The sequence below is a fragment of the Lathyrus oleraceus genome, chromosome 5, assembly GCF_024323335.1.
Source record: "Lathyrus oleraceus cultivar Zhongwan6 chromosome 5, CAAS_Psat_ZW6_1.0, whole genome shotgun sequence".
NCBI lineage: Eukaryota > Viridiplantae > Streptophyta > Magnoliopsida > Fabales > Fabaceae > Lathyrus > Lathyrus oleraceus.
In genome coordinates, this window is record NC_066583.1 from 12,382,557 (window position 1) to 12,454,645 (window position 72,089).

At 40.3% G+C, this 72,089-nt stretch overlaps 2 protein-coding genes and 1 pseudogene across 2 annotated transcripts; 2 read left to right on the top strand and 1 right to left on the bottom strand.

Moving 5' to 3' along the window:
- Positions 1 to 5,287: 5,287 nt before the first annotated feature.
- LOC127088351 (coatomer subunit gamma-2) lies at positions 5,288 to 15,967 on the top strand. The gene is made up of 18 exons (XM_051029307.1): positions 5,288 to 5,493; positions 5,998 to 6,095; positions 6,200 to 6,250; positions 6,346 to 6,459; positions 6,717 to 6,917; positions 7,001 to 7,102; positions 8,548 to 8,655; positions 8,737 to 8,970; positions 9,193 to 9,443; positions 9,554 to 9,725; positions 9,825 to 9,980; positions 10,096 to 10,146; positions 10,457 to 10,597; positions 10,953 to 11,150; positions 11,251 to 11,382; positions 11,468 to 11,641; positions 11,832 to 12,071; positions 15,432 to 15,967. The coding sequence occupies exons 1-18, from the start codon at positions 5,448 to 5,450 to the stop codon at positions 15,624 to 15,626; spliced, it is 2,664 nt and encodes an 887-aa protein (XP_050885264.1). The 5' UTR covers positions 5,288 to 5,447; the 3' UTR covers positions 15,627 to 15,967.
- Positions 15,968 to 22,665: 6,698 nt separating this feature from the next.
- On the bottom strand, positions 22,666 to 23,115 carry LOC127078450 (uncharacterized). The gene has a single exon (XM_051018905.1). The coding sequence runs from the start codon at positions 23,113 to 23,115 to the stop codon at positions 22,666 to 22,668; it is 450 nt and encodes a 149-aa protein (XP_050874862.1).
- Positions 23,116 to 26,010: 2,895 nt separating this feature from the next.
- LOC127083835 (uncharacterized) lies at positions 26,011 to 26,492 on the top strand (annotated as a pseudogene).
- The last annotated feature ends 45,597 nt before the right edge of the window (positions 26,493 to 72,089 follow it).

The window sequence follows — 72,089 nt, forward strand, 5'->3', positions numbered from 1 at the left end:
ATCTTCTACAATTTGTGTCATATGAAAATTATTCCAAGAGAAATTTTACTCAAAATGACATTATAAACAACTTTAATGTTGAGGTAAAGATCTATTTTTGCTTGGAAAGTCATTTTTTATGATGAAAGATTATAGGTCATTTTGTCTGAACCCTAGTTTGAAGGTCAACTTCCCAAGACCATAACTTGCTCAATTATTATGAGATGAAAACCATATAAATTCCATGATAAAATTCAAGATGTCTACTTCAACATTTATGTTTGTAGGAGGTTCAAATTCAACTTTCAAATGTATGTGCCAACAGGAAACATTATAGGTCATTTTGGACCATTACCATGGAACAAGTGATTTTCCTCAACTTCTAAAATGCATAACTCCTTCATGACAAATCCAAATGGGGTCAAATTTGTGACCAAATTTAAGAGGTTTTAAATATATACAACTTTGATGAAGGAACGTTTTTCATTTGAAGTCTATAGAAAAAGTTATCCCAGGTGGAAGAAGTGAACATATGGCTTGGTACTTAGAAATTTTTCAAATATGTTTGATTTCCCAAACTTCCACCTCAAAATTCATCATGATCTAAGCTTCAAATGAAAACATATTCAACATTAAAGTTGTTACCCTTGATCTCACCTTTCTAAAAAGTCCTAGATCAACCTATTTGACCAAAGATTGAAGGAGTTGCGTATGGGTGCAATGTGAAGTACCACTTGGGAGAATTTCATGATCCAATTCAGTTTAACAATGCATGGCTTAATGCAACACCTTCAGCATGACATGTGCAGACTTTTGGACCTTTGCCAATCATTCTTTGGGCTTTATACATGCCCATGCAAGCTCATGATGAAGGTTGCTATTTTTGAACATTGAAATGAAAGTGTGTATAAAGCAATGACATTGGCTCTAAATACATGATAAATGAGATCAGAACTTCATCAACACCCTGCCTAAGCTTTGCTAGACTGATCCAAATCCCCATTTCCATAGAATTTCTAAAGATTTCTCTTGAAATCAAGCTTGAACTTCATCTTCTGTTTGGAAGTTCAAACTCCAGAAATTCACTTCCCTTTTCATCTCAATTGGCTTCTGCAAGCAAGAGGAAGAGAAAACAAGAAAATCCAGATCAAGATCAAGTGAAATTGGATCAACTCGAAGGTGATTTTTCAGAAACTTCATCTCTTCGATTCTCTCTCAATTCTTCACCATTCTTTGTGATTTTTGGTTGGCTGAATTCCTACCAATGTAGGCAACAAGATTGAGTTGCTTTGAGGTCAAATCGAAGCAACTCAGTTCATGATCCTCAAAATTCAAATCCCTGTATCTTTTTATATACTTGGAATTGGAGAAAATTGAGGCTAGATTCGAGCTCTTGAGCATTTTTTCTTTAAATCCATGTCTTTGTTTTTCATTTTGGTGATGGTTGATGGTGGACCAGTTCGGTGAGGTCCACTGGAGAAGAAGACCGGAGCCCTAGCTCCGGTGATGTATTGTCACACCTCTCAACCACAAAATTCATTCAAAATGTTTTAATCTTAGTCCTTGATTCTGATTATCATGCGTACAATGCATTTGACTTGGTGCATGGTGGAACGCACGCGTGTGGCCATCAGATCTGCCACCTCAATTAATGAGGGAGATCCGATGGCCCTGATTTTCCATATTTTCTGATTTTTCATTTAATTGTGTTATTTTGATTAATTTATATTAATTTCATTTTTAATCCAAAAAATATGGGACTTCACCAAAAATCTTTAAATCTTTTCCTCTTTCATTTTCTGAATTAAAATTATTTTTTGGATTAATTTTGATATTTGTCATGAATTAATTCTTTTTGTGCATATGTTAAATTGTTTAAAAATACTTCTGACTTTTCAAAAATCATGAAATTTTTTGTCTAAGGTCCTTTGACCTTCATTGACCTAGGATAAATCTCTTGGCCATTTATTTGGTGTTTTGAAGAGGTTTTAGGTTTTTGGCCAAATTAAATTGAATTTAAATGCATTTTTAATTTGATTAATTGTATAGAAATTATGCTGAGGCATTTTTATTGACTTGTGATGTTTGACTATGTGTTTGAGCCTTGGTCAAGGTTGATTTGACTTTTGTTGAGTTAAAATCATTGGATTTAGGGGATTGATGAAATATACATTTCATCTCCCTAAATGAATGAATGATTTTAATTTGATAAAATTTATCTCATGACCAATTTGTGTTTCTCCCATCTCCTTTCCCTCTTCATCTTCAATCCCTTTCTTTCCCATTCCTTTCATTGACCAATAAGGTCTCAATATCCTAAGGATAATTGGTTCATCAATGACTTTGTTTCAGATGAACCAATACAAGTATGAATGAGATAAGTCCATCCCTTTTGATCTTTTCTTTTAGTGTGTGGTATATTTTAGGAGTTTGGTTCATTATACTAAAGCTCTAACATGCATTAACACTTAAATTTCTATTGCCCGACCTTAGATAGTTGTGACTTCTACATAAGTCAAATTACGATTGCTTAACATAGAACTAAATTTTGACCCTAATGGCATAACATTCTAGTAAGTGGGATTGTAAATCTCCCCCCTTTCATGGTATTGTGTGAAAACTTGGCATTTTTCCTTCCTATGGAAGATGTCTTGGTTCAAGGATCCATGATTGTGAATAGATGGTTGAGTGTTCTCCAAAGAATGACTTAATCAATTGAAAAGCAAAACATCACTAACATCTAATCAACTAACATTTGACTAACTTGTATTAATATTGCTTTTATTTTCAAGTCATTTACCTTATGCAATTTAATTTTAAGTCATTTACCATTCATTTTCCATTTACATAACATTTAATTTGTTTATGTTTATGTCATTTTCACTTTGCTCATTTGAGCCATATATTGTGATTGTATATATTTGTTTGTGTATCTTGTTTGTGTTTGTGGTCTTAGGACCTTAAAATACTTAATAAACAACAAAAATCCTAAAAAGTGTTTGTGTGGACTGTTGGGTTTGATATGAGCTTTTAGACTTAGAATTAGGCAACATTCCTTATGCAAAAGGACTTGGCCAATGCCAACATTCAGAGATCAAGTTATTATGATTTGAGCTTTCATCTGATGCAAGTATTGGTATCCACTTGAATTCATCTGCTACATGGTCTTGATACAACCGTTATTTTGGTCTCATGCTACACCTTATTTTAAGCAAAAATCAAGAAGTGTTTCATCTGATACATGAGAAGACAAAGAAGATTGTTAGCTGTGGATTTGTTTGCTTGGATGCGGCCATCTTTATTTGATGCCTTGCTCTTCATATTGCTAAGTGTTTGCTGATATTGCTTAATTCGAAAGTCCAAAGGGAAAGTGGGTTTTCTATATGACATTCTTGTTTGTTAGATTGCATCCCATTGGTCAGATCTTTTCAACTTTTAACTTTTAATTTTATGCTTAGGATTAGTCTCTTCATCTCCTCCCACTTCTTAAATTTCAAATCTCTCCCTCTTTTCAAAACTTTCTTTGCTTGTGATTTCAAACGTAGACATGTTTTAAACTAGAAACTTTGGCCTTATGCCATTGCATTTTTTTTTAACTCTTTTCTTTACTCAAACTTCAAAATAAATATAATCATATTGACTTAAAATTTCAAAAGACAAAAAGAACTAACACTCATTCAAACTTTTGGACCTTTGTGCCTCTTTTAAACTTAGCTTTTGATTAAAAATAATCCATTCATTTTGAAATTGTTACCACGAACTACGAGGTTTTGATCCCTCATTTTTATGTTGGTACGTAGGCACAAGTCCGAAGGTTTTGTCAAACACAAAAATATAACCAATGAATTCTTTTCTCATCCCCACACTCTATTTTTTCTCAAACATCATTTTTATACCAAATATACCTACGCACATAAAAAAGGACTCCCTAGGAGTACCTAAGACACTTTGGATGCTAACACATTCCCTTTGTGTAACCAACCCCCTTACCTATAATCTCTGACATTTTATTAGTTTTGGTTTGAAAACTTCTTATCTTTGGGTTTTCTTCGTACTTTTCCCTTTTACTTTGGAAACAATAAAAGTGCGGTGACGACTCTGGTTTTATTGACGTTAAACTTATCCATAGTTTGATGGTCATGAATTTTACCGCTACACCAAACCCAACGATCAACCTCACACCATCACCCTACCATATACACCCAACAACCAAACACCCAGCCTCACACGCATTCATATCACACACCCAAACTCAAAACCAAGAATCAAACCCTAACCACCAACAACCATACACAACCACCGCAACAGTCTATAGCCTAGATGATTCATACGATTCAGTGTCATGCCAATGTAGCGCCCCACAATGAACACCCAAACATCCCATCACCACAATACCCAACCATTGTTTGACTATAGTACACCCCAGGAACCATTGATTCGTTTCCAAATCGATTCAATATCCAAATTCGGGCAACCATACCGTCCACAATTCACCCAACCACAACAACCCAACTACGACAACATGGGTACCGAACTCAATTACGGAAGCGCTGTTGGCGACAATCCCCCAACTATTGAGAACAAATGATGACACATTTATCAAATATCGCTGGACCTTCCACCGGACCTTCACACCAACCACCACTGGATCATGTCAGCACTCAAAGACCCCAAACACCTCAAAAAAATCGTTGGAGACCTCGAAGACAGACTAACACACCTGAATGTGGAACAGAGAGACGTTTCAATCGGGCGGGTCATTGAATTTCTTGTCAATTCTATGTAATTTTTCATTATAATATAATATAATTTTTATTTTTAGTATTTCAGTTAATTAATTATAATTTTAACATTTAAAATTTAAAAAAAAATGTGAAAGGAGCATGCGCCACATGCATTGACGCATGCATACACTATGTATGCGTCAATGCATGTGGCATCAAGGCATGCATGCGCCAATGCATGCATGCACCTACATGCATTGGCTTTGCATGCATACGCCAAAGCTCTGAGCGCTTCTTATCTAGCTTAGTTAGATGTGTCAGTTCAATTTGACGCATCAACGTATTAGTAGAAAAAAGTGATTATTTTTGTATTTTTTTAAAAAATTTAGTTATTATAAAGTTTTCTTTAAAAATATTGATTATTTAAAAAAAAATCGTATTAGTTTTGGTACGAACACACCTTAAATTTCATGTATATAAAAAAAAATTATTTTATGAAAATTAATCTCATAAAATATTAAAATTAAACGCTGTAAATTTTAATTAGAGGAAGTACTATATTATAAAATGCAATAATTCCTAATTTCCTTAATAGTTGGTGCCTTACCCACCCGATCTACGTCTTTGGAATACAAAGCACCGATGATCTGATTTTCGCGTTAGTTAAATCTTCTGCTTCTTTTTATTCTCTCGGAGCACTGATATATAAACATTCACAGATCCCTGAGAGATTCTGCTACGGCAATGGCTCAGCAACTCGCCAAGAAGGACGATGACCGCGACGATGAAGGTTCACTTCTTTTCTTACCATTTCTCAATTCGACCTGTTTTCTATCATTTTCTCGCTTAGCATTTGCGTCTTTAACGGTTATGTATCCGATTCGGTTCCAGATCCATGTTCCATTTTAAATTCCGAATGTAATAGTAGGATTCACCTAGTAGTTAAATCATCATTATCTTTGAATTGGATTTAGTGTTGTTCAATTCGATTCGATTCGTTATTGATCTTGCTTCGTAATTTGCAATGTAGATCATTGAATGAATGAGTTTCCAGTGATGAGTTGATAGATAGTTTAGATCTTTTAGCTCTGTCACAAATTGTAATTGTTGCTGATATGAAGCACGGTCATAGACTCCGACCCTGACATGTCGACACCGCTAATAATTTGAAAAAAATGAATAAATAAAATGTAATCACAACTGTCTGTGTCGGTTTCGGACACTGACAGAGACACTTTTTTCAGAGGGGTCGGTGCTAGAGTGTTGCTAATTGTGTTTTTTTATTGATGACCAGCCGACTACTCCCCTTTCACGGGAATTGAAAAGGGGTCGGTTCTTCAGGAGGCAAGGGTTTTTAATGATCCACAACTAGATGCTAGGAGATGTTCACAGGTTTTTATCATGGACTCCAGGATTTCTTTGTTCTCTTATTTGTTTGGATTGTTCCGGCAGTTGAATTTTGATGCTGTGTATGTTTTGCCATCTCATTTTTCTAGGTTATTACAAAGCTCCTATACCTACTGAATCAGGGAGAGACATTTACAAAGGTTTTGAGAGATTTACAAATATTCATGCATTTTTTTGTGCTTTGACATTATGGAATTATGTTAGAGTCACTATTGATTCTATTTATTATTGTTAGACCGAAGCCACAGAAGTTTTCTTTGCTGTGACTAAGCTTTTCCAGTCTAGAGATATGGGATTAAGGAGAATGGTCTACCTGATGATAAAGGAGATCTCTCCCTCTGCAGATGAGGTTACATTTTCTTATGCAAAATTTCTTGTTTTTTAGATTTATATTTATGGGGTTTGTGTATTACAAACTTACAAATTTTCTTATGCAAAATTTCTTCTTTTTGAGATTTATATGCATGAGGTTTAATTTGTGTATTTGCAAACTTACAAGTTTTCTTATGCAAAATTTCTTCTTTTTGAGATTTATATGCATGGGGTTTAATCTGTGTATTACAAACTTAGATTATATGACTGTTCTATTTCTTTGATATTGTAAAGGTTATTATTGTCACAAGCTCTCTTATGAAGGACATGAATAGCAAGATTGATATGTATAAGGCAAATGCCATTCGAGTGCTTTGTCGTATTACAGACGGAACCCTTCTTACCCAAATTGAACGGTATATAAAACAAGCTATTGTAGATAAGAATCCAGTTGTTGCAAGTGCTGCCTTAGTTAGTGGCATTCATCTACTCCAGGTAATACCAGTTTCTATTTGTCATTCTGTATATTTTGAACATCCCTTGTATGGTATATGCTTAGTTGTACCCCTTCTTTACAGACGAATCCTGAAATTGTAAAAAGGTGGAGTAATGAGGTTCAGGAAGCTGTTCAATCAAGAGCAGCTCTTGTTCAGTTTCATGCACTGGGTTTGCTACACCAGGTACACTGCAAGTTTGGTTTGGTTACTTTGTGATTCTAGATCATTCAGTAAATTATGGTTTGCTTGCTGGCTTATATCTTTATATTTCAAATTCACTTTCTTGAATGGTCACTGTACTTGTCTTATCGTAGCTAAATATCATGCATGGTGAATGTTCAGCACAAGCTAGTCAGGATTCTTTTTTTTTTTTTTTTTGAACTGAAGTCATGATTCTATTATTACAAGTTGTCATTTAAGTGCATTTCTTTGAGAGGTGCTTAGTTTCTATTTTAGCTTAATTGGATGCCAAATTTGAGTAAAACAAGAGGAATCAAAACTTCTTGAAATTCTCTAGCAGAAGTTGTTATTTGTTTGTCTGGTACTATGGTATTTGCTCTCTTTTATGGCAGTTACTATCTCTCCATCTACTCATCCACAGGCATCCCACAATCAAGGAACTAGAGGAGGCTGAGTTAGGTCTATAAATAGGCGGAACAGAATCCGAGAGAGACACTCATTTTCTTAGACTTGCAAACAGAGACTTTTGCGTAATGCTATACACTATTTTCTCTTGTATTCGAATGTTATCACTCAGAGCATAGTCTCACATTCTTAGTGCAATAACAATAGCATTAGAGAGAGGGAGGGAGGGAGAGAATTAATGCAGCACCCATTGTAGAAAATATGCTTGAATCTTGACTTAGGTAGGTTGAGCACGTGTGGAGGAGACCTATAGATTCCATAGGAAGGAGAGTAGATGAAATGGAGGACAGCCTAAACGTCAGTTGTAGAGGAAGGCTAAAAAAATATAGAAGAAGCTGTTTAAGAATGCTGATATCTCTATTGTTGTTGAAGTTGGCAAAGTTTTTATCTCTTAACTGCATTGATTGTAATCACTGTAGGTTTTGGCACCATCAAGATCTATACATGTCATATGTAATCGCCTTATGGAAATTCAGTTTGAGCTGAACCATGATGGAAAAATTCTATTTAACTAAAAGTTTCTGTCTCTTACCTACATTGATTGCCATCTCTGTAGGCTATGGCATCAATGAGGTCTTTACATGTCTTATATATCTTGTGGAATTCCAGTTTGAGCCGAACCATGATGGAAAAATTATGTTTAACTAATTTATAATTTTGGTGCTACCCCTCCGGTTTCTATGGGATGAGTCCCTGGTAATCTGGAGTTTGGCTGAGAGGTAAGTAAAGTATGACCAAGAATTGTTCCACCCAGGATTCAAACCCAGGTTCTCCTGAACTATCTGTCTTTTACTGAAGATCAGTAACCACTGTGCCCATTTACTTGGTTTTATTAACTAACTTCTATTCCTTAAAGTCCTATAAATGTTTTACTGCACGTCTTTTAGATTGTACCTTTTGAAAGGCCTACTTCTTTTATCACACAGAACATAAGTATAAGTTCTTAAGAGGGTGTGAGATATTTGGTGATTTCAAAATTGCAGATACGACAGAATGACCGGCTAGCTGTTAGCAAGCTTGTTAGCAGCTTGACAAGGGGAACTGTTCGCTCACCTTTAGCTCAGTGCCTGTTGATTCGCTACACAAGTCAGGTATGTTTTACTTCATACGAATCTTGTTGTTGGGGGATGGTATTTATTTGCTTAAATGTTTATCTTCTATTATATTTGTAGGTTATCCACGAATCAGGAAATAATACACAGTCAGGGGACCGCCCCTTCTATGATTATCTTGAGAGTTGCCTTCGTCACAAATCAGAGATGGTGATTTTTGAAGCTGCCAGGGCTATTACAGAGCTCAATGGTGTAACAAGCCGAGAATTAACTCCAGCAATTACTGTTCTTCAGTTATTCTTAAGTTCTTCTAAGCCAGTTTTAAGATTTGCTGCTGTCCGCACCTTGAACAAGGTAACCCTTTGTCAATCACTCAAATTTTAGCAGAAGTGATTTTTAACAGGCCTCTCAAGCATCTTCCCTATAGAATAAGTATTTTGTTTTTCCCTTCTATGATTTGGACGGGTTGATATAAAATCAAGATTTTCTGGGTTCTTAAATTTTCTCATGATATTTGTATTGGCTAAACTTGAGCCTTATTATTTTAATTCTGAGTGAGGCTATGAAACTTTGCAGGTGGCAATGATACACCCAACATCAGTCACTAACTGCAACATTGACATGGAAAGTTTAATATCTGACCAGAATAGAAGCATCGCCACACTTGCTATTACTACACTTTTGAAGACAGGAAATGAATCAAGTGTGGACCGTCTTATGAAACAAATTACAAATTTCATGTCTGATATTGCTGATGAGTTCAAAATTGTAGTTGTTGAAGCAATAAGATCATTGTGCCAGAAGTTCCCGTTAAAATATAGATCTCTGTATGTGAGCTGTACTATAATCTTCGTCTCCCCAAATTTTATACCTTGCGTCATCTTTTTTCCTTAATGAGTGGTATAAATGATTTGTTTGTGTCTGCTATTATTTTCAGGATGAACTTCCTGAGTAACATTCTTAGGGAAGAGGGTGGTTTTGAGTACAAGAAGGCAATTGTAGATTCAATTGTGATTCTCATTAGAGAAATCCCAGATGCAAAGGAAACTGGGTTGCTTCATCTCTGTGAGTTCATTGAAGATTGCGAATTCACTTATCTGTCTACACAGGTATTTCTTTTGGGGTCCTTCGTGATTCACAGTTTGTTCATTTCTTCTGGAATTGTGTACATTTTGCTGTTAACCAATTTGTTCCTCCTTGAACCATAGATACTACACTTCCTAGGAATTGAAGGGCCAAAAACATCAGACCCCAGCAAATATATTCGTTTCATTTATAATAGAGTGCATCTTGAGAATGCAACAGTTAGGGCCGGTGCTGTGAGCACACTGGCAAAGTTTGGTGCTGCAGTTGATGCATTAAAGGTTCACTTTCTTTTGTTTATCATCACAATATTAGCGGTTTTCTCTTCTTATTTATAATACTTTTGGGGAATCCTTGGTGCTGACTTAATTTAAAATCTCATCCTTACTCTTTCAGCCACGCATATTTGTTCTGCTGAGGCGATGTCTTTTTGACAGTGACGATGAGGTGAATTTCTGTCCTTTTTTATGACGCATTTTATGAGATGCACTAGCTGTGTTTTTTTTTGCACGTCATATTCAGGATTTGTTGCTTATATGTAATTAAAGCTCCATTTTGAATTGATTACTTCAAAATTTTCTATAATATATAGTACATACATGTTCGTCTAGAAAACTTAAATATTTAAAATTTTAAAATTATGAATGACACCTCACTTCTCACCCTCCCCCCCGAAAGAAGAGGATTTTCTATTTCTGGATGTGTGTGAAGTTGTCGACTGCTTTATTTTATGTCTGGTATTTTGATTTATTTGCAGGTCCGTGATAGAGCAACCCTTTATCTAAACACAATTGGAGGTGATGGTTCTGTTGTTGAGACTGATAATGCTGTAAAGGACTTCCTGTTTGGGCCATTTGATATCCCACTTGTCAATCTGGAGACTAGTTTGAAAAATTATGTAAGTCTTGGTGTTTTTCTTGCATTCTGTTAAGAGTCCCACATCAGACCATATATTGTCCGATGTGGGACTCTTAACACACCCCCTCACGCCCAGGACTGGACATCTGGAGCGTGGAAATAAATGGTGGATGGCCCGATAGCGGAAACCATAGTAGGTGGCCCACCGGATCTTAAACGAGGCTCTGATACCATGTTAAGAAATGTGGTTGGACCTAACTCAACCCTACAAAACCGGTTGGTAGAGTGAGGACTGCCCCCACTTATAAACACATGTTCAGACCATATATTGTCCGATGTGGGACTCTTAACACATTCCATTAGTACAATATCTCATGTGTTTGATATGTTTACAGGAGCCTTCAGAAGAGGCTTTTGACATTGACTCTGTGCCCAAGGAAGTCAAATCTCAGCCACTTGCAGAGAAGAAAGCCGCTGGGAAAAAGCCAACTGGTTTGGGTGCTCCTCCAAGTGCTCCCTCATCAACTGCTGATGCATACCAGAGGATGCTTTCATCTATTCCAGAGTTTGCTAACTTTGGCAGCCTGTTTAAGGTTTATACACTTGATTGTTCTTTCACAAATTTATTTTTGGTTTTTGTTCCTTAAATGGGTAATACAATATTATATGTGCTAATGTTAAATTTCTTACCAGTCCTCAGCATCTGTGGAGCTCACTGAACCAGAGACAGAATATGCAGTTAATGTCATTAAACACATTTTTGACAGGCATGTTGTGTTCCAGTACAACTGCACAAACACAATACCAGAGCAATTATTAGAACATGTAATGACTTGCATAGATTCTTCAAATTTCATAAATTAATCCATTCCCAGGTCTTGTTTGTAATATTATATATCCTTGTATACAGGTTATCGTATTTGTGGATTCTTCAGAGGCAGACGAATTCACAGAGGTGTTCTCCAAGCCTCTCAAGTCTCTTCCTTATGATTCACCTGGACAGATTTTTGTGGCATTTGAGAAGCCCGAGGGAGTGCTAACACTTGGAAAGTTTTCTAATGTTCTGAAATTTATTGTTAAAGAGGTACTTAATCCTCTTTACTTTTATAAAGCTTTGGGTTTTTTATTATTTGATCCAGTCCCAACATGTATCATTATTAAAGGTGTATTTCAAGTGCGGGGATTGTTTTTATTTCCTACATTTAGGGAATTTCTGGAAAACAACTTATAAAATATTTTGTAGAAAATCTCTGTATAAATTGGATCTTCTTCAGGTTGACCCAACCACTGGTGAAGCTGACGATGATGGTGTTGAAGATGAATATCAGTTGGAGGATCTGGAGATTGTTTCAGCAGATTACATGTTGAAAGTAGGGGTATCTAATTTCAGGAATGCATGGGAAAGCATGAGCCCTGATTTCGAACGTGTGGATGAGTATGGTCTTGGTCCTAGGGAGAGCTTGGCTGAAGCTGTAAATACCGTCACCAACCTTCTTGGCTTGCAGCCCTGTGAGGTAAGCCAATGATGTTACATGCTGCTTTTTTTACTTTGTTGAGAAAAAAGTTATTCAGCATTATGTCTGTGATTGTGTAAAGCGGTTGCACTAAGTTTTGAATCCATGGCCTCTTGTTAATTACCCAATGCCCTCACCATTAACAACCTTATTTCATTAAATTGATTACAAACAAGTCAAGGTGATAATGCAATTTTTACTGTGACACAGTTACTGTAACATTGTTAGATGCTTCCAACATACTAACATACTGCTTCATAAACGTACCGGCTGGTTCAACCGTGAACTAGGGTTGATCAGATGGCTTAAAACCAGTAGTCTGTACAAACCGGAATAAAACTGCTCAAACCGCTTTGAACCGAGGACTGTAACTAGTTTTGGTAAACCGTATGGTGCAGAAAGAAATCTTAAAATTATCATCTTAAAACACAATAAGTTAAACAAGGTAGAAAGCAAAAGGACTCGCTCATCACGGATGTGACACACGAATAGATACATAGCATTATATTTTACAAATAATAGGAAAAAATAAAAAATAAACAAAAGCAATAATAGCATTTTACTAAGCAATAAATATTAGATTTAATTTTTTCAAAACTTAATGTTAAAACATTGCATGAATTATCTATGAAGTTTAGTATTGTATTTATTTTTTAGTTTATTTATTTGTTTATTATCCGGTTCAACTGGTTAAATCAATTGAACAATGACCCAGAGTTTCACTGTTTCATTCTCTGGTTTGGTTTTTAAAACAATGTTTTATATCAAGTTAGTATTACAGATGTGCTTTCCATGAAGGATTTAGTAGAGAGCATAAACCAAAAGGGTATTTTCTCATATGCAAATTTAGGTTTAATATTAAGAAAATATGCAAATGTTATTGGTGGGCATCAAGACTTTTAACAGTTTGACAGTGTTTAATTCAAAAGAGGGGAAGGAGGGGGGAATAATCCTCTCTTTGTTTGGTCTGTAAGGGGAGGGGAGGAGAATAAAACTAATTTACTTTATACCTTTAAAATGGTGTATATTTTTAAATGCCCTATTCTACCAGTGTGACACCAAGAGCCTCTGACAGCAGTGCTTATTCCTCATTCCCATTTACAGTAAGGTAATTTAAAAGTATACAGATAAGTAAAGAACATTAAAATTTTGTAGTCGGCCTGCATACCTGTTATTGTCTCTTTATTCTATTTGTATTGAACAAGTTTAAAAGTTGGTGAGGTTCCACTTGTTGTATCCGTTACACATTAGTTGTTAACATGTCTTAATCTTGTTGCTTACTTGACAAATACATCACTCAGAAAAATTTACATGATAGCCAAGAGAATGGATACATGAACTGCAATAATATGAACTCAAGAAAGGAATGTGAGGCTAGAAATATTACAAGTGCCTGCATGTTGGGTATAACTATTTTTTTCAATAAAAGGTACTCCCTCCGTCCCACAATGAATGACCCATTTGGAATAAAGTGTCCCAAAATGAACGACTCATTTCAATTTTTAATACACCTTTTCCAATTCTACCCTCTAATTAATACTTACTTTTATCATTCTCAATACTTGATAAGTGATACTTTAGTAAAAATATCATTCTCTCTTTCATTTATTCTTTTTTCTTAATCTTTGTGAAATTGTCAATTAGGTCACTCATGGTGGGATGGAGGGAGTAACATAATACTCATGTTCCAACCCGCCCCAAAGAAAGAGATAAATAAAAGATTAGGGTGTTGTGGCTCACTCAGGTAGTTTCAGCCGGTCAAATAGCACCAGAAACTTTGCTCAGTCAACATAAAAGAAATAGAAATCTACACTTTTCATGTATAGTTCTCATGCATGCCCTAAATATGAAAGCAGAAAAATAGAATATCTATAAAAATTCTATCAAAAATAATCTGTTGACTTGAGAGCATCATCATGCTTGCAAAGTAGTGGAAAAATAATTCAACACATTGACAAATAGCTTACCTTGCCATTAATTTGAAGTCCCCATCAACCCATACCGGATTTTGAAATAAAAATCTGATACTCCGAGCCTTTACAATCCGCAACCTGTTTGTAAATGAGTGTAGTATTTGGGATTAGTTGCATGTTTTCAGAACAATCCATGCGACAAAAATATAATTCTCAGAAAAGAAAACTAAGGCAAAGAAAAGATGCAAGCGAACAAAATTTATGGGCCTAAAAATCCTCCAGCAATGAAACAATATCATCAACTACAAGGAAAGTGAAGGAAAAGCAGGCTTTATTGGCGGTCACTGTTACCAATTTGTTTTCTATTTTGTGAATTGTGATGTCACAATGCTTGTCTTGAACCAACTATTCCAAAAGTTTAAGCTGTTAAGTGAAGATAATATAAATGAATGGTTCTTGTGATTTGTTAAAATGCAAGGAGGTGTAAAGGAGTGCAAGATTTGGATTTCTTAGTAAACATGAGTTTGGACATTTTAGTCTAATTGACTTAAAAAAATATTTCAACGATTTTCTTTCCTCTCTAAGTCTCTCCAATATTGGAGAGACAAAATCAAGAGAAGAAGAGATAGTATAAGTTTTGTCCCCCTTCCATTTCCCTTCCCGCTCTAAAATATAGTTGGTAAAAATCCTTAATTTCCCCCAACCACACTTGGTTCCAGAATTTTGAAGAATTGAGTAGTTTATTCATACTTAAATGTATAACAATGGGTGGGCTACATACATGAGGATCCGATGCCGAATGTGAAATTTAGGGATGGCCCTAGTGATTAATGAATACTTTTAAACGGGCTTACATCTAGCGCCTGCCATTTCCAATCTCTTGCCAGACCACAAGGATGCCTTGCGTGCATACACTTATTTGAACAGCATGTTTATGCTACACATGACACTTGCACAGAGAACCTATATTGACAGAGATTTGGAGGTGCTGTTGTAATAAGATACTTTTTACTCCACAACACAGATAGATTAAGTTCCTGCGAGTTTGATATTTATAACCTAGATGCAAACATAATTGGTCAACGTGCATAGATTATAATGCTTTTACTCAACCACTAAGTTTAACTTTATGGCGTTGTCAAACCTTAGCCACAATGTAGTCCATGCATGCATGTAAAATACTGTTGTAGATGCAGAGAACCTATTAGAAGAGGTTCCTTGGTGCTTCTGTTGTTCCTTGGTACTACGATCAAGCCAAGTGTAACATGATATAGACACTAAGTTTGTAAACTTGCCTCGGAGTAAGATATTTCTTTCCATGAGAGCCTAACAAATTCTCAAATGAGAAAAATCTGGTAGGAGTATCTTTTATTGATGTCTGCTTTCAGTTATACTGTTATCTTCTGGAAGGTTGATAACTTATAATTTTTATTTATGGGCTGTGCAGGGTACCGAGGTTGTTCCACCCAATTCAAGATCACACACATGTTTGTTGTCGGGTGTATTCATAGGTAACATAAAGGTGCTTGTGCGGTTGTCTTTTGGACTTGATGGTCCAAAGGATGTTGCAATGAAATTGTCTGTCAGATCCGAGGATGAAACTGTGAGCGATGCTATTCATGAGATTGTAGCTAGTGGATAATCTATCAAGTAGATAAATTTTGATTCAAGATGGCGACTCTTTTTGTTAATGAGATTGGAGTTAAGCAGGCACATAGATAGACGTGTGTAAAGAATTACAAAACTTTATGTTTGGGACTGCATTTGTTTGTCCCTCACTGCATTCTTGGTAGACTAACAATGATACTGGAAATATAATATTGGAGTACACTTGCTTCCTTATGACTATGCTTCATTTTTCCTGGTAGTTAATGTAATATGAATTTTGAGGATTTTCCTTGCCCAATGTTTGTGTCGTTGTTGAATTGGATATTTGTTGAAACATCAATTGTTTATTTAGTAGTATAAAAGACAAGTTTCTTATTTGAGCATTTTGAAATTTAGTTTTTTCTGTATGTCACGTACGTGTAATGAAATAAGGTTTCTCACTATCAGTTTATATATATGTATTCTAGAATATTGTAGAAAGAGTAGGTTGTTGACTTGTCAGATTTGTTCATTGGTTGTCAAGCTGAGTAGGTTGTTAGAACCAGCTACTCCAATTGTTAAAACAAAATATTCTCCTCTCACGGTGTAATAAGGATGAATAATTTATCTTCATACTAACTTATTTTAGGATCATTAATATTACAATTTATCTTCGTACTAACTTATTTTAGGACCATTAATATTATTATCATCCTCAGAACTTAAGAGACATTATGACACCTGAAATACAAATTTAGTTTTAGTACTAAGATTGTTACGTTGCTTCAGTGATTATTTACTTTTTTTATAGGTATCTAGCCCCAAGTATGAAAAAATTAGAAAGGAAAACACCAAAGAGATAAAAATATAAAGATAAAGTCTTGAAACAACCTCAAGAAATATACGAAACCATTCAGAGATCAGATTAATAACCTATACTCCCTCCATCCCATTGAAAATTTTACTTCATACCCCATCAATTATACTCATACCCCTACAATAAATTTTTTTAGATCAAAATGCCCTCATATAAATAGGGTATATTTTTGAAAAATTGAATTTTACTTCATTTTCGCTTCTAGACTTCCGGAACAATCTTTTTATCATTGTAAACCGGAACACTAAGAGTAAGTCTTCCAGTTCACAAACAACATACCAGAAGACTTCCGATTCGGTGTAGATTTGAGACATTGAATCGGAACTCTTTAATAAAGACTTCCGATTTTGAAGAGTGGTTACCGGAACTCTTCGTAAAAGACTTTCGGTTTTCATTCAATTAATCGGAACTCTTCGTAAAAGACTTCTGATTTTCATTCAATTAACCGGAAGTCTTTTGAAAAGTATTTTCGAAGTGAAATTGAATTTTCGTCAAACCGGAACTCTTTTTAGAAGTGTTCCGATGCGTTTTATTTTTTTATAATTTTTTTTTATAGTGATTCGAAGATGAGGTGCCGACGGTAGGATTCCATACCGTAGTTTAGGATGGTGCACATCTACATCTATAGCAGAACCGACTGACTATCCAGGAGGGCCGTTGTTTACTGTGGAAATTGGTAAACAACTGCTGGTCCTCCCTAGGCTTTAAAACAAAGGGTTACTTGCAGGATCAACCAGTTGATCCTAGGACATGTGCTAGTGCAAGTGAGGCTTGTCCAACTCGACAAAATGACTTTGTGAGGAACGGCTCCTGATAAAGTGTCGAACAAGCGTAGGGTTTTTCCACACGAACAGTTTAGATAATGTTATCGCCTATAGGTGACTCGTGACCGACAACGCTATAACATTCAAAAAAGGTATACAACGAACACGCTTTTGGTAAATTCTATTATCGTAATAGAATCAGTGTCAACAGCGTAAACGACAACGTAAAATGATAACTCAAAAGTAAATGAAATTAAGATAGAATGTTCAACGGGAACAATTGAAAAGTAAGGAAGTTGCATTGAAATAAATGTGGTGATTCACGTACATAGCACTCTCAAAATACTCTTGCTTCCTCGCGCTGGGAATGAGGAGTTTTCTTACAAGTGATTTTTAGTACAAAGTGAACACCCTGAACTTCTCGTGGGATATTCTATTTATACTAATATTAAAGGAACTGCTCATAAGCTAAAACTCCTAGAAACTAGCAGATGTTATGTCACACGATCTGCATAACCGTCGCACCCACGTCTTGCTAACTGCTTTAGATTCTGGCGCTCTTATTCTTTTTGTAACCGCTGGTTATTTTAAATTTCAAATTTCTCCCGCCCAGGCGTTTGTGCGATGCTGTCTTCTGTGCATTTGACTCTAATTCTTTTAAGTCCTAAACTTCACGTTGGTCGACAAAAATGGCCTGTCGGCCAGGTCAGCTTCTCTTGTCGGCTTTATCCTTTGACTTGTATTTTTTCCTACTTTTGCTTGCCTCCCACACCTCTTCATCCTTTGATGGGGTATAACCCCCAAATTCCCAGGACTCCTTCATTAATTATGCTTTCAGCATGCCTTAGAGATTTTTCGTGGTAACAAAATGCCCCCTAGAGATGCCATTGTCGACTGTCGAAGTTGGTGAGATGATGGCATCTCTGAAACATTGATTTACCCCTTACTGTTTCCACTTCTACTTAGTGGGACCTCTGTTTACCCCACGTTGATGACGTCATGCAATCATGGCGGACGTTTCCTTTTCCCCTCGAGACGCACAAAATCACGTCTACGTCATTTCGCGTCTTTATGACTGAAACGTGTTTGTCTTTTCGCTTGCCTTCTCTCCACCACGTGTCTATAGGCGTGGGAACGTGGGCATACATGTCGAAAATGGAAGTCCAACCGCTCACTCTTCTCTGCTCAGGTTTTAAGCTCTATAAAATCCTCATTCTTTCTTCTTCTTCTCTTTTTTCGCCCTCTTGCTTCAACATTCACTTGTCTTCTGCTTTTTGTGAAAACTCTTCTACTCCACAACAAAAAAATCTTCTGTTCTTTCCATGACAAGCTCTAACAAACCTTCTGCTACTAAACTCACACGTCCCATCAACATTGATGGTAGGGAGTATGTTCCTGAGCCTCCATTGGCAGAAGAAAAGGAGAAGATCTGGCGTTCTCAGGTATTGATTCCTCTTTCTCTGGCTAATGAACCCTTAGCGTTCTTAGGTCCTCTCCCAGAAAACCGACACCCCGAGATTACCAGAAACGACTCTTCCCTCTTCCCTGCCAGTCACATTTCTGAACCTATGATCTCCGCTCAACAACCCTTCTCCCTTCGCTACGTCGACAGGAACTTTAGGACTGCTCCTCCCAGAAATTTTCCTAAGTTTTGCGCTTGGATGGACCGATTGGAAGAAAAAATCGACCACTGGAAAAGAACAAGCATCTATACCCTTTTACAAATTGCCCGTTGTGGCCCTCCCCAGTATTCTGGGAGAGTTCGACCAACTCCTTCCATACTAAGTGTGGCATGATCACGCCGACACTTCTAGACATTGCTGCCATCACTGGCTTGAAACCGACTAGCGAAGTCTTCGACTGCGAAGCTGTAGCGCCAATTTCCTTGAGGTTCGATGTTGGTGACTCTCGCAAGCTAACTTACAACAACTTTATTGATCATCATGCCACCTTTGCAGGCCCTGTGACCGACGAGGAACATGTGGCTTTCTTGACCCTTTGGCTGTCCCGCTTTGTCTTCTGCTCTAGATCTATGCAGGTAGCCAAACACTTTGCTCTTCTGGCAACCCAACTACACCAAGAGCGTGACGTTGCTTTGGGCCAACTGATATTAGCTTCTCTCTACGAGTCTCTATCTGAGGTTGTCTGCCAGATTAGGCTCTTCGACCCTGAGAACTCCAGAAAGAAAAACGTGTTGGTCCATGGTCATTTCTGGTTTCTGCAATTGTGGCTCAATGCCACTTTCTCCAAAGATGTAGCTCCCTATGGAATGAGGAGGGTCGCGTGTCCCCTAGAGGAACGACCTCTTATCTGGAAGCGGCTGATCCCTCTGACGCCTATCGACAAAAACTTCCCGGGCCTTCAGGTGTTTCGACTTCTATTCAACATCATGTTGACTCGTGTCAATTTCTTACCCTCTATGGCCCCGTTCAGCCGTCGCACTAAAGGTCCTGAGTGGCTCACCAGACCTTTCCCTCCGACTGACGGGGAACACAGAGATGAATCCTTTCTCATTTGGAGGCGTTTTTTGGTTCCTCGATTCCTGTCGGTTGAGACTTCCAGCAGCAATCCTGGTTTAGTGGCTTATCAGCCCAACCTTGTGGCCAGGCAATTTGGCCTTTGCCAATTCACTCCCAAGCCTTTATTTTCTTCCCAAGAATTGCTTGCCAATATCCTCTGTGGTCAACCTTGGAGCGAGATCGAAGAGGAACTGGAGACCATTTGGAAAAACCGACCACATCTCCCTTCTCTTCCTTTTCGACCAGCATACTACTGTACCAAAGAATTTCATGATTGGTGGCAGTCGTATTTTACTCTTTACGTTGGCGCTCCTGATGCCAAACTATGTGAATTAACTGAGGCTTTTTTTTTGTTTGCAGGCGAAGTCGACCAAGTGTAAGGCTCTTCATGTCAAACAAATTCGTGCTTTCCCGAATTATTTCCACGTTGTGTATCGACCAGATAATCTTCGTGGGACCATCTGGGAGGTTGCGGTCGAACTAAAAGCGAAAGTAACCGACCAACTTTCAAAACTCAAAATCCCTGGTTACGTGAAAGACAAATATCTTTACGCCCTTCACTTTGGAAAACTCAAATTCCCCCCTCTGCCATCTAGCCCTTTGGCTTTGGCCTTTGGTCATTTGGTTCTGGTGTGGTTCTATTGCCCCATTTCATACGTACAGAACGCCTCTAAAAAGAAGAAAGCCGACAGAGTGGTCCCAACAAAGTATTATCTGCCTGAATACTCAGGGCCGCTTCATATTGATCCTCAATATGTTAGCGTGTTCGAAACCACGCAACTTGGTAACACTTCTCTGGAAATTTTAACACTCCCTTTTAGCTGAATCTCGTCACTTACTTGCGTTTTTTTCGTTTATTTGCAGCGATCCCTCTAAATCCTACAGGTTCTGCATCTACTAACCAACCCACTCCTTCGACACAAAAGGCTCAAGTTCGACTCTGGCTGAATTACTATTTCCTTTGGCCTTTACTTTATTCTCAGCCATCCTTTCCCTTCTTGCAGGCTGCTCCTGAGGAATCTTCTGACGACGATGGGCGCCCCATTGCTCAGGTTTTAAGGAAACCCAGTTCTTCTGTATTCCCCTGTCTGAAGCATTCCTAGTGACTTGTGACTTCCCAAAAGAAATACTACGTGTTTTCTAATATCTCACTTATGTGCAGGGTCAAACACGTCCGACAGAACCTCCTGTCTCTTCCGCCTCCAAAAAATCCAAGAAACACAAACGCTCTACTCCCGCGGGCTCTGAGGTATTTCTTATCGGCTTGTCCACTCTTTTGGCTAGACTATCTGCTTATAACCTCTCTTCGTGTCTCCAGCACACCTCCCAGTATAAATCCAAAAGCCACCATGGACACAAGAGGAAGAAACATGACTCTCCTTCCAAGAGTGGCGAAAACAAAAAGAAGAGGCACCATACAATGCCTCCTTCAGAGGCTCCTGTTGAAGATGCTGACACCCTTGTGGTCGACACTTCCATCCTTGATACGGTCTCTGCTCCAGCCGTGGGAGCTTCACTGTCGACTGGTCTCTCCCCCGCTACTGCCTTGGGGAACACAAATCAGGATGCAGTCTCTCCTGCATCGACACATGTATTTACCCATTTTCCTATTTATTTCCTTGGATTCCTGTATTTCTCTTACATTTTCTTTCTGCAGACTGCTGCCTCTACTGAGCCGACTCAACCTGTTGCCGACTACACTCCCGCGTCGCCGGTTTCTTCTCCAGCTCGCCCATTTCAATCTGTCGAAACCGCTGGTGAGTCCATTGAATTTCCTCTCCAGATTAATGACAATGACTCTGACTCAGTCACTAGTCCTGTGACGCATCCGGACTCCAGTTCAACTAGTTCTGACTCGAGTCTCTCTTCAGCTTCCTTGTAGGATCCACAGGGGCTAGTAGGTGTCGACACCATCCAACAACAATCCTCTCAGACTACTCCTTTGTCGACTGCTTCTCCCCCTCCTCAGATTACTTCTCCGTCAGCAGCTTCTCCTTCGAATTTCCCGGGGCTGACGATCAAACCCTCTGCTTTAGAAGAAATTGCCAGGCTCCGCAATCTGGTGAAATCGCGTGATGTTTCTTCAGACTCTGAGAAATTCCATTTTGGAAAAATGGGCCATGAGGCGACGAAGACTAAGGCTCTCATGGACAAAATCCGCGTTCACGCCTTGAATCCCGACCTTCCTTTCGTGCTCATGCATGAGCCTGCTGTCGGTCCAGAGATCCTGAGCATGCTTGCCCAACTAAAGGGTCTCCAACTCTCTGATTATGCCAAGCACGCAATGGCGGCTCTCGAACCAATTCTGGTGCCTATGCTGCGCCATATCGACAACGTTCGGGACATTGAACACCAGATTGCTACTACTGAGGCCTCCGTGAAGGAGAAATGGGAGTTGGTAACGCATGCCGACACGGAGGTCACCAATATGTTGGGGGCTATGGAGGAGCGGCAGAAGGAATTGACTTCCAAACAAACACGGGCCACTGAACTACGTCAACAAATCGATGCCTTTCGGCATCAAATTGCCACTTTGGATAGTGAGTTGGAATCAATTGTTAAGGAGGAGTCACACTTTGTCGACGAAGTGCTAAAACCTGCTCAGGACACTATAGAGCAAACTACCAGTGATGCCTTAGCGGTCGGTGAAGAGCTCATGGCCGTCGAAGGAAAGCTTGAAGAGCTCAAAGCCCATGCCGACACCTTGGAGCCTGCGTCCTTGCATTTTAATTTTGAGCTTAAGTCTTTCCAATCTAAGTTCGGTCAGCTTTGACCGTTTCTATTGATTGTACAAGTTTTTTGTAATATTTAAACAATGGCTTCTTGCCACATTAATGTTATCTTTCTTACTTTTAGCACTGTATATTTATTTTCTGTGCCTTTGCAGCTGGTTTCTAACATAGTTATCTCCAACCTTATTCTTTCGACAGTTCTTTAGTCTGCCAAAATTTTGACCACTTGAAGGAGAGGCCTATATTTTTTCAAGTACTTTCCGTTCACTCTTAAAATCCGCCTGTCGGGTGTCAATTCTTCGACCTCGTAGGCGTTGTTAGAAAAGGCCTGCAAAACCTTGAACGGTCCCTCCAAATTAGGGGACCATTTACCCAAAACTCTATCATTTCTGTCCATAGGCAGGATCACCCTCCAAACCAGATCGTCGACAGCAAACACTTTCTCCCTCACCCTTTTATTGTAGGCTCGGGCGACTTTCTCTTTCTGTCTTTGTAGGGAGTCCAATGCTAGCATTCTTTCTTCATCTGCATCGACTAATTCATCTGTCATCATACTCCAGTAATCTTCAGAACGTATTTCATACTGCCTTTGGGTTCTGACCGCCTGGACCTGAATCTCTACTGGCAATACTGCGTCATGCCCATAAGCCATTCGAAATGGGGTTGTTCCAGTTGCTTCTTTTGGTGACGTTCGACATGCCCACAAAGCTTGGTCCAACGTCTTATGCCAATTTCTTGGCTTCTTTCCTATGTGTTTCTTTATTAGGCTGATGATCACCTTATTAGCAGCTTCGACTTGGCCATTCGCTTGTGCGTAATAGGGGGTAGAGGTCATTAATTTAATTCCCATTTCTTTTGCAAAATCTTGCACTTTTCGACCAGTTGTCATACCCCGATTTTGCTCCTGAATTTTTTTATGTTTGTTTGGCATGCTTGGCTTAACCTAACTTTGGTTTTACATGAGGATTGGTTTTGATCCAAAGTCATGGTGTTGTGATTGTGGATACCTCTATTGGTCTGGGTCATCTGAACAACCAAGTTTCTTGTGGTCTTATTTCATGGTTTTGTTCATACACATTATCAGTCAAGTTATTTTCTTCTCAAGAGTCAAACATTCAAGCCAATTGTGAAACCAATTTCAACCATTTGTTAATCCATTTCAATTTTATTTCATTACACGTGAGTCCATACAAGAAAATACAAAATTTGGCATTTTTGACCAACTGTTGACTTTGGTCAACAGTTGACTTTTTGGTCAACTTTGACCAAAGTCAACCCAAATTCTTTAAACCCTAGATTTCATCCTAGCCAATAATTCATTTTTCATTTACAAAGAAAATACAAAAAAAAAATGCATTTTTGGCCAATTGTTGACTTTGGTCAACGGTTGACTTTTTGGTCAACTTTGACCAAAGTCAACCCTCACTTGCTCTTGCCCACCCAACTTGGCCTGGCCTTTTTCTTCAATGTGTCATCCAACCCTCATGCTTATTTATGTTCGTTCTCGGTAGCTTCCATCACAAGTAACACATGTGGTGCACCTTGACTTTGTAGCTTTTGAACCATTAACCATTTGCCATTGGCCTGCCCCTAACCATGGACCAAGGAGCCCCTAACAGTTCAACCATTATCCTTTGCTCATGCCCTTTGGATGCAACAAAAACCTTATACATGTGCAACAAATCCATGGATGCGAATGATCTAGCCAATATTGCTGCAATAGCCCATGTCACCTCCTGCTTTGCAAAAGCACCATACCATCATCATCATGCTAGCCGGCTACAACACAAATCCTGCAGCAAAACAAGGCTAGCAGACTCAGTTATCAGGGCAATGTAATGCAAAGCACTGTTCTAGATAGTGTCATGGTTCAGGAACACAACAAACCAAACATCAGAGTTTCAATGCAATGCTGTTAGAATCATGCTAAGACAACATGCAGCAGGCAACAAAACAGTCAGCATACATTTTTTTCAATAACAATTCGCCACCAAACGATTCTATTAAAGGAAGCAGCAATGTTGAAGCAGCGTCTTTCGATTCGGACCTGAAAAAGATGCCAAAACCAACAAAAATGCCACATTTGGAACATGTCGCGGGGCTTGATGATCTGTATGATATGAAAAATTTGTCTGAAGGAGAGATGAATGTTGTACTTGCTTGGACGCATTTACGCTCCTTGCTGTCGAGGTCAGATGCTTTGCCGGAAACAGCTCAAGGAGTCAAAGAGGCTTTTGTAGCATGGAAAGAGTTGCTGTCCACCATTGAAAATGACAAAGCGTCTAAGATTAGTATAGACAGCCCAGAAAATCAAAACTGTCCATTCTCTGTGACCACACTTGGCAAGACGATAGCAGATAGTGGAATCACTCTGAATCTCCCTTGTGGTTTGATCATAGATTCTTCTATTACATTAATTGGCATACCTAATGAACAAAACAGTAGCTTTCAGATTGACCTAGCTGGACAAGAGCTAGAAGAGGAGCCATATCCTCCAATTATCTTGCATTATAATGTGAGTCTTCCAGGAGAAAACATGACAGAGGAGCCGTATATTGTTCAAAATACATGGACTAATGATTTCGGGTGGGGAAAAGAGGAAAGGTGTCCTGCCCGTGGTTCTGCTAACATCCACAAAGTTGATGAGCTTGTTCTCTACAATGTACAAGCCTCTGACTGCATAATAAATCATGCCCATTCGGTGGAGGGAATCTCATGACCTGTATAACAGTCCAGCAATGCCAAGTCTTCTAAGCTATGGCCATCAGTAGGATTAGCATACACACTACATCCAACATGAATGATGCACTTCCATCCCGCACCTATAAACCATGTGCGCAATTATTTCAAATGCCAGCCTAATGCAACACAAAACCTGTTGCCACTTGAGTGAGTTCCTAAATCCTGCTAGCAAGGCAACTGAAAACCATCTTCGTACCTGTAGCTGGCATCACCAATAGCACGACAATTCAGCATCTTAATTACAAGAGACCGAAACAGAAAAAGGAAAGAAATTTGGTTAAGGAATTTTACCAAACATTTGGTGTGCGAGTTGCAAAGTGGCTGATACGACACCAATTCTCCAAAAAAATTCTCCTACCACTATGAGATGTTCTCATTGCAAAGCCGTTGGATACTGTTACGTGTCTCCAGACTTCTCTAGTTGTTATTCATTTACACAGGCATGCTTTCGTGTAGTTCGGGTAAGCGTCAAATTAGTCACTGGAGGCAAGGTCACAAGGACGAATGTTGTTCTTTGATTACCACCACCAGGGAGGTCGACGGCGGAAATATTACCTGCAGAGCGTCGGTAGCAGAAACACAGTTTGGTCTTCATGAAATCAAAGGAAAACATGTTGAATCTTACGATGCTGCAAGAAAATCGTTTGGTGATAACTGTCATGCCACATTTAGGAAACCTGTCTGTAATAATACTACTGATGATACGTGCATAGCTTCAACAGACAGTGATGAAAATGAAACTGTGTTGCCCCCCTCATCACGCTTGGAATCGAAAAGTCCTGTCAATATTGAAGTTAGGAATTCAAGTTCAATGGGTCCTAAGCAATGTCAAATCTGCCACAAAGCTCAGTCCAAGTACAAATGCCCTAAATGCTATTTACCTTATTACTCACTGGCCTGTTTCAAAAACCACAAAGAACTTCCATGTGTCAATCCAACAAATTCAACACCGAAAACAACTGCTTTGGAATCACACGTAGAAAAGCCATCAGTTGTGGAAAATACTGTTTTGGAAGCAGTTGTAGAAAAACCATTACTTGTTGATAAAAGAGGCCAGGTGTTGGACCAATTCCAATTGGAGGCTATAGCTTCTTCTAGTGAGATTCGTGATGCTTTGAATAATAAATCCCTTTAAGAACTAGTTCGCCGTATTGATTGTTCCCCAAATGCTGAGAATGAACTTGATAAAGCTATGGCAGATGAGGCATTTCGCGTGTTCACGGACAAGATTTTATCAACTATCAACCCCTAAGTGCGGAATGAAGAGTTTGCGGACAAAAGTCAGATATGAAACTGAAAATTCCGAAGTTATAGAGTCAGATACAACACAACTTCAGGATATACCTTCACAATTGAATGTATACGAGAACCAAAATGTGATCATAGCACAGCATATTCGTGTTCCAGAGACTGATCGCCGCCGGCTGACCTTTGGTACCGTCGGGATTGCAACGGAACTTGATTCTTTGATGCTTCAACCTCAGTTTCAATTAATAGGAGCTACTGAAAAGTCAAATGGAGAATCCACTACAAGCTTGACTGCACCCGCTTCAGAGTTATCCACCGATAATGTTTCTGGGAGCAAGCAGGTGAATTTAAGTAATGACCATGTTAGAAGTTCCGAGTCCGAATCTCCAGCCTCTGGTGTTGCTTCTGAGCAACAGTTGCCCGATAACAAAGAATTCTCGAGCTCTCAGAATCTAGACAACTATGCCAATGTTGGATTGGTTCTCTCACCACATCAGGAGGTTTTGAACTCCCATGCTGCAAACAATGTTACCAAGTCATCCACATCTCGCAGCCAACAGGAAACCAAGTCAAAGAGCACTCTACAACATTGTAGGATCAATTTTGAGCCTATCATGAACCTTGTAGAACCGAAACCAATGCTTCAAATTTTTGCTGCAGTAAAAAATCAAAATAACTCAGTAAGGCAGTAAAAGTCCACAAGCAACAAAAATGAAACATTTTCATAGAAGAAGTACAAGGTACGTGTTACCTTTTTCAGAGCAAACACAAAAATGGGATAGACAACAGAGCAGCACAAAAAAAAAGGCACTTCCAATTCCATACTCTTTTGATCTCATCCAAACCCTAGCAATGGGATTATAAAAAGGGAGAAATCAGTGAGGAAAAAAACCCTAGAGAACAACAAAGAACTGGGAGGCGAAATCTGAGAAGAGACCCTAAAAATCCCAAGATTGATTACCTGGAGGCCAGCATCTGTACGTTCTTCACCGCCACCACCGCGACACTTTGTAAGTACTTCTCTTCTTTCCTTTTATCCATCTCCTGTGCTTGTTGATGAAAATGTTGTGAGAGTTGAGAAAGATCGATTCGCTGAGCTTAAGGTCGAGTGCGAGAGAGATTCATTGAGAGATTGAAAGAAGCGTGAGGTGAGGAATGCTTGAATGATGGAGATTGAGAGATGAAGGTCGCGTTTGTGAGTTGGGAGAGAAGAAGACGAGTCTCTGTTTTCTTTTGTTTTCATTTCTTTGTTTTCATTTCTTTTTTTAATTTAATTTTTTAATCAAGTTTGTTTTGTTTAACAGAGATAAAAGATAAATAATAAACAAAAACATAAAAAGGTTTTATATGTTAGTTTTGTTCTTAATCTTTTTTTTTTTTTTTTATTCCGGTTTATATATTTAAGGTAGTACTTCAATAGCATATAACCCTGAGTGGTCTGGTGGAGAAGGGCAGTGTGTATGTTCTTGAGTGGGGTGGGTTCAATACTCATGTGTGACACTTTTTGCTTTTTATTTGATTTTATTTTTCTTTAGCATTTTTTTCTTTTAGTATTTTGTTAATATCTCTTTTTATGCTTATTATAATTTCATGTGTTAATAATGCGTAGTTATTGTATTTGAATTTAGTTCAAAAACCATTTGTTTCAAACTATAAAAATCACACTTTTCTCGATTTAATATCGAGCCCATTTTTTACACCCTTGTAAGTCGATTGCTTTTTAAGCATCGCCATCAACCTCACATAGCTTACTCTTGGGCTTTCTTACAATGAGCCGGTTCCCTTACACTTACACGTTGTTTAATGCTCATTCATTTCTTTTCTTTGATTATTTGATTTGACCATATACTTGTTTAAATATCTTACATGTTTTATTAATTGTGGCCTACTTGTATGATGTATGAGGCATATATTTATATTGTTTGATTGCCATGACAACCCCCATTCATAACAAATGTATCCCTCTCCCATGAAATGTATAATATTTATTCTTTCATTCTTTATTCATCTGTTAATACAAGAAATAAAACGAATACCCGATAACCATTTCAAAACAAGACCAAAACCTCGATCCAACGTCGAGTAATCATTTTTCAAAACCTAACAGAACCAGCACGTATTCATCCACCCTTTTGTAAGTCGATTGCTTTATGCATCGCCATCAACCTTGTAAGTCGATTGCTTTATGCATCGCCATCAACCTTGTAAATCGATTGCTTCATGCATCGCCATCTACCTTTATCCCTAACACTTCTCCTCGCTCCTTTCGTCGATTCTTGTTCCGATTAGGTAGCACCCATTAGATAGAACCTTTTGTATGATAACATAGGTAAGATTCCCATTTTCTTTGCATGCTAACGTTAGGTAGATATTCCCATATGTAAATCCTAACACTTAAGTACATATTGCATGACAAATTTAGGGCAGAGCTTCCCCTTTCTTTTAGACCTTTCCGAGCGTCTCCGATCTTGTGGCATGTCAATCCATCCTATTGCAAAGAGGTAACTGCCTAAGACTCGATTCAGCGAGCTGCGACACCTACTGCTAGGACGTGAACACATTGCCCACTCTCCTTTGACACAACTGGTGTCCTCCTTTCTAAGTCCATATTTAGATGGCAACCCCTATGTAGGGGAACTACGTCGCCCTGATTCTCATACCAGATGAGGTACGTAGGCAGGAGGTCGTGCGAGATCTCTCCGGGCGCCCTTTTTCTTTTTCAATCTTTGTGTTTCAACCCCCTTGTGTGTGTTGTTGTGTGCTCGGAAGTTGATGTAAGTCCATCGAGTGGCATTCGGGTTCCAGTGTGAGTTTGTTTGGTTCGGATGCTGATGTAAGTCCAGTGATTGGCATTCGGGCTCCACGTTTGCCTTCTTGTGTGTGTTTTGGTTCGGATGCTGATGTAAGTCCAGTGATTGGCGGTCGGGCTCCACGTTTGCCTCTTTGTGTGTGTTTTGGTTCGGATGCTGACATAAGTCCAGTGATTGGCAGTCGGGCTCCACGTTTGCCTCTTTGTGAGTTTGTTTGGTTCGGATGCTGACATAAGTCCAGTGATTGGCAGTCGGGCTCCACGTTTGCCTCTTTGTGAGTTTGTTTGGTTCGGATGCTGACATAAGTCCAGTGATTGGCAGTCGGGCTCCACGTTTGCCTTCTTGTGTGTGTTTTGGTTCGGATGCTGATGTAAGTCCAGTGATTGGCGGTCGGGCTCCACGTTTGCCTCTTTGTGTGTGTTTTGGTTCGGATGCTGATGTAAGTCCAGTGATTGGCAGTCGGGCTCCACGTTGGCCTGTGTTTGTTTGTGTGCGTGTTAGCCGAACTACGGCAACTCTGATTCTCATGTTCAGATGAGATACGTAGGCACAAGATGCGACGTCTTGCCGAGTTTGACTAACGACTAACAACTAACCCTTGTTTGCTTTCGCCCTTGTTGCGATCCTTTCTCTCGCCCTCGTTGCGATCGAGACATTCCCTTCTCTTGCCCTAGTTGCAATCGAGACCTTTGTTCCCGTAGTTAGTTAAACTACGTTTTGCTCTGATTCTTATTCCCGATGAGATACGTAGGCATTGTCGCATCGCGCGAAAAACCGGCGGGAAAAGAAAGAACAACAGAGCCGCCACCGTGCGTTATTTATCCCAAAAGAGGGAAAGGAAACGCTCGAAGTAAACCTGGGAAAGAACATGGTCTCGCGACCAAAGAGGATGGGTTCGGGAGTCGGTTATGTGAAGGGAAGGTATTAGCACCCCTACGCATCCGTAGTACTCTACGGGATCCACGCACACTAGAAAGGAAAATGGTTGCTAAAACACTGCTCACACACACACACTGGCTGAAAAGAGACACAAGAAACTGACTGAAACTTGACTCGGCAGGATACTGCATCCTGGGCCTACTTAGTCTATCAGGCATAGACATCAGAGTCGAAGTAGTTCGGACTGGGGAGACGACACATGCTCGCTAGGATGTCGCATCCTATGCATACGTATCTTCTCGGACGAGAGAAGAATCAGAGCATTCGTAGCTCGGCTGACACACACACAAACAAACAAGACACACACAGGCAAACGTGGAGCCTGACTGCCAATCACTGGACTTACATCAGCATCCGAACCAAACACACGCACACTGGAACCCAAATGCCACTCGATGGACTTACATCGGCTTCCAAGCACACAACAACACAACAGGTTGATAGGGAGTCGGGGACTCAGCCTACAACTGTTAAGCACACACACACAAACAGACAGACAGCACATGCTAAGGAGTCAGGGACTCGAGCCTAACATAGGTCAGACAACACACACAAAAGAAAAGAAAGGGCGCCCGGAGAGATCAGCTCAATCTCCTGCCTACATACTTCATCTGGTATGAAGATCAGGGCGATGTAGTTCCCCTACGCAGGGATAAAGGACTAGCCTACCCAGATAACAGAGGGAGACACAACTCTAGGGAGACTACGACTCGAGCCTAGATGTTGTCATGCAAAATCAACCCTAAGTTATGGTTTCTAGCTAAATGGCACAAGGGCCAACCTATCCTAAGTATGGCTCACACAGGGAGCAAGCCACACATACTTAACTTGCACAGGAAGCAAGCCAAGCAAAACCTAACTTGCACAGGAAGCAAGTCTAAACTAATCCTAACTTGCACAGGAAGCAAGTCAAACAATCCTATCTTGCACAGGAAGCAAGTCAAACAATCCTATCTTGCACAGGAAGCAAGTCAAACAATCCTATCTTGCACAGGAAGCAAGTCAAACAATCCTATCTTGCACAGGAAGCAAGTCAAACAATCCTACAAGCACAGATAGCACACGCTATACACAAACAAGTGGCTCAAACAAGGGTTAGGTTTTAGTCAAGGGGTCATATCAACCTCAACAAACAAACCTCTGGAACTGGGTGAATGTTGCTCTTAACCTTGCCATTGAGGGGCTAAGGTGAAGCAGATGAAAGGATGAAGTGAGGATGAGACCTCACAGCTCTTATCCCTGGCCTGGGAGAGCTCAAGACAAGAATGTGTGGGTTCAGAAAGTGGGAACCCTTCTACACATTTAGACTGACTCAACTGTACAGTTGTACAAGATCTTGGGTTTGTATCTGCAATGCATCAACACAGTGGTGTGAGCAAAGCAGATGACACACTGAATAGTGGGGGATAGATTGCATATCCCTACCTTCCACCAATTGCCTCTTCACTTAGGAGGACTTTGACTCTATGCAAGGACAAAAGTAAACATCCACAAACATTGCCTCTTAAGGAGGACTTCAGACAGTTGCCTGGCCAAGTAACAGACCAGGTCTTCCAGACTACATGAAGTAAAGGAGGCATACCTCAATGCAAATTGCTTATACAAGCAAAGCAAAGCAAAAAGTTCACAAGGAACTAAGCAACTAAAGCACCTGAAACAGTCAAGCAGATGTTAGTATGCAACTTCAAACAAAACAAACAGAAACAGAAACCAACAGTCAATTGGAGGCACATGGATGTGCAAGGCACAAGGCTTATGGCATGTGAGCCAAGCCACCTACAAAACAAAGAGGTTAGGCAATGATGCTTGGGTAAGCTCAATCAAAAGAATTGGTCTTAATGGCCATTTGATGGTCAACCTGAAATCACAAACTCAAAGGTGAGTAACAGGACCACTAGGACAAGCCTAGGGTCAAAAATGAATGAGAAAGTCCAAACAGCAAGGGATAAGTATCCAAAATCATGTTCAAACCATTAGGAAACAAAACCAATTGGGTTCACATTCATATCAATCACTATCATCATTTCATGAACAAATTAGGTCAAAGTGTGACAAACAGAAGCTCATAGAAGTCAACAGCAAGACTTAACTCAAAAGCAATCTAAACATTTTCCAAAAATCACCAACTAAATCATGATCAAACCTAACACATAGCATGGTAAGCATGTCAAATTTCATCCCATTTGGATGAGAGGAAGGCAGTCAATGAAAATCATGAAGTCAAACCAAATTCAAGCATGCACAAAGAAGTCAACCAAACATGTATCAACTTAGAAAAATCATAAATCAAGAATGGTGTATGATAAATGAATGGGATCAAAACCATGGCAAAGATTAGGATGTCTAGTTATCTCATGTAACATTTCATGTCCATCTAATAAAGTATGAGAATTTCACAAATGAAATGGGAACATGTGTCACACAAAGTCAACATTTGACTAGGCAGGGAGGAAAAATCTCAAACAAATGGAAAATAGTTCAATTAAATCCAAGAAAATTCACAAGTCAACTAGACATATAAGAGTAAGTTCCTGCAAAATTTGGAGTCATTTGGATGTAAGGAAGCATGTGAACAAAATTAGGGAAAATGCATGATCATGGTATGGCACCAAATGTAACACATAACTTCAGAAAATCATAACTCTCAATCCGCAAATGATAAATGCACAAACTTTATATGGAAATGAAGGTCAATGTGTCTAGTTTCACCACAAAAAATTTCAAGCTCATTGGATGCAATATGAGCATTTCACAATTGAAATGGCAAAGGGTGTCATTTTGGCACACATGTTGGGAAATCATTTATCAATTAAAATCCAGCCAACCAAAAATTAATTAAAAATCATGATTAAATAATAGACATCTTTGTGATCATCAGGAAAAAAAAAATCATAATTTTGGAGTTGAAATGGATGAGGAATTAATTGTTGAAGTTGATGCACAAATTGATGAAACATGAAGAACATAGCATAGCAAGATGGTCAAGGCAATGGTCAACGATGGCAGACTTGTAATTCTGGGTTCACTAATTGAAGCTGCGCGTTTTGGCAAGGCAAAACGAAATGTTTTGATTGGCTCTCAGCCAATAAAACAGTAATGAGCCAACCAACTTAAATTTTTTTGAGTTTCTAAAACCCTAGGGGTTTCTAACACAGTAAGGTTCATGGTATTTGCTCTTGAAGCAGGTTCATCAACATAAAAAATCATGCACCAACACTCAACATCATAACACTCACTCTTGTAACATCATAGCACAACCAAGCAAAGCATGATCTGTGTGGATTTCTGGCAAATATTAATGTTCAAACACAGCAGCAGGGTTCATCATTCAACTTCATCATCATGAACTCATCATAAACAACAGCAAACACAATCAAGAATTTCTGAACATGAGTTTTGGGTTTAAACACAACAGCAGGACATGTGCAGCATGGCTTTCAGCATTTATCTTCGTGTTATCGATCAAAATATCACCAGGTAAACAACAACAATAATCAAACACGGCCATGGAACACTATTCTCATACAACATTTGAAAACAACTAAACAGCAGCAAACATGGGAATTTTCTGGTGCAGGGTTATGTTTAATACAACAGCAAAGCAACATGTTCATCATGCAATCAAACAGTCATCACCAATTGGAACTTGAACAGCATGGCAAGCAAACATGGCATTGGTACAAGTTTGTTTATGCAACATCATCATCATACAGCATTAATTAACAACAGACCAAGCACAAGCAAAGGAGATTCCTGGGCAGAGCTAAATTAAACAACAGCAACATACATCAATTCCACTCCATGGTTCATCAACATCCAACAAAATTCGAGCAAAAACACATAATAACATGGCATTGGTACAGCAGTTCATGTTCATATGACCAACATCATGAGAAAATCAATCCCAACCAAGAGGCCCAATCTGCCTGGCAACTAAACATTATCCTCAAATGGCATTAAACAGAAAAACAGACACAGTTCAAGGAGATATTCTAGGCAGGTTTAAGGTTTAAACACACAGCAACATTCATTCATCATTCTTCAGACAAAACAAACAACAGCAACAACATTCAGCAAGCAGTCAGCATTCATCATCACCATAAGGCATCGAAATTTTAATGTGCCTAGAAGTCTAAATCAAGAGTACCAATAGCACCAGCATACTTCAAGCATCACAGATATGATATTCATTTCCATTAAAACAAACTAAACAGGCCAAATCGAAGGAAAACAATCTTGTTCATGAAAACGAAATTCCAGATTTCTTCCAACATTGTTAACTAAATCAAATAATATAAGGCTTACAACAATCAGCAAGGCAAGGATTACAAAAAGTATAGCATGGTTAAGAGAAAAAAAGGGATTCGAGTTTTTTACTTGGTTGTGAAGAAAACCAAGATGCAGTGCTTGTTTTGATGTTGCAGTCTGAAACAGCCCTTCCTTATGCTTTGGAATGATGAGAACTTGAAGTAGGTAAGCTCAGCTATGTTTGGTCTTGTGTGTTTAGATTCTTAGCCAAGCCTATGAGATGATTCTTGAGGGAGTAATTGTTGGTCTGCTCCTGGTTTTGTTATGGCAGGAAAAAGGAATGCAATGCAAGGCTAGGGAAGTTGACAAATTTTTGAGGAATGGCCAAGGCAAGGTAAATGGTTCTGCTATGTGATGTTTGCAAACATTGTGTTTTGGTCATGGGAGATCAAATGCAAAATGGCAGGGTTGCTGTTGAAGGGATCATGCCAAAGTGAGTGAATTTTGTGAATGAGGTTTTTTGGTTAAGTTAGGTCATGTTGGTTATTTTGCAAGGCAGGATTACAAGGCTTGTGTTTGTTGGTTAAGTTGACTGCAGCATGGTGGTAGTAGTTTTTAGAAGAAAGGCCAAGCCGGTTTGGTTTGTTGGTTTTGGACAGAAGAAAAGAGATGCACAATGAGAGTGAGTTGGAGTGAATGTGAGAGGGCCAGTTGCAAGGGTTTGGCTGCAGGATATTGACTTTTAATGCTGCAGGGTTATGTTGGTTAGGTCATGCTATGCTGGTGGTGGCAAGGCAATTGTGATGCAAAACAAGGGTTGTCACTTGGATGCTTTCTTGACAGAGAAAATCCAAAGCCAATAGCAAGCAAAGATCATGTTGGAAAGTGAGTGAGGGTTTGTTTGTGGTAATGGCCAGGTTTGAATTATTTAGGAACTTGGACAGACAATGCAAAGTGGCCAAGGGCAAGTTAGGTTTAGTGTTTTTTAAGGCTTTTTAGATGCAGGATGGTGACAGGTTTTTTAGAAAAGAAATGCCAAGGGCTTGTGGTGAATGGTTTGTGGCTGCTGTAGCAGGGTGGGTTTTGTGTTGGTAAGGTTTTTTTAGATGCAAAACAAAGGCTCAGGCAGCTTTTTGTTTTGAACAGGTTTTCTGGACAGAAAAATGCCAAGCCAGGTCAGGGTATGGTTGGCCAAAGAGTGAAGTTGTTGTGGTATGCTGGTTGCTTTCAAAATGGTGACAGGATTGTGAAGGCAAGGCAAGAGGTTTAAGTGTTTTTGTTTTGGACAGAAGAGAATAGAATGCAAAATGGTAGGGTTTATGTCATGTTGTTGCAGTGTGTTTCTTCTCAATCAGAATGCATTCCTCTTATTTGCTTTGGCCAGATGGCTTCGTCCTGCAGCAACTGCTACTCTCCCATGACAGAAAAATAGCATGAGTTCTGCTGCTTTAAATGTGGCATGGTATGGTTTTAGCATTTGCCAAGGGTTTCCTCTTTTTGCTGTAGTATGGTGACAGGGTTTTCTTTGAAGAAAATGGCCAAATGAGAATCTATACTCTTGCTGTTGGATCACTGCTAGCAGTGTTCTCCATGACAGAAAAGTGTGTTTGATCTCATCTACTGTTTTTTCTCTTGTTTTCCAATAGCCAAAAAATGGTTTTTTGAGTATGTGTATTTGGTTTGTGTGATGGCTGTTTTACATGACAGAAAAATGTCCCCTGCTGTTTTGTGTTGTTTTCTCTGCAAAAAATGTTTTTGGTCTTTTGAGTTTGATAGGTCTTTGCAAAAGTGCAAAAGCAAAAAAAAATGGATGAGTGAAGTCTGCAGTGTGTTCTCTTGTGTTGTTGCTGCTATGACAGAAAAAGTGGATCCAAATCTACTATGGACAGTGCAAGGCATTGTTTGAAGCATGGAGTGGAAGGTTGCTTTGTACTTTTCTTCCAAAATTCAAGTATGCAAACATGGCCATATGTACCATTGGAGTATGGCTGCACTACAAGGCCTCAAAAGTGGCAGAAGAATGATCAAGAATGCTGCATAATTGCTGTCCTTTTGAGGTACAAGGCAAGGCATGGACAAGTATGGTGCAAGTATGGTTAAATGGTACTTTTCTTACAATTCAAGCAACCAAGCAAAATTCACATGTGCTGCACATTTTGACTTTGCAAACACCTTCTAAATGACATTTATGAGCTGTTCCCATTGGCCAAATGTTGAAAAAATGTTTGAGTCAAAAAGTCAACTCTTGGTCAAACTTTCATTTAAATGAAAAAGGTCAAAATATGCTATTTTGATTGGTGAAGTTTTGGCTCATGAAATTTATATTTTTGGAAAGAGGGGATCAAATGTGACTTGTAGGAAAAAACCCCACCAAAATTGGCCAAACGGTTTGGGAGATATGGCCCTTTGAAGTTCAAGATTTTCTGAAATCGATTCGATCATAACTTGCCAACCACACATGGGAATTGAGAGTTCTAGGACTTTTTGGAAATGGGAGAACAAGATCTTCAACTTTCATGTTGGGCAAAAATTCATTTGAGGCTTGTATCATGATGTAAGTTTGAGGATCAAAACTTTCCATTTATGGCAGGTTTCAGTTACAGGCCCAGTTTCCATTTTGGGAAATTCATGATCTGGCTTCAAATTCTTCCATGGTGGTGTTTGGCATGATGTACGATGACTACTTGGACATGAATGAACTCTCACAAACCAATTCCAATCATCAAACCACTGATTAAATGGACAGTTGACCAACAGTTGACTTTTAGGGTTTCTGACTGATTGTGCATTGACTGATGACTTCCAAACCCTAATTCCTTGAGAATTTGACTTCAAATGATGTCCCAAGTTGATTGAACTCTTGATTATTGACCATGGTGCCCAAATTCCACAAGCATGACCACCATCCACTACTTTGACTGACAGTTGACCTTTTTTAGGGTTTTGGACTGTCTGTATGTAAACTGATGACCTCTGAGCCTTCAACCCTTGACCAAAATACTTCAAATAGACCTCCAAGCCATGTGAACTTGTTGCACAAAACCTAGGGCATTGGTTCAATGAGAAATTCCTTTGCTTGCTTGGTTGACTGATCAGGAGATTAGTTTGACCTAATTCTTGACTTGCTTGCACTTGAGGCAACTGAGGGATAATGCAAATGCTATGTAATGGATCATGATATGCTATGACCTAATATGAAAATGTATGCATAATGATAGGTGCAAATTTGAGGTGCTACAGCTGCCCCTATTCAATCAGCTGAGAACCCGAACGGATGATAGCAACGGCTGTCAGACTTTCAGGGTAAACAGGGATTGAATACCAAAGAACCGAAGAATTTGCACCATACAGGGATCCACCAATGGAAACGTCCACTGGGATTTGATATTTATTACTGGGTATATTTTTTTTGTTTTTTGTTTCAAAGGGTATGGCCACATCCAGACATCACAACGATGACGAATGGGGATAGAAATCACAACTAGATGCCAACGGACAACTAGGAAAAACTCGACATTTACCAAGACCAACGGAGAAGTAACCAGACATTAATGAATGACTGGAAGAGATACAACCATACGTCAACGGACGAAATGGGAAAAACTCAACGTTTACCAAGACCAACGGAGAGGTAACCAACTGGGGACGACCAGGAAAAACTCGACGTTTATCGAAACCAACGGAGAGGTAACCAGACATTAATGAATGACTGGGGGGACTCGACCAGACATCAACGGATGAATGGGAGAAAACTCGACGTTTACAGACATCGGAAGATGATGTTTACAGACACCAAAAAGATCGACCAGACATTTACAGATGAATGGGAAAACTCGACGTTTACAGACATCGAAAGATGATGTTTACAGACACCAAAAAGATCGACCAGACATTTACAGATGAATGGGAAAACTCGACGTTTACAGACATCGAAAGATGATGTTTACAGACACCAAAAAGATCGACCAGACATTTACAGATGAATGGGAATACTCGACGTTTACAGACATCGAAAGATGATGTTTACAGACACCAAAAGGATCGACCAGACATTTACAGATGAATGGGAAAACTCGACGTTTATCGAAACCAACGGAGAGGTAACTCTGCATGGAGAGGGGTACAACTAGACATCATTGGATAACTAGGAAAAACTCGACGTTTATCGAAACCAACGGAGAGGTAACTCTACTGGGGCGAGTGAACACAACCAAATCATCAACGGATGATTGGGAAAAACTCGACGTTTATCGAAACCAACGGAGAGGTAACTCTACTGGGGAGAGTGAACACAACCAAATCATCAACGGATGATTGGGAAAAACTCGACGTTTATCGACACCAACGGAGAGGAGAATACTTCTTCGGTCTGAATACCGGTAAATTGGCCTTGTGCCATGAGTACATCGACCTGATCGTCGGAAACTCCTTCGGTCTGAATACCGGAAATTTGGCCTTGTGCCATGAGTACATCGACCTGATCGTCGGAAACTCCTTCGGTCTGAATACCGGGAAAATTGGCCTTGTGCCATGAGTACATCGACCTGATCGTCGGAAACTCCTTCGGTCTGAATACCGGGAAAATTACAAGTACATATTATCTATAGCCGTCAAAACACAGATAATACACTCGCATGGAAGATTATCCATAACCGGGTTATAGGTTGTTAAATGAATAATCGACCAAAAAGAAAGGCATCTGGATACCAGACTAGGTATGCAAAAGATGACCAATCAACAGGGGATAAAGCTGCTAACTCGGAGCAAGTATCCAAAAGGAAGGGGAAGACCCAATGGGGACAATACTGCTTGATCAAAGCAAGTATCCAAAGGGGATAAGACCATTAATACCACAAAGCGGGGATTACATCTACCGGTTTGTAGGCAGAAAACCACGGAAAAGTAACTAGTCATCAATAGGATGAGCACAAAGGGTTAACTTCAATCAAGGGGATGAGAGTGGGATTTTACAACCACCAGCTAGTGGGCAGAAAACCACAAAGGTAGGACTTACAGCTACCGGGTTGTAGGTAGAGGCCAACAAATTCCGCTGAGGATGAAATGAATGAGTGCCGGTTAGTGATCGACTATTCATTTATGCCCCAGGGCAGCACAAGAGATAGTCAACAAGAAGCCAATTTAGGATCGATCCAAAAAGGCAGACTGAATCAAGACTCATCCTAATGAGGAAAGAACTCAATAGGGAAAACCCATCCCATTAGGGAGGGAACGGAAGCAACCGTCATCCACGAGGATGTATCTCAGTGGGGAAATGGCAGGAAAAGATTGACACTTTCTGCTTAAGGGGTAGACTCTACATGGAGAGATCAGACACACCCATATCTGCTTAAGGAAAAAGACTCAAGCTGGCAAGACACTAACAATTGGGGAGTAACACTGCTGGGGATACCCACTCGACTGAGGAATCACTTGTTGGGAAAACACCAACCTCTCAACCATGCTGATGAACCCAATTCTAAAACCGATCCAATGGCGCGATGATAAACTCTTTCCAACAACCCAAACCCGGCTAGTCGCCACGGCCTAGGGCTAATGGATATGCTTGCTATGTTGATGCATGAGTTTTTTTTTCTTGTTTTACACAATGCCCCATGATTGTAGAAATGCTATGCACTAATATGCAATATGCTATGCTTATCTAAATGATGAATGCATAAACACACGTCTCCTTCAGAAACGACACCGGGGAACTCCAGGAACTGTGCTGGGGATCCTATAACCATGTCAACCTCCATCCTGCTGGGGAAAGACAAACCTTGCTGGGGAGAAACCATCAACACAACCTCTGCTGGGAAGACAGCTTCAGACTTGGAAAACAGTCACAACTCCGCTGGGGATACAGATATCAGTCTACTTACAGAAACCCGTCCAATCCACCGGTAGGATGAACTCTGCTGGAGAAATAAATGCTAATCCATTAGGGACGACCCAACCAATCCATATGTAGGAGAATCACTGCTGGAGATGTATTTCATGAGACCCGCTCCACTCGGGGAACTTGCTGAGGGAAAACCAACACCATTCTGCTGAGGAGAACGATCCTGGTGGAGAGAACAACCATAGTGGTGAGAGTAACAACTCTGTTGAGGATGATAACGCGTCATATCATACCGGAGATGAATTCCCACAAACCTGCTTGGGATGAACACTCACGGCCATACTGGAGATAATAGCATCATAAACCCAATTGTTGAGGAACACACAAACAGTCTACTGATAAACTCCACTAGGGGACTCCCGGGGAAAATAGCTGCCAGGCGCTCAACGGGGATTCTCAACTGGGGAAATTTGCAAGCATAAGCCTGCTGGGGATAAACAATCCTCAGACCTGCTGGGGACAGAAGGTACTGTCTACAGGTATCTCTGCAGGGGGAACAATTCTGATAGCTTCAATACTGGCTTGGGCTGGGGACGTGATAACCTTCAGGTTTGCTGAGGAGACAACGATCTCGAATCTGCCAGGGAGATCACACTCCTAATCCTCTGGGGAGATACAGCTTGTTTGACAGGGATGTCGGTCGACTTGTTGAACACTGGTATTCATTATCCACCCATAGTGCTGACTTTCCACTTTTAAGATCTCTCAGACTCTTCTGGACTTTTCTGCTCCATCATCTTGTATTCCAAATCACGTCCGTACTCCACGGGGATCGAACTCCTGGTATTCATACAAACTTTTCAATCATAAGACTTTGAAGAGTCTTCTTGATTAACTTTCCAGGATCGTGGTCGTAATCCTTCACCGTCTTTTCACCGCTCAACTATCCGTTGCCCCTAATCAGGCTCTGAGGGGATCTCTTTGTCAAAAAGGTTTCACATCACCACTGACAAGTGAATGAATATATCCAACAGTACTTGCACAAGCGATCGTTAGATAAAAACGTGCCCCAGGTATGCCCCAGGTGTTCTGATATTTCAACACTTAGGTCACTCAGACTTCCAAGTAAGATTTCCAGATTTTAATCTCACAAGCATGCGTCAGAAGGGATCTCTATGTTTCAAAAGGCAAATATTTTCATCAAAATGAATAGATGTTTTCGTAATCAAAACAGTAATGACACAAAAACAAAACCTATTTGACCGAACACACGCTTTATTTGACTGGAATAAAAGATGGCTCACAATTGAGCAACACACAGGAAGCAAACCCTGGAAAGAGGTGTTTGCACATAAAAGAAAAATCTATCCTAATGGCAACGTGAAACCGTGATCTCATCGGGTTCCAACTTAGTTACACCTCATATGCCCTCAGGACTTTCCGCACCTTCTGTCTTTTGAACAAGACGCTTCCGATCGGTCTCTGTCGAGATTAGCCAAGTCATTGTGAGCACAAATGATCATGCTGGACGCAGTTGTTCGTTTCAATCCCTCTTTTGCCTGGACCGCCCTTTCGGGTTTCAGTCCACCGGGATACCCTTTTTTGCCCAAGTTGCCCTTGCGGGTTTTCAACTTGCCGGGTGTACAGTTCTTTTCTTTTATTTTTATCCCTAACTTTTGCCCGAACCTTTCTCTTTTTCTTGGTTCGCCGGGATGCCCCTTTTTTTGCCTGGACTCTTTATTCTTTTTTGTCCAGCGGGTTTCTTTCACGAAGTATTTTCTAACTGCGTCCGCATTCACAGGGAATGGAAAAATCGTCGTCATTCGTGGTCGTAAACAACAAGATTCTGTCAGATGGGACCCTCTTGACCACGAATGGACATTCATAACTGTTCGTCCATTCGCCCCACAATCGTCTTGAGGAGGAAGGATCCTTTTCAACCAACTCTTCCACGTGGTACGCTCGAGGTCACACTTCTTGGTTAACAACATGTTTCGTTCACTGGGTACAATTGCCCCATGCCATGTAACTGTCAGCCCTTTCCCTCAGTTGGGTCCAACGTGTCATTCTGAGTCTTTATCCATTCAGTCTTCTCTGATTTCTCACACCTCTGTGAGGGAGACTCTGCCCCAGGTAGATGCACATCCCTAGGTTCAATATCCAGGATACAGTCTTTATGTTCAGCCACCATTGTTGGTGCAACCAACTGTGATCCGGGAAGTACTAACTTATTCACCTCATCTCCTTCCCCCTCAGACATTGGAATCCGTTCGGATTCGGGGTCAGGCCCCTCCTCCGGGATCGGTCACTCTCAATCTTTCAATTTGAGTACCTTGAGATGTCCTCATCAGGGACCTCAAACTTCCTTGGTTGATAACCTTCCATGGGTTGTTACTAGCTTTTCCAACACATACCTTAGCCAAATCCATTTTGGACATCCACGAAGTGGTATGAATCAGCATACACTGTCTCAGTCGGCGAGCAGCCTATGCCAAAGTTCATCAAGTCTTTTCGAACAGTGAGTGTATTGTCTCACCGTCGATAAACTTTTTGCTTAGGTAAATTGCATACTCTTTTCGACAAGACTAGTCATGCTAACTCAGTACGCTCCTCATAGACCCCTCGAGGGCTGCTGAGTATCAGATTAACAATCATCCCCCTAGGGAGCATCGGAATCAGAAGTTCCTGCAATTCATTTCTTTTTTCCTCGTTTTTTTTTTTTTTTTTTTTTTTTTTTTTTTTTTTTTTTTTTTTTTTTAGCAGGATCGACCTCGATTCCTCTGATTCGCTCTCAACAAGCCTCGGTAGCTTGACGGACAACACTCCATAAGTGCACTGATTCAGACTCAAAAGTATGAGTTATCTCAACTAGTCAAACAACTTGCCCCAAGTCTATCGGATGCCCCTGTTCTGCTTGGGGCTTTGCCATCATGTCATCAACATGGCATTTGCTTTCACAATGAATCATATCATGAAACAAAGTCACCGTAGACCTCTGATACGCGGCACCGGCCTCATGTGACGGAACGATATCAACTTAAAAAAAGAAGGTGCCCCTTGTGTGATGGACCTGGTTTATTTCATATCATCTGTCAGCAATTCAATCTGGTCTTGGCCAAGAAGTTATCCATGAAGATAAACACTGAGACCTGAGCCATATGATCAACCAATACCTCATTGTGATGTACCGGGAATCCATCTTTCAGATTAGCTCTGCTCGCATCTTGATAGTCCATACACCTTCTCATCTTTCAGCAACAGTTTCCGCTTCACTGGAGGACAGTCTTCTCTTAAGGGTAGCTCGTGCCCCAGGACATTGGTATTCCTTCTTGGGGTATCTAAATACAATCAGGCATACGTATCAACCTGCTTCTTCCAACAGGGCTACCATTCTGTTCCCGACTTGCCTCTGAAGCGGCCTCAATTTTCACTTTCCCTTCTGACCTCGGCGGTACCTGGGATGGCACTTGACTCGCTTCTCGCGCGGTTGAATCACCTTCTCCCCTTGTCTCAATAATTCTGGCTAATTCCAGCTGATCACAATCTTCTGCGCCTTCTTCCTCGGCATGATAGCTTGGACCGTCGAAGTCATACAGAGGTGTAACCAAATCGTTACCGGTGAGATCAAGAGAGTAATCACTTTGGAACGAGACAAAATCAAAAGGAAAGAGAATGAAAAAACGTTGCCATTCTTATTTGTTTTTTTTTCTTTTTTAAATTGCAAAATTAAATGAAAAACAGGGAACACCGCTTTTAACTAAAAAAAAAATCCATTCATTACTGATGCAAAATGTTGCATAATGAAACACATGAGATGGCCCTTACAATGGACCATTACGTTTCGGGCAAAACGTATGGCTTTCATGCAAACAAAATTAAAACAGAGAAATACTACTCTTCAGAATGAGTGGCAGTGATGCTTTTGGAGGCCCTCCAATTGCCTGGTACGCACGACTTTATCCACGCCTCAAGCTCGCGGTCGCTGTCAACATCTTCACCCACTGAACGGGCATGACCAGGATCCAACAGTCCTGCACTGACGAAGGCATACAGTGGACGACATCCTCTGTCTGGTCTAGACGACTCTAAATCCGGATGATAACCGACTCCAAACATGTCTGCTTTTGCTACGATGTCAATGATCCTTCCCCAGCCTTGGGCCTCTTGGTTCTTCACCACCTCCAGGGCTTGTTTGTAAGACGAAATGGACAGCTTCTTCTCTTTCTCAGCAGCAAGGGCATTCTCCACCCGGATGGTTTCAACTGCCAGACTGGGTGCTTTGCATCTTACATTATCCACTTCTACCTTCTTCATCCTCTGGGTCGGGTCCTTCATCAACATACACTCTTCTGTAGTGACAGTTGCACAAGTGTTATCAGCAGTAGGTAAGGCTCCAACCTGTAGCAGAAGTTTTGGAAACATAGTCTTTGGACCTTTTAGCTGACCCTCTTCAATCATTTCTACTCCTTTCTTGGCCTTCTTCACCATCTTGACTTTTGCTGGTCTCTGCCTGAGTGCGGGGTTGACATCCTCATTCATTATCTGGGCCAAGCTAATAGCCTTGGAGTCCACCAGATCTTGGACGATATGCTTAAAAGCTCTGCAACCTTCAATGCTGTGTCCGGGTGCCCCAGAGTGAAACTCGCACTTGGCACTCTCATCATAGTTGGCAGGCCTCCGCTGCTGTTCTAGGGGAATCAATATCCTTGGCCGTACTAACGCAAGATCCATCAGCCTTTGGAACAGATGGGCGTAAGTCACGGGGGGTTCCTCAAACTGACGATCCTCATTCTTCTTCTTCACCTGGCTCTTAGCTCCTGGTGTCTTCTGCTGAGGTGGCAGTTGTTGCTGTTGAGCAGAGGGATTGCTGACAGGAATGGTTACAATGGCAGCGTAAGGATGATAACGGTCTTTGCTACGTTCTTTCTTTGCGGGCACACCAACTGGCTTAACCTCTTTCTGGAATGGACCCCTGTCAGAAGATTTCTTTGTTGCAGTACCAGAAGGTTTGTTTACTTCGGAGGACGGAGCCTTCTCCTGAACTTTCTCCATTATCAACCGTTTCTCAATCCTTTCCAGTCTCTCAGACATGGCTTTCTGTCCCAAGGCAAGCCCTTGCACAACACTGAACAACTCCCTCATCATCCCTTTCAGCTCAAGGACATCGGCGTTGAGAAGATCCATCAGCTTGGATTTGTTGACCCTCAGCAGGCTATCTGAACAGACGAGCTATGCGTACCGGTTGAATACTGAAACCTATAAAACAGCAAATGGGTTAGTATGACTCACACATGCAATGTTTGTCCGTACCAGGAATATTCAGTCCTCTTTTTTTTTTGGTTTCATTGAGACAGATAAAATTTCATCAACAAAAATTTTTTAACATCCGAATGTCTCTCAACCTGAGTCTTAGTTAAAATAATGGACCCTGAGTACGGACAGACATGAGTTGAATGCGGATGAATGCGAGATGATATGATGCAAATGCATGAATGCAGGCCCTTTGTGCCACCAAGTCAACTGTAGACCCTCTGCTTTTCTGAATCAGTCAAACTGTGGGATCCAGTCACCATAAATCCAACTTGGGGGGTTCTCAAATAAACGGAACCGGAGATTACATCACTTATCTTTACAGGAACAACCACTGAACGGGTGACAAACGGGTCCTTTGAACAAGTACTCTCAGCTCAGCCCGGGGATCCGAAATAAACGGAGCCCGCTGATAAACCACGGACAGAACTCGGGCGTCCCAGAAATAAATGCCCCATAATTCACAGTCACCATCGGTACCAAGAGTCACCAACAAAACACCAACCAATCAGCAACTGTACCTGTAATGATCAAACCCTCCCCACTCACGGGTGTTATCTAGGCCAGGGTAAGGTCGAGAGAAATGCAGCATAAATAACCTTTCGCAGAATACTGTCATATACACACCCGAAGTATGTAACGACAGCATCCCACCAGGGTCTGAACTGCTCGTGATATCAATGTTCCGCTAAGTGGCGCCATACCACCCGCTTCCCACGAATCACTCTATTCCTAGGTATCCTAGATTGCACTCATGGTCTGGGTATTGGACCTTTTACCTCAACTGACTCTTCCCCCCCACACAGAGAGAAACAAGCAACCAGCCAGGTGAACAGATGAATAAATGCAAACATTAATGCAAACATAAATGCAAACAATAGACAATGAATGCAAACAGTAAATAATGAATGCAATAAATAAACACAGCACAAAGCAACCAAAACCCTAACCTAGAGAGCGCTAGGAGAGACTCGCTCAGGGAAGACGGACCAGCACAGGTCAACTTCTCTATTCCCCAGCAGAGTCGCCAGCTGTCGCATCGCGCGAAAAACCGGCGGGAAAAGAAAGAACAACAGAGCCGCCACCGTGCGTTATTTATCCCAAAAGAGGGAAAGGAAACGCTCGAAGTAAACCTGGGAAAGAACATGGTCTCGCGACCAAAGAGGATGGGTTCGGGAGTCGGTTATGCGAAGGGAAGGTATTAGCACCCCTACGCATCCGTAGTACTCTACGGGATCCACGCACACTAGAAAGGAAAATGATTGCTAAAACACTGCTCACACACACACACTGGCTGAAAAGAGACACAAGAAACTGACTGAAACTTGACTCGGCAGGATACTGCATCCTGGGCCTACTTAGTCTATCAGGCATAGACATCAGAGTCGAAGTAGTTCGGACTGGGGAGACGACACATGCTCGCTAGGATGTCGCATCCTATGCATACGTATCTTCTCGGACGAGAGAAGAATCAGAGCATTCGTAGCTCGGCTGACACACACACAAACAAACAAGACACACACAGGCAAACGTGGAGCCTGACTGCCAATCACTGGACTTACATCAGCATCCGAACCAAACACACGCACACTGGAACCCAAATGCCACTCGATGGACTTACATCGGCTTCCAAGCACACAACAACACAACAGGTTGATAGGGAGTCGGGGACTCAGCCTACAACTGTTAAGCACACACACACAAACAGACAGACAGCACATGCTAAGGAGTCAGGGACTCGAGCCTAACATAGGTCAGACAACACACACAAAAGAAAAGAAAGGGCGCCCGGAGAGATCAGCTCAATCTCCTGCCTACATACTTCATCTGGTATGAAGATCAGGGCGATGTAGTTCCCCTACGCAGGGATAAAGGACTAGCCTACCCAGATAACAGAGGGAGACACAACTCTAGGGAGACTACGACTCGAGCCTAGATGTTGTCATGCAAAATCAACCCTAAGTTATGGTTTCTAGCTAAATGGCACAAGGGCCAACCTATCCTAAGTATGGCTCACACAGGGAGCAAGCCACACATACTTAACTTGCACAGGAAGCAAGCCAAGCAAAACCTAACTTGCACAGGAAGCAAGTCTAAACTAATCCTAACTTGCACAGGAAGCAAGTCAAACAATCCTATCTTGCACAGGAAGCAAGTCAAACAATCCTATCTTGCACAGGAAGCAAGTCAAACAATCCTATCTTGCACAGGAAGCAAGTCAAACAATCCTATCTTGCACAGGAAGCAAGTCAAACAATCCTACAAGCACAGATAGCACACGCTATACACAAACAAGTGGCTCAAACAAGGGTTAGGTTTTAGTCAAGGGGTCATATCAACCTCAACAAACAAACCTCTGGAACTGGGTGAATGTTGCTCTTAACCTTGCCATTGAGGGGCTAAGGTGAAGCAGATGAAAGGATGAAGTGAGGATGAGACCTCACAGCTCTTATCCCTGGCCTGGGAGAGCTCAAGACAAGAATGTGTGGGTTCAGAAAGTGGGAACCCTTCTACACATTTAGACTGACTCAACTGTACAGTTGTACAAGATCTTGGGTTTGTATCTGCAATGCATCAACACAGTGGTGTGAGCAAAGCAGATGACACACTGAATAGTGGGGGATAGATTGCATATCCCTACCTTCCACCAATTGCCTCTTCACTTAGGAGGACTTTGACTCTATGCAAGGACAAAAGTAAACATCCACAAACATTGCCTCTTAAGGAGGACTTCAGACAGTTGCCTGGCCAAGTAACAGACCAGGTCTTCCAGACTACATGAAGTAAAGGAGGCATACCTCAATGCAAATTGCTTATACAAGCAAAGCAAAGCAAAAAGTTCACAAGGAACTAAGCAACTAAAGCACCTGAAACAGTCAAGCAGATGTTAGTATGCAACTTCAAACAAAACAAACAGAAACAGAAACCAACAGTCAATTGGAGGCACATGGATGTGCAAGGCACAAGGCTTATGGCATGTGAGCCAAGCCACCTACAAAACAAAGAGGTTAGGCAATGATGCTTGGGTAAGCTCAATCAAAAGAATTGGTCTTAATGGCCATTTGATGGTCAACCTGAAATCACAAACTCAAAGGTGAGTAACAGGACCACTAGGACAAGCCTAGGGTCAAAAATGAATGAGAAAGTCCAAACAGCAAGGGATAAGTATCCAAAATCATGTTCAAACCATTAGGAAACAAAACCAATTGGGTTCACATTCATATCAATCACTATCATCATTTCATGAACAAATTAGGTCAAAGTGTGACAAACAGAAGCTCATAGAAGTCAACAGCAAGACTTAACTCAAAAGCAATCTAAACATTTTCCAAAAATCACCAACTAAATCATGATCAAACCTAACACATAGCATGGTAAGCATGTCAAATTTCATCCCATTTGGATGAGAGGAAGGCAGTCAATGAAAATCATGAAGTCAAACCAAATTCAAGCATGCACAAAGAAGTCAACCAAACATGTATCAACTTAGAAAAATCATAAATCAAGAATGGTGTATGATAAATGAATGGGATCAAAACCATGGCAAAGATTAGGATGTCTAGTTATCTCATGTAACATTTCATGTCCATCTAATAAAGTATGAGAATTTCACAAATGAAATGGGAACATGTGTCACACAAAGTCAACATTTGACTAGGCAGGGAGGAAAAATCTCAAACAAATGGAAAATAGTTCAATTAAATCCAAGAAAATTCACAAGTCAACTAGACATATAAGAGTAAGTTCCTGCAAAATTTGGAGTCATTTGGATGTAAGGAAGCATGTGAACAAAATTAGGGAAAATGCATGATCATGGTATGGCACCAAATGTAACACATAACTTCAGAAAATCATAACTCTCAATCCGCAAATGATAAATGCACAAACTTTATATGGAAATGAAGGTCAATGTGTCTAGTTTCACCACAAAAAATTTCAAGCTCATTGGATGCAATATGAGCATTTCACAATTGAAATGGCAAAGGGTGTCATTTTGGCACACATGTTGGGAAATCATTTATCAATTAAAATCCAGCCAACCAAAAATTAATTAAAAATCATGATTAAATAATAGACATCTTTGTGATCATCAGGAAAAAAAAATCATAATTTTGGAGTTGAAATGGATGAGGAATTAATTGTTGAAGTTGATGCACAAATTGATGAAACATGAAGAACATAGCATAGCAAGATGGTCAAGGCAATGGTCAACGATGGCAGACTTGTAATTCTGGGTTCACTAATTGAAGCTGCGCGTTTTGGCAAGGCAAAACGAAATGTTTTGATTGGCTCTCAGCCAATAAAACAGTAATGAGCCAACCAACTTAAATTTTTTTGAGTTTCTAAAACCCTAGGGGTTTCTAACACAGTAAGGTTCATGGTATTTGCTCTTGAAGCAGGTTCATCAACATAAAAAATCATGCACCAACACTCAACATCATAACACTCACTCTTGTAACATCATAGCACAACCAAGCAAAGCATGATCTGTGTGGATTTCTGGCAAATATTAATGTTCAAACACAGCAGCAGGGTTCATCATTCAACTTCATCATCATGAACTCATCATAAACAACAGCAAACACAATCAAGAATTTCTGAACATGAGTTTTGGGTTTAAACACAACAGCAGGACATGTGCAGCATGGCTTTCAGCATTTATCTTCGTGTTATCGATCAAAATATCACCAGGTAAACAGCAACAATAATCAAACACGGCCATGGAACACTATTCTCATACAACATTTGAAAACAACTAAACAGCAGCAAACATGGGAATTTTCTGGTGCAGGGTTATGTTTAATACAACAGCAAAGCAACATGTTCATCATGCAATCAAACAGTCATCACCAATTGGAACTTGAACAGCATGGCAAGCAAACATGGCATTGGTACAAGTTTGTTTATGCAACATCATCATCATACAGCATTAATTAACAACAGACCAAGCACAAGCAAAGGAGATTCCTGGGCAGAGCTAAATTAAACAACAGCAACATACATCAATTCCACTCCATGGTTCATCAACATCCAACAAAATTCGAGCAAAAACACATAATAACATGGCATTGGTACAGCAGTTCATGTTCATATGACCAACATCATGAGAAAATCAATCCCAACCAAGAGGCCCAATCTGCCTGGCAACTAAACATTATCCTCAAATGGCATTAAACAGAAAAACAGACACAGTTCAAGGAGATATTCTAGGCAGGTTTAAGGTTTAAACACACAGCAACATTCATTCATCATTCTTCAGACAAAACAAACAACAGCAACAACATTCAGCAAGCAGTCAGCATTCATCATCACCATAAGGCATCGAAATTTTAATGTGCCTAGAAGTCTAAATCAAGAGTACCAATAGCACCAGCATACTTCAAGCATCACAGATATGATATTCATTTCCATTAAAACAAACTAAACAGGCCAAATCGAAGGAAAACAATCTTGTTCATGAAAACGAAATTCCAGATTTCTTCCAACATTGTTAACTAAATCAAATAATATAAGGCTTACAACAATCAGCAAGGCAAGGATTACAAAAAGTATAGCATGGTTAAGAGAAAAAAGGGATTCGAGTTTTTTACTTGGTTGTGAAGAAAACCAAGATGCAGTGCTTGTTTTGATGTTGCAGTCTGAAACAGCCCTTCCTTATGCTTTGGAATGATGAGAACTTGAAGTAGGTAAGCTCAGCTATGTTTGGTCTTGTGTGTTTAGATTCTTAGCCAAGCCTATGAGATGATTCTTGAGGGAGTAATTGTTGGTCTGCTCCTGGTTTTGTTATGGCAGGAAAAAGGAATGCAATGCAAGGCTAGGGAAGTTGACAAATTTTTGAGGAATGGCCAAGGCAAGGTAAATGGTTCTGCTATGTGATGTTTGCAAACATTGTGTTTTGGTCATGGGAGATCAAATGCAAAATGGCAGGGTTGCTGTTGAAGGGATCATGCCAAAGTGAGTGAATTTTGTGAATGAGGTTTTTTGGTTAAGTTAGGTCATGTTGGTTATTTTGCAAGGCAGGATTACAAGGCTTGTGTTTGTTGGTTAAGTTGACTGCAGCATGGTGGTAGTAGTTTTTAGAAGAAAGGCCAAGCCGGTTTGGTTTGTTGGTTTTGGACAGAAGAAAAGAGATGCACAATGAGAGTGAGTTGGAGTGAATGTGAGAGGGCCAGTTGCAAGGGTTTGGCTGCAGGATATTGACTTTTGATGCTGCAGGGTTATGTTGGTTAGGTCATGCTATGCTGGTGGTGGCAAGGCAATTGTGATGCAAAACAAGGGTTGTCACTTGGATGCTTTCTTGACAGAGAAAATCCAAAGCCAATAGCAAGCAAAGATCATGTTGGAAAGTGAGTGAGGGTTTGTTTGTGGTAATGGCCAGGTTTGAATTATTTAGGAACTTGGACAGACAATGCAAAGTGGCCAAGGGCAAGTTAGGTTTAGTGTTTTTTAAGGCTTTTTAGATGCAGGATGGTGACAGGTTTTTTAGAAAAGAAATGCCAAGGGCTTGTGGTGAATGGTTTGTGGCTGCTGTAGCAGGGTGGGTTTTGTGTTGGTAAGGTTTTTTTAGATGCAAAACAAAGGCTCAGGCAGCTTTTTGTTTTGAACAGGTTTTCTGGACAGAAAAATGCCAAGCCAGGTCAGGGTATGGTTGGCCAAAGAGTGAAGTTGTTGTGGTATGCTGGTTGCTTTCAAAATGGTGACAGGATTGTGAAGGCAAGGCAAGAGGTTTAAGTGTTTTTGTTTTGGACAGAAGAGAATAGAATGCAAAATGGTAGGGTTTATGTCATGTTGTTGCAGTGTGTTTCTTCTCAATCAGAATGCATTCCTCTTATTTGCTTTGGCCAGATGGCTTCGTCCTGCAGCAACTGCTACTCTCCCATGACAGAAAAATAGCATGAGTTCTGCTGCTTTAAATGTGGCATGGTATGGTTTTAGCATTTGCCAAGGGTTTCCTCTTTTTGCTGTAGTATGGTGACAGGGTTTTCTTTGAAGAAAATGGCCAAATGAGAATCTATACTCTTGCTATTGGATCACTGCTAGCAGTGTTCTCCATGACAGAAAAGTGTGTTTGATCTCATCTACTGTTTTTTCTCTTGTTTTCCAATAGCCAAAAAATGGTTTTTTGAGTATGTGTATTTGGTTTGTGTGATGGCTGTTTTACATGACAGAAAAATGTCCCCTGCTGTTTTGTGTTGTTTTCTCTGCAAAAAATGTTTTTGGTCTTTTGAGTTTGATAGGTCTTTGCAAAAGTGCAAAAGCAAAAAAAAATGGATGAGTGAAGTCTGCAGTGTGTTCTCTTGTGTTGTTGCTGCTATGACAGAAAAAGTGGATCCAAATCTACTATGGACAGTGCAAGGCATTGTTTGAAGCATGGAGTGGAAGGTTGCTTTGTACTTTTCTTCCAAAATTCAAGTATGCAAACATGGCCATATGTACCATTGGAGTATGGCTGCACTACAAGGCCTCAAAAGTGGCAGAAGAATGATCAAGAATGCTGCATAATTGCTGTCCTTTTGAGGTACAAGGCAAGGCATGGACAAGTATGGTGCAAGTATGGTTAAATGGTACTTTTCTTACAATTCAAGCAACCAAGCAAAATTCACATGTGCTGCACATTTTGACTTTGCAAACACCTTCTAAATGACATTTATGAGCTGTTCCCATTGGCCAAATGTTGAAAAAATGTTTGAGTCAAAAAGTCAACTCTTGGTCAAACTTTCATTTAAATGAAAAAGGTCAAAATATGCTATTTTGATTGGTGAAGTTTTGGCTCATGAAATTTATATTTTTGGAAAGAGGGGATCAAATGTGACTTGTAGGAAAAAACCCCACCAAAATTGGCCAAACGGTTTGGGAGATATGGCCCTTTGAAGTTCAAGATTTTCTGAAATCGATTCGATCATAACTTGCCAACCACACATGGGAATTGAGAGTTCTAGGACTTTTTGGAAATGGGAGAACAAGATCTTCAACTTTCATGTTGGGCAAAAATTCATTTGAGGCTTGTATCATGATGTAAGTTTGAGGATCAAAACTTTCCATTTATGGCAGGTTTCAGTTACAGGCCCAGTTTCCATTTTGGGAAATTCATGATCTGGCTTCAAATTCTTCCATGGTGGTGTTTGGCATGATGTACGATGACTACTTGGACATGAATGAACTCTCACAAACCAATTCCAATCATCAAACCACTGATTAAATGGACAGTTGACCAACAGTTGACTTTTAGGGTTTCTGACTGATTGTGCATTGACTGATGACTTCCAAACCCTAATTCCTTGAGAATTTGACTTCAAATGATGTCCCAAGTTGATTGAACTCTTGATTATTGACCATGGTGCCCAAATTCCACAAGCATGACCACCATCCACTACTTTGACTGACAGTTGACCTTTTTTAGGGTTTTGGACTGTCTGTATGTAAACTGATGACCTCTGAGCCTTCAACCCTTGACCAAAATACTTCAAATAGACCTCCAAGCCATGTGAACTTGTTGCACAAAACCTAGGGCATTGGTTCAATGAGAAATTCCTTTGCTTGCTTGGTTGACTGATCAGGAGATTAGTTTGACCTAATTCTTGACTTGCTTGCACTTGAGGCAACTGAGGGATAATGCAAATGCTATGTAATGGATCATGATATGCTATGACCTAATATGAAAATGTATGCATAATGATAGGTGCAAATTTGAGGTGCTACAGGCATAAGACGCGATGTCTTAGCGAGCACACTCCTCTTTAACCCATAGGTAGCCGAGCTACGAAGACTCTGATTCTCATTCCAGATGAGATACGTATGCAGTGGATGCGATATCTGTGCGAGTCATTTTTCTCTTGACCTTTTAGTAAATAGTACATTAGATAAACTCACACCCTTTAGACAAGAAACAAACAAGAGTGGATCCCGTAGAGTACTACAGATGCGTAGGGGTGCTAATACCTTCCCTTCGCATAATCGACTCCCGAACCCAAGATTTGGTTGCGAGACCTTGTCTTTTCCTTTTCCTTTCTCCAGGTTTACTTCGAGCGTTTCCTTTCCCTCCTTTGGGATAAATAACGCACGGTGGCGACTCTTCTGTCATCTTTTTCTTTCGCCGGTTGTTTTTTCGCATACCGTATTTTTCGGGTTGCGACACCAGTGAACACTGACCCTTGGTCGGTTGTAATAGTTTCTGGGATGCCAAACCTGCAGACGATGTAACTCTGGACAAAGTCTATTACAGCCTCTTGGTCCACATTTGTCAATGCTATGGCTTTAACCTATTTCGTGAAATAGTCGATATCGACTAGCACATACCTTTGTTGTTTCAACGAGGCTGGCTTTATTTCTCCTATAACGTCCAGAGCCCATCCTCGAAATGGCCAGGGCTTCACAATTGTATGCAACTCCCTTGTACGCACATGCTGTATGCCCCCATGCAACTTACATTCTTGACAGCCTTTAGCAAATTCAATGCAATCTTTCAGCATCAAAGGCCAATGATCTCCTGAGCGCATCAAGAGCCATTTCATCTTCACACCAGCTTGATGTGCCCCACACGCCCCGCTATGTATGCTCGACACAGCCACGTATGCCTCACTTTCTCCCAGGCATTTTAGTAACACTCCTTCGACAGTCTTTTTGAATAACTCATCATTTACCAAGACGTAGCTAAGGGCCCTATATTTTATCTTTCGATTTATCGACCCTACGGGATTACGTAAGTAATCGACTAGCGGTTTACGCTAGTCACTTTCCCCCTCGTCGTCGACAACCAGAATTTCAAAATGATTTTTATCTATGGCTCCCAACTTCACGATCGCCAAATCTGACGGTGACAACACTGTCGCTCGTACTTTCTCTCTTACTTGGACTTCTTCATCCCGGTCTTTTGACGCTTTGTACTCTGAGGCCTCCTGCGCCAAATCGTTTGCTCTTTGGTTTTCTTGTCGTGGTATGTGTTGGAGATTGACTTCCTCAAACCTCTTGAGTAGTCTGATGGTGACCACGAAGTACATGATCAAATTTTCTTTAACACACCTATACTCTTTTGATGCTTGTTTAATCACTAACTCCGAATCTCCCATAATTTCGACATTCCTTGCCCCCAATTCTAGCAGTAGTTCAAGTCCGGTGATCAGTGACTCATATTCTGCTTCATTATTGGTGCATACCCCTTCAATTTTGTATTTGAACTCTGCTGGAATTCCATCTGGAGAAATTATGACTCCTCCTATCCCAGATCCATGCTTATGTCTTGACCCATCGAATTATAGCCTCCATGGTGCTAGATCTACGTAATTCTGCGCCATTTCTACCATTGAATGGTCGACAAGAAAATCCGCTACCACCTGCCCTTTCATCGCTTTCAAGGGCACGTATGTCAGGGAGTATTCTGTCAGCGCTAAAGCCCATTTTCCAATTCGACTATGCAAAATTGGTTTAGATAACATGTGTTTAATAATATCAAAGTGGGAAGATACGTACACATCAACAGGCTTGATATATTGCTTTAATTTCATACAAGAGAAATACAGGCATAGACATAGTTTTTCTATATCACTATACCTAGTTTCAGGGTCATTAAGCATTCGACCAAGGTAATACACAGGTCTTTCGACACATTTTTCATCCTCTTGGACTAACATACTCCCTATAGTCGATTCTGAGGCTACAACATACAGTCTCATTGGCCTATGCCTAACATGAGGGGCCAGTACTGAAGGCCTAGTCAAATACTCTTTGATTTTGTCGAAAGCCTCTTGGTGTTCATCCTGCCACTTGAAATCCTCGTTCTTTAGTCGAAGTAGTGGGGAGAATTCTTTTGTTTTTCCACTTAGATTCGATATAAATCTTCTAAGAAAATTTATTTTTCCTAGGAAAGATTGCAACTCCTTTTTGGTCGACGGAGGCTTGACGTCCATAATAGCTTTTGTTTTGCTTTGGTTTACTTCAATACCCTTTTTATGCACCACAAAACCAAGGAAGTCGCCTGCCTGCACACAAAAAGCACACTTTAATGGATTCATTTTTAATCCACATTTCCTCATCCTCAGAAAGGCTTTTCGAAGATGTTCGACGTGAGTACGTTGACCATTGGATTTTATCACAATATCATCAATGTAGACTTGCATGAAATCTTCAATGAAATCATGGAACATTGAGTTCATTACCCTCTGGTATGTTGCCCCGACATTTTTCAAACCAAATGGCATGACAACCCACTCATATGCCCCCAGGGCTCCTGGACATCGAAACGCCGTCTTCGACACGTCTTCTTCTGCAATGAAAATTTGGTTATATCCAGCATAACCATCCAACATGCTCAAATATTCAAAACCAGCTGCCGAATCGACCAACATTTCAGCCACGGGCATGGCATATTCATCTTTTGGGGTGGCAACGTTTAGATCCCTAAAATCAATACATACTCTTAAAGACCCATTTTTCTTAATGACTGGCACAATATTGGCCAACCATTCGACATACCTTGCAGTTTGAATAAACTTTCTTTTCAGGAGTCTTTCTACTTCTGTTTTTATCTTTGCCATGATCTCTGGGGCGAAACGCCTGGGCCTCTGCTTCACTGGCCTTCTTCCAGCTTTTATTGGCAACTTTAATTCGATCAAATCTCTATTTAAACTAGGCATTTCGTTATAATCCCAAGCAAAATAGTCTCTAAATTCTTTAAGTATGGATATTACCTCAGACTTTAGTTCTTTGTCGATGTTGGCGCTTATATATGTTGGCCTTTTCTCGCCATTCTCGCCAAGGTCGACTTCTTCCAAGGGGTCTTTTGGTCGGATTTTCTCTGGAGCCTTTTGTAACACCTCAAAATTTGCCCTCCTCTCTTGGGACTAGCTTAGCATATTGCATTGCATTTGTAGGTCATTAGGCATTGCATTTTTGCATATCATATGGCAATGATAATCAAGTCATCCTCCTAAGTCTTGATCAGAAGATGAAGAGGTTGAGATTCAAGCCCTAAGGTTTCATTGAACTGATCACTAATCATCCGAGGGTTGGTGCTTCAGATTAGGGTTTCATGGTTCCTCAAGGAGGTTGAGCTTTATCTTGGTAGCAATGGTACATCATCATCATCATGGTTTTATCATCACCAAGAAATTCATTATGCTTGATCAGATTCCTTGGGATTAGGGTTTTGACCTCTGGTCAACCCTAATCATTTGTATTGTGCCAATCTGGGCTTGTCAAGGAAATGAGGTCTTCATTGAGATGAGGGATCATCATATGGTTATATTGAGCTTATGGAAGCTAGGGTTTCACCATTGAGCCATTTCATCAGGAGTTTGAAGCTCAAGTTCATCTATGCATGGCCAATTCATCTATCAGTCAACAAAAGTCAACCAGAGGTCAACTGATGGATTTGGAGGTGGGAGAGGGTTAGATACACTTCATTCATGTCTAAACAAGTTTCATTTGACATTTCAAACATCAAGAATGAAGAAAATAAAGTCAGATGAAAACTTTCCAAAAATAGAAAGTGACTTGTAATTCAAAATTGCCAAAAATGGAAAGGTTTTCTCCTTGGAATTACATGTCCAAAACTACTTCAAATGAAATTTTGTCCAACATGAAAGTTGTAGATCTTTCTCTCACCTTTCCAAAAAGTCGAAGAACATGAATTTCTCATTTGTGGTTGGCAAGTTATGATCAAATCATTGTCCAAAAAAGTTGAACTTCAAAGGTGCATAACTTTTGATTCACAAGGCCAAATGGAGTGAGACTTTTTGGAGCAAATTTCTTTTGATCTCCTCTATCCAAAACAAGCATTACATTTCATGAATTTTGCTCACACAAAAAGTGCATTTTTCAAGTGAACCAATTTTGAAAAGTGGAGGGAAAAAGTGCATTTTGCAAAATATTCATTGTTTTCACTCCATTCCACTTGCATTAGCTTACAAATATCATTTGAAACTTGCTCCAAAACAGAAATTACACTGTTACATTGGTTTTCACAAGTGAGGGTGGATTGGTCAATTGACCATTTAGCATGAAACTTGCATTTTCACCAATCCTTTGTAATTACACTAATCATGATTACTAGCATCATTAACATCACATATATAAACTAAATCATAACTGTTTTCTGATTAACCATAACAGAATTGAGATCTAGATCTGAAAATCACAAAATTCTTCAACTTCTTCTCTCAACTTTTCTTCATTTTTCTTCACAAACCGTGCCAAGATCTTCATCAATTCATGATCCATGTGCATTATTGAAGTTGTTGGAAGCAAGATCTCATCATTTCCAAGCCAATTCAAGGACTGTTAAAGTGAGCTTCAACAATGGCAAATGGAGATTTCATCGTGTTCAAGCACTGTTGAGCTAAAGCCTTGCATTCATTCATCTTCCACATCATCATAGAGCATCTGTTTTGCATCGCCATGGCCTGAAACACACGATTCAACATCTGCAATTCCAAGAAGGTGAGTTTTCGATTTTGATAATTCATGCAATTGATATGTGCGTTTGGTAGATCTTGGAACATAGGTTAATCTGCAAGTTGTTTCATTGATTTTCATGCTGAAATGAGAAAGTTATGTCGATTAGAAGTTTGATGCACCAATATGTTTTGGTTCGAATCTCTTGAATTAGGAGGAATTAGGTTAAAATGATTTGAGATTGTTGATGTGCTTGGAAAGACCTTTCTAGTGATATACGTTTTGTTGATTTTGGTGAACATTTGTTCTTGGACGTATGAACTTGTGATGAACATGATGAACCCTAGAAAATTTTCCAGAAATCCTCATTTGATCCAGCCAGGCCGTGTTCTGCATGTTTCTTGTGTTTTTGGCTCATGCATCCAGTCACGCTGCGCCACGTCGTTTAAATGAAACGACGCGTTTCATTAGGCGCACGCTGGGATTTGAAATCGGAGCGTGTTCGATCCTCCACTGAAGCAATTTCCACATGTTGCCTTGCCTTTATTTCTTTATTCTTTCTATGTTCATGTACCATTGTTCATGATTTTTTTATTTTTTCTTCACATTCCAAAAATCATATCTCATGAAATAATGATCCAAATTGACTGGAATTTTTTGTGCCATGATCCTTGCCATGTCTACTATTTTATGATGATTTTTATTAAAATTGTGCACGTGTGTATTTTTGCATGGCCTAGGGTTTGTTTTCATATGTCATTCCTTGCACATTGCTTACCATTTTGATCATGAAATGATGATGCTTGATCCAAAATTCTTGAAATTTTGCATGCATAAACTAGAGACCTTAAGTGACATTTTGGCTTTGAGTTTGTGATTTTATCATTCCTGGTTGATGAGATATGAGCTGTTGAATCTAGGTGTGACAATGTGTGTCACACCATTTCTTGTCTAACTTCCTGATTTTATTTGCCATTCCATATGAACTTGAAATGAGCTGGATTTTTGCATGTTGATATTTCTGGATGTTAAGCTCACTTGTGAATATTTGTGGAGTTTTTGGATGCGTTTCCTATTTGTTTGAGATTTTCTCTTCTGTTTGACCAATTGTGGACCTTTTGTGAGTCATGATCTTAAATGATTTATGAAATTCTTGATATATATTGGATGGACTTGAAATTTTGTGCAGTGATTATAGACATCTTGAAGTGTGCCATGGTTTTGGTTTCACGCATTTATCATGTTTGGTTTCTGTTTTATGTTTGCTTGAAGTGGATGCATGATTTAATACCTTGTATGAGCTTGTTTGAGTATGCTTTGGCTTGATGAATTTAATTGACTTGCTTCCCTTTGTCCAAATGTCCTGAAATTTGGTGTGCTGATTCTTTAATGAGTTCTGTTTAGCCATAAATTTTTTGAGAATTTATTGAATTGTTTGTGAGTTGATTTGAATTGGATCTTTCTGTTTGGGTCTATGAGGTTCTAAATTGCATGCTTTGCACTATTTCTTTCATGAAATGAAATTGATTGATGATATGGATAAGAGACCAATTGGATTTGTTTCTAATTTGATTGAACTTGATTTGTGCCAATTTTCATGTTCTGTTTTGAATTATTTTTTCCCCTTTGACCCTAGGCTTTGTCCTAGGGGTTTGCTTATGTTTGAGTTGTGTTTTCAGGACAAAGAAGCATATGGCATTGAGGAATTGGTTCACATGGCTTGAGTTGCTTATGTTGTTTGATGTTGATTAACATTAAGTTTGTTTTGTAGGTGGCTTCTAAGTCATTTGTGTTGAGCATTGGCTTGTGCTTTGCTTGATGCATTGCTTGTGTACAGTTAACTGTTGACTTTTAGTTTGTCTGTTTGACTGTTTGAGTTGTATACTGACTGAGTTAGATTGATTTCAGGTACATTAGTTGCTATAGTTCATTGTGAACTTGCTTGTGCTGTTGCTTGGTTGTGTAAACCATTTGAGGTATAATTCCACTAACTCCATGTAGTCTGGAAGACCTGGCCTGTTACTTGGCCAGGCACCTGTCTGAAGTCCTCCTTAAGAGGCAATGCTTGTGTTTGTTTACTTTTGTCCCCAAGCAGGAAAAGACCTTTGTTAAGGCAATTGGCAGACACAAGAGGTGTGTAGTCCACCTCCTGCTATTCTGTGTGTCTTCCCTTGGCTCACATTACATGTTGATGCCTTGTGGATACTAACCCAAGATCCTTGTACAGTTGTACAGTTGAGTCAGTGTCATAAGTGTAGAAGGGTTCCCACTTTCTGGACCCACACTTCATTTGTCTGAAGCTCTCCCTGGCCAGGGATAAGAGCTGTGAGGCACACCCCTCACTTCCTATTTCATCTGGCTTCACCCTAACTCTCAATGTTAGGGTTAAGAGCTAACATCACCTGATACAGTTGGCTTGTGTTTCACAGCCTAACCCTTGTGTGAGCCCACTTTGTGTGTATATAGTGTGTGCTATTTGTGATTGTTTGCTTTGATTGCTTTGCTGTTTAGGATTAGCTTGCTGCCTGTGCAAGTTAGGATAGAAACCATAACATAGGGCTATGATGCATGATAACTATTAGGCTCGAGTCCAGCTCCCTTCTAGTTTGTGCCTCCCTTTGTATCTGGTTAGAATTTCTTTCCCGTTCAGGGGAACTACGTCGCCCTGATCCTCATACCAGATGAGGTACGTAGGCAGGAGATCGTACGAGATCTCTCCGGGCACCCTTTTCTTTTTTTTGAGTGTGTTGTGCTTGACAGCTATCAGGCTCGAGTTCCCGACTCCCTGTTAGTCTGTGTGTTCACAGTTTTTTCTTTTGTGTGTGTTTGCTTGACAGTTGCTAGGCTCGAGTTCCCGACTCCTTAGTAACTTGTTGCTTGTTTCTTCTTGTGTGTGTTACGATATGGATGTAAGCCCAGCAACTGGCATTCCGTATCCTATTGTTGTGTGCTTGGAGTCCGGTATAAGTCCACCAAGTGGCATCTGGTTTCCAGTGTGGGTTTGTTTGGTTCGGAATCTGATGTAAGTCCAGCGATTGGCATTCGGATTCCACGTTTGCCTGTTTGTGCATTTGTTTTGACGTCTCAGCGTCTGTGCGTGTGTTTGTTTCGGCGTGCGTGAGCCGAACTACGGAAGCTCTGATTCTCCTTCCAGAGGAGATACGTAGGCATAGGATGCGATATCCTAGCAAGCCCTCTCCCCTCTTATCCCACCTGTGTTGTTTCCAGTGTGTGTGTGTGTGATGTTTGTGAGTAGTTTTAGCAACCTTGTTCTATCTTTTGAGCGTGGATCCCGTCGAGTACGACGGATTCTTGGGGTGTTAATACCTTCCCTACGCATAACCGACTCCCGATCCCATTCTCTTTGGTCGCGAGACCATGTTCTTTCCAGGTTTACTTTGAGCGTTTCCTTTCCCTCTTTTGGGATAAATAACGCACGGTGGCGGCCCTGTGTTGTTTTGTTTTAGCCCGCCGGTTATTTTTCGCGGATGGGACACCTTTGGGTCTTTTTCAAACCCTAAAGGTTCATTGTCATAAATGCAATCTGTCGCATTACGCGAAAAATCGGCGGGAAACAAGAACAACAGAGCCGCCACCGTGCGTCATTTATCCCAAAGGAGGGAAAGGAAACGCTCAGAGTAAACCTGGAAAAGACGTGGTCTCGCGACCAAAGAGAATGGGATCGGGAGTCGGTTATGCGAAGGGAAGGTATTAGCACCCCTACGCATCCGTCGTACTCGACGGGATCCACGCACGAAAGGAAGGAATATGGTTGCTAAAACACTGCTCATAAACAAACAGACACTGGCTGAAAGAGACACAAGAAAACAGACAAGACTGACTCGGCAGGACATCGCGTCCTGAGCCTACTTAGTCTATCAGGCATAGACATCAGAGTCAAAGTAGTTCGGACTAGGGGGAAAACATGCTCGCTAAGGTATCGCACCCTATGCATACGTTTCTTCTCGGACGAAGAAGAATCAGAGCATTCGTAGCTCGGCTCACACACGCCAAACAAAACTACACAAACACGGGCAAACATGGAACCCGAATGCCAATCGCTGGACTTACATCAGCTTCTGAACCAAACACACCCACACTGGAACCCGAATGCCAATCGCTGGACTTATATCAGCTTCCAAGCATACAACAAGAGGATACGGAATGCCAATCGCTGGGCTTATATCCATCTTCTGACACACACAAAGACAAAACAAAAGGGCGCCCGAAGAGATCAGCTCATCTCCTGCCTACGTACCTCATCTGGTATGAGGATTAGGGCGACGTAGTTCCCCTACAGAGGGACACAGGACTAGCCTAACCAGATAACAGAGGGAGACACAACTAGGGAGACTACGACTCGAGCCTAGATGTTATCATGCAAATCATCCCTAAGTCAAGGTTGCTATCTAACTTACACATGAAGCAAGCTATTCTAAACATGACTTGCACAGAAAGCAAGCCAAACTAAACTGAACTAGAAAGCACAAGAAATCAATCAAAAGCACAAAGCAGGCACACACACTATATACACAAAGTGGGGCTCAAACCAAGGTTAAGTCTTAGTTGAGGGGTCATATCAACCTCAACAAACAGACACTGTAATCAGGTGAAGTTTGCTCTTAACCTTTGACATTGAGGGTCAAGGTGAAGCAGATGAATGGGAAGTGAAGATGAGACTTCACAGCTCTTATCCCTTTCCTGGGAGAGCTTAAGACAAGAATGTGTGGGTTCAGAAGGTGGGAACCCTTCTACACATATGACTGACACAATGGACAATGATCTTGGGTTAGTATCTGCAATGCATCAACACAGTGGTGTGAGCAAAGCAGATGACACACAGAATAGCAGGGGATGGATTGCACATCCCTTGTGTTCTGCCAATGCCTCTTCACTTAGGAGGTCTTTGAATATGTACAAGGACAAATGTAAACAAACACAAACATTGCCTCTTAAGGAGGACTCCAGACAGGTGCCTGGCCAAGTAACAGGCCAGGTCTTCCAGACTACATGGAGTTAGGATGTTATACCTCAATGCAAATGCTCTTAAGCAAAGCAAAGCAAGTTCTCAATGGAACTAAAGCAACTAATGTACCTGAAATCAATCAAATACAATCAGTACTCAGACAAATCAACATTAAACAGCAAATGGTTAACAGTTAATTATACACAGTCAAACACAAGTCAATGCACAAAGGTGCAAGCTTTAAGGCACAAGACCAACCTACAAAACAAACCAATGATTAGTCATAAACAAACAAGAAAGCAACTCCAAATGAGGCACACCATCAAGCATAAGCATTTGTGTTATTAACCTGAAACACAACTCAAAAGTGAGAGCACAAACCACTAGTCCAAGACTAGGGTCAAAATGAGATCAAATCATCAAAACAGAACATGAAACTTATCCAATATCAAGATCAAACAATTAAAAATCAAACCCAATTGGTCCCATGTTCATATCATACATCATTATCATTTCATGATCAAAATAGCACAAAGCATGCAAATAGGAGCTCATAGAAGTCAACAGAATGATTCAACTCAAATCCAATCACAAACATTTCAAAAACTCCTCAAATAATTCATGATCAATCCTCATCCATAACATGATAAGCATACCAAATTTCAGCTCATTTGGATCAAGGGAAGTAGGTCAATGAAAATCAGAAAGTCAAAGCAAGTTCAAACAAACTCATACAAAGCATCAAAACATGCACCAACTTCAATTAATCATAAATCAGAACCAACACATGATAAATGAACGGGACTAAAACCATGATGCACTTTAAGATGTCTACAATTCACATGTCAAATTTCACATCCATCCAATTAAGCATTAGAATTTCACAAACCAAATACAAACACGTATCACAAAAAATCAACAAATGACCAAACAGGGGAGAAAATTCCAATCAAATAGGAAATGCCATCAATAATTCCAGCAAAATTCACATGTATTCTCAACATCCATAAGTATCTTCATACAAAAATCCAGACCATTTTGAGTTCAATAAGCATGGTAATTAAAATCATGAAGTTGGACATGAATGGTATGACACAAATTGTCACACCTCTATTCAAAAAATCAAAACTCAACAACCAGCAATGATAAAATTACAAACTCTATACCAAAATCACCATGAACATGTCTAGTTTAAGCCCAAACAATTTGAGAGGCATTGGATTATGTATCATCATTTCACACGCAAAATGGCAAGGCATACACAAAATGAACACACATGAACAAACCCTAGCACATTTAAAAATCCACACGTGGAAAAAATCTGGAAAAATCCCCATAATAAACTAGAAATCAAGAGGAGCAATTCACAAAAAATCCCATGTAATTTGGCCAAGTATTGAGTGACTTATGAATTTTTTAAAGTCAGCATACCAAATGAAATAAATATTGAAAAAAGGAAATGATTTAATTAAAATAATAAAACGCGGATGGCAAACTTGTAATTAACTGGTCCCTTAAGTGAAACGCCGCGTTTCACTTAAGGGTGTGGAGAGCAACGATTGGTCACATGGCAATGGAATAGTAAACTCATGCAATGCAGACCAAACACGAATTCTGGGTTGGAAATTTAGGGTTTCTGGGCAACAGCTTCAAAGTGTTCATCATTCAAAATCCAGCAAGAACATTTTGCAATCAAAATCAACAAACGACATACCAACATGTTCATTTCACAGCGTACATCAACAATTCAACACTCAATAACCCTAATTCGAACTAGCATGGAAGAACTAAGCAAAACAACATTTGATAATCAAACTTTAAATCAGTGTATCTCCCTTAATACTCAACCATATTTCATGATTCAAAGTTCATTGTACTCATGGCAACAGGATCTACAAGAAGCATAACACGATTTTAACAATGGCATGGTTCGAATTTTTACCTGATTTGAAGAACAGTGTGGATTCGTGGTTGTTTGGCTGTGATGAGTTGAAACAGTAACTCCTTGAGGTTTCAGATGATGAATGGAAGGATGCTCCTAGCTCACTCTTGCTCGATTGTGCTCAAAAGTCCAACTGCCATGTGAGATGCTTGGAAGTAACAGTCACGATTTAGCTGCAACAGTGGTGAGTTCCAGCTTTAATCCAACTCCAATGTGATAGTAGATGATGATTCAAAGAAGAAATGGTGCTGCTCTGGGAGGAATTCGCAGAAAAATCAAGATGAAGAATTGAGAGAGTTTTGCTTTTTGGTCTAGATCTGAGTTTTGTGTGAGTGCTCCTTGTGTTTTCTGTTAGGGTTTCAAATATATACCATCTGTTAATGCATTCCACTAATCAACCTTAATCCAAACCTTGTTAATTAGTGAAAATATATATTTTGACAAATTGCTAAAACCAATCATTATGCATGGGGGTGCAGCTACAGTGCACGAAAATGGGCTTAGGCACACTCCAAATGTGGTTTTCAGTCAAGTTCAATTGGTAGAAAGTGTAGCAAATGGTTATTTTGAAAGTCAACTTTTTTACCTTTCCTTTTTAATTCAAGTCAACTAAAAAATGTCATTTTGATTGGATGATTTTTGGTGAAATGTGATGAATAATTTGGATAGAGCATATCAAATGTGACTTGTAGCAAAAAACCTCACTCAAATTGGCCAAATGGTTTGTGAGATATGCCACTTTGAAGTTCAACATTTTCTAAAAATGATTTGATCATAACTTGCCAACCATAAATGAGAAATGCGTGTTCTTGGACTCTTTGGAAAGGTGCGATCAAGATCTTTAACTTTCATGTTGGACAAAATTTCATTTGAAGCTTGTATGATGATGTAAATTTGAGGAGAAAAACTTTCCATTTTTGGCAATTTCCAATTACAGGTCACCTACTATTTTTGGCAATTTTTGATCTGACTTTATTTTCTCCAATCTTGATCTTTGAGATGTCAAATGAGACTGGTATGGACATGAATGAAGCCTTTCAAACCATCTCCCACCTTCAAATCCTTGATTTCAGGCACAGTTGACCACAGTTGAATTTCTAGGGTTTCTGGTGGACTGAACAATGACTGATGACTTCTGAGCACCCAATCTTTGACCAAACCACTTCAAAAGGACCCCTAGGTCATGTGAACATGTTGGACCAACCCTAGGGCCTTGTCTCAATGGAAATTTCACTTGCTTGCTTGATTGACTGATCTCCTGACCAGTTTGACCTAATTTTGTCAGAGGACTTGCACTTGGGCTAAGGACAATGCAATGCTATGCAATGGACTATGTTATGTTAATGACCTAATATGAGAATGTATGTACAAAAGGTAGGTGCAAATTTGAGGTGCTACAACTGCCCCTATTCAATCAACTGGGAACCCGAACGGATGAGAGCAATGGCTGTCAGACTTCAGGGTAAACAGGGATTGAATACCAAAGAACCGTAGAAATTTGCACTCTGCGAGGATCCACCAATGGAAACGTCCACTGGGATCTGATATTTATTACTGGGTATTTTTTTTCAAAGGATACGGCCACATCCAGACATCACAACGACGATGAATGGGAATAGAAATCACAACTAGATGCCAACGGACAACTAGGAAAAACTCAACGTGTATCGGAACCAACGGAGAGGTAACCAGACATTATTGAATGACTGGAAGAGATACAACCATACGTCAACGGACGAAATGGGAAAAACTCAACGTTTACCGAAACCAACGGAGAGGTAACTCAACTGGGGACGACCAGGAAAAACTCGACGTTTACCAAAACCAACGGAGAGGTAACCAACTGGGGACGACCAGGAAAAACTCGACGTTTACCAAAACCAACGGAGAGGTAACCAACTGGGGACGACCAGGAAAAACTCGACGTTTACCAAAACCAACAGAGAGGTAACCAACTGGGGACGACCAGGAAAAACTCGACGTTTACCAAAACCAACGGAGAGGTAACCAACTGGGGACGACCAGGAAAAACTCGACGTTTACCAAAACCAATGGAGAGGTAACCAACTGGGGACGACCAGGAAAAACTCGACGTTTACCAAAACCAACGGAGAGGTAACCAACTGGGGACGACCAGGAATGATTTCCGACTCAATGCATCAGCCACTACGTTTGCTTTACCCGGATGGTAATTCAAACCAAAGTCATAATCCTTCAGAAACTCTAACCATCTCCTCTGTCTCATATTCAGCTCTCTCTGATCAAACAAATACTTTAAACTCTTATGGTCACTGAAAACTTCAAATCTTGACCCGTACAAATAATGCCTCCATAACTTCAGAACAAATACCACAGCTGCCAACTCTAAATCATGTGTCGGATAGTTCCTCTCATGAACCCTCAGCTGTCTCGAAGCATAAGCTATAACCTGCTTATTCTGCATCAACACGCCACCCAAACCCAACAATGAAGCATCACAGTAAACCTCAAATGGTTCCGACGAACTCGGTAATATTAGAATAGGAGCAGTAGTCAACCTTCTCTTCAACTCTTGGAAACCTTCTTCACATTTTGAGTCCCAAACAAACGCTTGCCCCTTTCTAGTCAACATTGTTAACGGTAACGCCAACTTAGAAAATCCCTCAATGAACTTCCTGTAATAACCAGCCAAACCAAGAAAACTTCGAATCTCAGCTACAGACTTAGGAGCTTCCCACTTAGCTACCGCTTCTATCTTAGAAGGATCCACAGCAACACCACCTCTTGAAATCACATGACCAAGAAAACTAACCTCTTCTAACCAAAATTCACACTTAGACAGTTTAGCAAATAACCTCTTTTCTCGCAGAACTCCTAAAACCACTCTCAAATGCTCAGCATGCTCTTCTTCAGATTTCGAATACACCTAAATATCATCAATAAACACCACAACAAAATGATCTAGGTACGGATGGAAAATCCTATTCATATACTCCATAAATACTCCAGGCGCATTAGTCACACCAAAAGGCATTACAGAATACTCGTAATGTCCATACCTCGTTCTGAAAGCAGTCTTCTGAATATCCTCAGTTTTCACACGTATCTGATGATACCCAGATCTCAAATCTATCTTACTGAACACACTCGCACCAACCAACTGATCCATCAAATCATCAATTCTCGGCAAAGGATACCGATTCTTGATCGTCACTTTATTCAGTTGTCTGTAGTCCACACACAACCTCATAGTACCTTCTTTCTTCTTAACCAATAACACTGGTGCACCCCACGGTGACACACTCGGACGAATAAATTTCTTATCCAACAGATCTTCCAACTGACTCTTCAATTCCGTTAACTCAACAGCAGACATACGGTACGGAGCCATCGATATCGGTCTAGTACCAGGTACCAAATCAATCGAGAACTCAACTTCACGCTCTGGCGGTAATTCATTCACTTCTTCCGGAAACACATCAGGAAAATCACACACCACAGCTAGATCGCCAATCACTAGTTTATCTTTAGCCTCCAAAGTCGCTAACAGCATAAACAACTCTGCCCCATCTGCTACTTCCTCATTCACCTGCCTAGCTGATAGAAACAAACTCTTTCCTTCCTCAATCTCAGGAAAGATCACAGTCTTATCAAAACAGTTGATATAGACTCGGTTAAACACCAACCAGTTCATACCCAGAATAACATCAATCTGCACTAACGGAAGACACACAAGGTCTACCCCAAAATCTCTACCAAAAATACTCAAAGGACAACTCAAACAAACCGAAGTAGTAGTCACTGAACCCTTCGCAGGAGTATCAATCACCATACTTCCATGCATCTCAGATATCTCTAACTTAAGTTTCACAGCACAATCCAAAGATATAAAAGAATGAGTTGCACCTGTGTCAATAATAGCTACAAGAGGAAAGCCATTAATATAACACGTACCTCGGATCAAACGATCATCTGCAGAAGTCTCAGAACCCGATAAAGCAAAAACCTTGCCTCCCGACTGATTCTCTTTCTTCGGCTTAGGACACTGTGGGCTTATATGACCCGCTTCTCCACAGTTGAAACAAGTCACAGTCTTCAACCGACACTCTGCAGCAAAATGACCACCTTTTCCACACTTGAAACACTTCATCTCAGCACTGGTACACTCATGAACACGATGTCCAGCCCGACCACACCTGTAACACTTAACAGGGGCACCAGAGTCTCCCCCACTAGGCCTCTTCATCCCACTCTGTCTCTGAAAACCCTTGCCAGCTGCATACGGTTTTCCACGGTCAATCTGATTCTTGCCTTTCCTATCAACCCTCTGCTGATAGCTCTCAGCTCTGGCCTTGGAATCCTGTTCGAAAATCCTGCAACAGTCAACCAGATCAGAAAACACCCTGATCCGCTGATATCCAATCGCCTGCTTGATCTCAGGACGCAACCCGTTCTCAAACTTCACACACTTTGAAAATTCCCCAGCAGCCTCAGCATAGGGAGTATAATACTTTGACAGTTCTGTGAACTTAGCAGCATACTCAGTAACAGTCCGGTTACCCTGCTTCAATTCCAAGAACTCTATCTCCTTCTTTCCTCTGACATCCTCGGGAAAATACTTCCTCAGAAATCTCTCTCTGAACACAGCCCAAGTAATCTCAGCATTCCCAGCAGATTCCAACTCAGTGCGGGTAGTAACCCACCAATCATCAGCTTCTTCTGACAGCATATGTGTACCGAACCTGACCTTCTGGTTATCAGCACACTCAGTTACTCTGAAGATCCTCTCAATCTCCTTCAACCACTTCTGAGCACCATCTGGATCGTATGCTCCCTTGAACATTGGAGGATTGTTCTTCTGGAACTCGCTCAACTGACGAGCAGCTCCCATTCCCACAACATTCGGATTTCCTCCAAGTACTCCAGCTAGCATACCCAGAGCCTCAGCAATTGCAGCATCATCTCTACCTCTTCCAGCCATCTCTATTCTGAAAACCCAACAAGCCAAAATAATAAGTACTGATAGGGTTACACAACACCTATCCCGTACAGGGGAAACAGAATAATTACGACTCGACTCGACCGACTATGCTCTGATACCACTAATGTAACACCCTTCTTAATACCCCAAATTATTTAATTAAAATAATAATAAATCAATCAGAGTAATTATGCCCCGAAGGGTGTCACACAATCATTTCACAACGACCATCATAATTTCCTGTCATGCTCATTTATTTAACTCAAATTATAAAGTATCTGCATAATACGCAGCGGATAGAAAACAGCTCAATTATTCCAAACATGTAACATATTACATGCAAAATGGTTCACAACCAATCAATAAAATATTCAAACATCCCCTCCCAATGTTACATCTATCAGAGCATGACCCACTAGGAGACTACACTAGACTCCAAGCACTAGCTCCTATTCAACTCACTGCTCGTTACCTGAAAAATAGGTGTAAGGGTGAGTTCCTCAATCAATATAATAAGCATTATACAACATTATGTAATGTTAAGTAAATAACGCATCAAATCACCCTAACCAGACTACACCCTCAATAACGGCAGCATCAATTCAAATATCATACTCAACCATAACATATCACATATGTATAATCTCCAACCATACTCAACATCAACCAACACAACACACAACACACATATAATACTGGAATACATCCAATCATATTATATGCCATACATTCATCATGCAATGAGACTCAACATATGCGGTACCGACTCTTCTTGAACATACAGTTCAAGCTCACCGATCCCTCCGGATACGGCTACTAAGCTCACTAGTCCCACTCATTTGAGACCTAGTGACTCACTCACTAATTCCTCACCATGGGAATTAGCTACAGCCCCAAAGGCTAGACTATGCACACTAATCATCTAGTATGCAAACATCAACAACAAATCCACAATGATTCACTCACTAATTCCTCACTATGGGAATTAGCTACAGCCCCAAAGGCTATGCTATGCACGCTAATCATCTAGCAATGCAGCATCAACAACAATTCACAACGGACATAAGCTCACACATCTAAGCCATACAACAGTCCATTCACAACACAGGCATAATATATACATTCACATCATTATGCATGCCATCATACATCATCAACACATCATTATTATGTAAATCAATTAAACACAGCATTAGCACTCTCTACTAATACTTCTACTGCTCACAACAGCGG

Excerpts from the sequence above, each read along its gene's own strand:
- LOC127088351 (XM_051029307.1), top strand. The coding sequence starts at position 5,448 with ATGGCTCAGCAACTCGCCAAGAAGGACGATGACCGCGACGATGAAG. Across the intron at positions 8,656-8,736 it reads TGATTCGCTACACAAGTCAG|GTTATCCACGAATCAGGAAA; the intron begins GTATGTTTTACT and ends TTATATTTGTAG. Across the intron at positions 11,151-11,250 it reads ACTTTGGCAGCCTGTTTAAG|TCCTCAGCATCTGTGGAGCT; the intron begins GTTTATACACTT and ends ATTTCTTACCAG.
- LOC127078450 (XM_051018905.1), bottom strand. The coding sequence starts at position 23,115 with ATGGCTTATGGGCATGACGCAGTATTGCCAGTAGAGATTCAGGTCCAG.